Source organism: Anabas testudineus, chromosome 2, assembly GCF_900324465.2.
Source record: "Anabas testudineus chromosome 2, fAnaTes1.2, whole genome shotgun sequence".
Classification (NCBI taxonomy): domain Eukaryota; kingdom Metazoa; phylum Chordata; class Actinopteri; order Anabantiformes; family Anabantidae; genus Anabas; species Anabas testudineus.
Genome location: NC_046611.1, coordinates 19,983,318 through 20,043,118, shown reverse-complemented (window position 1 = coordinate 20,043,118; position 59,801 = coordinate 19,983,318). Strand labels below are relative to the sequence as shown.

At 41.3% G+C, this 59,801-nt stretch overlaps 4 protein-coding genes across 5 annotated transcripts; 2 read left to right on the top strand and 2 right to left on the bottom strand.

The window, feature by feature from the left end:
- Positions 1-570: 570 nt before the first annotated feature.
- On the bottom strand, positions 571-19,728 carry si:dkey-192l18.9 (F-box/LRR-repeat protein 7). Its single transcript, XM_026364003.1, has 4 exons — positions 19,284-19,728; positions 15,699-15,788; positions 2,938-3,555; positions 571-2,030 (listed from the first exon to the last, which is right to left on the bottom strand). The coding sequence occupies exons 1-4, from the start codon at positions 19,318-19,320 to the stop codon at positions 1,294-1,296; spliced, it is 1,482 nt and encodes a 493-aa protein (XP_026219788.1). The 5' UTR covers positions 19,321-19,728; the 3' UTR covers positions 571-1,293.
- A 1,347-nt stretch (positions 19,729-21,075) lies between these two features.
- Positions 21,076-26,035, bottom strand: zgc:111976 (Med1 domain-containing protein). The gene is given in 18 exon segments (XM_033326443.1): positions 21,076-21,497; positions 21,589-21,691; positions 22,009-22,104; positions 22,193-22,388; positions 22,514-22,635; positions 22,931-23,055; positions 23,173-23,293; positions 23,374-23,436; positions 23,539-23,615; positions 23,820-23,857; positions 23,859-23,895; positions 23,975-24,046; positions 24,146-24,174; positions 24,247-24,373; positions 24,539-24,593; positions 24,674-24,749; positions 25,725-25,810; positions 25,990-26,035. Coding segments are annotated over 17 exon segments (1,776 nt in total). The 5' UTR covers positions 25,809-25,810; positions 25,990-26,035; the 3' UTR covers positions 21,076-21,142.
- Positions 26,036-26,258: 223 nt separating this feature from the next.
- Positions 26,259-32,668, top strand: ralaa (v-ral simian leukemia viral oncogene homolog Aa (ras related)). 2 transcript variants are annotated; one of them, XM_026362844.1, is made up of 5 exons: positions 26,259-26,430; positions 28,529-28,646; positions 28,748-28,956; positions 29,181-29,355; positions 29,450-32,668. In XM_026362844.1, exons 2-5 carry the CDS (start codon positions 28,533-28,535, stop codon positions 29,570-29,572), a joined length of 621 nt encoding a protein of 206 aa, XP_026218629.1. In that variant the 5' UTR covers positions 26,259-26,430; positions 28,529-28,532; the 3' UTR covers positions 29,573-32,668. The 2 variants fall into 2 exon arrangements, with proteins under 2 accessions (XP_026218629.1, XP_026218628.1); XM_026362843.1 differs by having other exon boundaries at positions 28,416-28,646.
- An 810-nt stretch (positions 32,669-33,478) lies between these two features.
- cdk13 (cyclin-dependent kinase 13) lies at positions 33,479-42,847 on the top strand. The gene is made up of 14 exons (XM_026362551.1): positions 33,479-35,513; positions 35,989-36,540; positions 36,633-36,791; positions 36,898-37,037; positions 37,229-37,399; positions 37,514-37,703; positions 37,804-37,860; positions 37,977-38,078; positions 38,192-38,269; positions 39,396-39,512; positions 39,595-39,726; positions 39,832-40,028; positions 40,704-41,204; positions 41,361-42,847. Exons 1-14 carry the CDS (start codon positions 34,369-34,371, stop codon positions 42,053-42,055), a joined length of 4,236 nt encoding a protein of 1,411 aa, XP_026218336.1. The 5' UTR covers positions 33,479-34,368; the 3' UTR covers positions 42,056-42,847.
- The last annotated feature ends 16,954 nt before the right edge of the window (positions 42,848-59,801 follow it).

Genomic DNA, 59,801 nt, shown 5'->3' with positions numbered 1-59,801 from the left:
TTGAACAAAGCTAGTATTGTATCCAGAGCTATTACAGGTCTGGAGCTCTAACACAGAGAAGCACTGACTGTTTGCACAGCTGCATATTTCCTTTATATAGCAAATCTGCATCTATTTATTAGCAGTTGAGATCAGTTTGGAGATATTATTGTGTTGTCATTATGCCATGTACTTGCCTGCTGGGGCCAAGACAATTCTGCGGGAGCGCAGCAATCAAGAACAGGTTAAAGAGAATGTTTCCCATTGAGGACAGATGCCACAAACCTAAATCACATTTCACCAGTAGCAGAAACAGGGAATATAACAGCAGCACTAATGACTTACAGACAGGCTGACATCTCTGTCCCAAACCTCTGCTTGTCTCACAACCCAAGTGCAAAATTGATGATGTGGATGATGCCTGATCCAAATGCAATAAAGGCTGAAGTAATATTTCCCTCCATGTAGACCCACTCTCTTCAGTCATTTACGGTGACTTCTACATTTTATAAATCCTTATATGGTAATGGTACCTTACTTATAAACAACAGATTTTCATCTTATACCAGTAATGAGGCGTTGTGTAAGACACACACAATTGGTGGAGGCAGATTTTAAAGGAAATTTATTGGCACAGTCATAGCAGCAATGTGTTCTTGTTTATTTTCGACAATGATCCCATTACAGCTTCTATTTAGCACTGGCTAATAGCGACTTTTAATTGCCAGGAATATTATTGAAATATGACACTTTGAGCTCAGTTGAAGTGATTGTCAGTACAATTGCATAAAGTGCATATGCGCACAACATAAAGAAAGTGAAAATGAGTATACTTTAAATCGTCAGATCTGCCTTGTTGCTGCTTCGTAGCTACATTCTTAGTGGTTTAGTCTGAAGATACTTGCTGTTTATAAATAGATGGAGTAATGTATGCTAATATGTATGATTCAGGGCCTTAAGGTGATGATGACCTCTAAAATAAAATATGTTGCAATGGTCCCACAACTGTACCCAGTGCTCAGTGTTGTAGCATGTTGTTGCAATGCAAACTGTGATGTTGGAAAGACATTATATAGTCGAATACTGTACTTCTCTGGCTTTTTACAGATAAATATGTTAAATACATTCTACTGAAGTACTTCCAGAGGACAGCATTGACAGCCACCAAGCGGATTTAAGATGACAAAACTGGCCAGTATTTCACACCAGCCTCAAACCAGTTATGACATATCAGCCGCTGAACTATGCCAACACCATCACAGGAATATTACAAACGTCCGCTTGTTCAGTGGACCGCTTCCAGAACTCCTTGCTTCAGTAGAAAGCGGGGTTTGTGTGCTCGATGACACAGCGCCGGCAGTGGCGTCTCACAAACCGCAGAGCCTCGGGTGACACCTCGCAGTCCTGCACGTTGAGGAGCTGCAGCTCGCAGCAGTTGGCTGCCAGAGCTTTGAGTCCTCTGCCAGTAACGCTCTCACAGGCTCGGAGACTTACTCGCCTCAGGCCTTGGCAGTACATAGCCAGCTGCTCCAGCCCACTGTCCGACACCAGTGGGCATTTTCCCACATCCAAAGACTTGAGTTTGGGGCAGCTCCTAGCCAGGTGACTCAGGCCGTGGTCTGTGAGACCCTCACAACCTCTGGCATTCAGGTAGCGCAGTCTTGGGCAGTAGCGAGCCACATAACGCATGCCCACATCTGTAATGCGAGTACAGTGGGCTACACTCAGGTAGCGCAGGCAACCCTCCAGTCGGGCGACTTCACGCAGGCCGAAATCCCCAACCAGGCGACAGTCACTGAGGCTAAGCTCTCTTATTGAGGGGCAGTGGAGAGCCAAGTGGCGCAAGGCTTCGTCAGTCAGTCTGGTGCAGCGGCGCAAATACAGATGTGTCAGACGAGGGCAGTGGGAGGCGATAGTTCGCAGTCCCTCATCCTCGAGGGAAAAGCAGTCGGTCATGTCCAGATAGTGAATGGAGATCTGCTGGCCATGGAGCGGCGACAGCTGCATTGAGGCCTCTTGAGTAAGGCTGATACATGTCACTTTAGAGCAGCCTGGAAGCAGAGGGAGAAGTTGTCAGTTCAAAAACAAGCTACACATTCACACAGCAAACGTCTAAGCCAGTTTTTAAACAATAGCTAGGTGCCTTCATGAGCATTTAAATTGTTTCAGAATTCAGTAAATCTGTGCATCAAATTAACTTTTCTCTTGAAAGTCCAGCTTTTTTTTTTTTTTTTTCATTATTTGGTTGAAACTGAATCAAGGTGTCGTGGTGTGTCCTCAGAACAGCAATTAACCCACTATAAACCTGTTAAAGTAAGTACTGGAGGACAGACAGGTGAAGGTGAAGCTGAGCGAGACTTGAATATGTTCACTGGTGATGCTCAATTATTCGCCACTTGGGGGCGCCACAGTAAAACCTGCTACATGCAAGTGGAGGCCTTAACATGTCTGAAAAGCAGTCAGTTTTGGGGTAAAGAAATAATCCTGATGTCCTTACCACTTACAAAACCACATTGATTACATCATTTTGGGTCATCAAATAACAGCAAAAGCTTTTTTTAAAGCTATTTTTACAACAAAGGAAATGCTGATGTTGAAAAGCTCCCTGTTTCAAAGGCTTACTTCCTGGTGCTCATGGTGCAGATACTGCTCTGTCACTGGGTCCTGTCCAAGTCCTTGTTATTTGTGTCACTTCCTTTCTGTGAGCAGTAGCCTGGCCTTCTTACACATGGTGAGGTAAGTTCTGCTGTCAGCTAAAGAAAACCTTTCTTTTCCCACATGGCAGCTTAAGGTTGGCACATTTTCCCGTGCAGCTCTAATGGTTTTACCAGCTTGAATAACTGACAGTGACTGAGGAATTCCTTTAAGGTAAATCTACATGTGTGATGTGAGGAAACAGCCAGTCCCTATTAACTCTACGTATGGCTGGTAAGAGGACAATGTCGATTTTCTTTTTACCTGAGAGATTCAGGTGCTCCAGGCTGGGACAGCGGGACACCACCTCAAACACAGCCTCATTAGAGATGTTGTAACAGCCAGCAACCTCTAGGCGACGTAGCTCCGGGCAGCACTGAGCGACCACGTGCAGGCCTCGGTCAGTGAGCCTCTTGCAGCCATTCACCACCACCGTCTCTAGGGTCAGACACACATTCGGAGTATCCTGGCACAGCCTGTGGGTCAGGACCCTGATGGCACGGTCGGCGTGGAGCAGCTCTCCGGTCAGCCGGACGGTGCTCCACAGCCTCGGGTCCCACGCCAGGTTGTACCAACGGCGGCACACACGTGCACAGCGGCACAGCTGATTGGTGGGGAGGTGGGAGAAGATCTGCAGAAGGGTGTGGTCGGGCAGGAGGTCAATTGGGGGGTGGTGGTGGGTTTTGGACTGGCGGGAGCGAGTGTGAGTGCCAGGCTGAGGGTGGACCACGGCGACTGTCTCGGCGGCGGCAGAGGAGGAAGACGAGGAGTTGGTCTCGTGGCCATTGCTGGAGAGGGCAGGCGAGGAAAGAGAAGAGGACTTGGATGGCAGAATCAGACCAGGGCTCGGCGTGCTCAGAGTTCTTGTGCTAGAGTCTAAACCTGGTGAAAGAAGGACAAAATAAAGTGTGTTAATAGATGGTAACATGAACAGAGAACAAATCAAATAGACTACAGTATCATTTTAAGTACAGTAGTATAGTGGTTACACAGTGAAGACTAATAGCTCTTCCTCTGTCCTGTTTTAAGTTTGATCAGTGTTGTTTCTAACACCACAGCCTGACCTTTGCCTGCTGTTTCAGATCACTGAAGCTCTTTTACTAATCTTCAGTGTGTCACTCATTCCTGTGGATAAAACATATATACACAAAGCTGGGTTCATCATGATGGTGCCACAGCCACACCAGCTTTTCTCATCATTGAAGAGGCGTTTCCATGGATCTAGTTATCATGTTTTGGGATGTTTGGGGGAAAAAAAGGGCCCCTCTTCATCAGATGAACTCTGTCGCTTCAAAGAGAGCAGCTAAAGGAGTTCGGTGCGGAGGCTGACAATATTAGCCCTGTGTAAACACGGAGGCCCTCCTGACAGATGTGCAGTGATTACCGCCACGTCTGAAGATGCAGCTGTGAGAAGCGGTGGCTGGATCCTATCACGGTGGCGTGAGACGATAGAGCCGCAGCTTCGTCGACTGAGCCGCTGGATCTGACTCTCGGGGGCGACCCGTCAGACTGGGAAACTGAGTACTCTCTGCTGATGCTATCTGTGTCTTCTCATGAACCCCCAATTTGTCTTGTCCAAAGTTTGGTTGGACTGATAGTCATCACCAAATGCATTTCATGTAGTCAGGAGAGTGATGTCACTTGCAGCTGTCCAACTATTAGTTTGCAGGCTTTGTTTTCAGAGAGTGACAAAGTTTTCTAAAGTGTTGGAAGTTATAGTTAAGATTCTAACACATGCTAGAAAGCTTTATGTTCAACCATTTGTTTCACTTTATAGATGTATCATTCGTTTTTGTGTAAAGTTGTGATCTGATATTAAGATGATAGATAGCCTTAACTGCTGTACTCCTTCATAGAACAAACCAGGAACTTGTCCAGGAACCTTTTTAGGAGCTCAAGACCTGCACCTGCATCTCATCTGCAGGATCCTAATGCTCAAGTACTTTTTGATGATCCAGGAACTATTGTGGTGGAGTCAGCAGCGTCAAATGCTGGGGATTTACCTTTGTAAACACACAGTGATCCACAGAATGAATTCCGACTGCAACCAGATCCACATTGTGGTCCAAAAAGAATTTGGTCAAAAATATGTATGTATATGTTATTTAAAGGTTATAATATAACTATCAGAGAGGTATTAAGTCAAGGTCAGCAACCATGTTGGTTAGAGGACAAATTTAGACAAACATTCAGCCTGTTCTGCACAGGGTGTGCGTTGACATCTGCATGATAAATGGACAGCATCCAGGCCGTCATGTGGATTTGCGTGCAGAGAGGTCTAGGCACTGATACCGTCCTTATGACTACGACACAGATCTGTATTCCAGTCCTTCGGCTCAGTCTGCACCCCTTCGTTGATGACATCCACAGACTCGCCCTCTGGGGAACATGTCCTCTGATTCACAGCTACTTTAAAACAGCCTCGTGTGCCTTAAAATTCTCACTTGCATCCAAATCAATAAAGCTACTGTCTTAAAAGCTTTATATGTAAAAAAAAACCTGCAGCAAACAAATTTTTTTTATTCAGCTTTCGCAAAGATGCCGGGATTTAATCGTTCTTGTGGGAGTTGGTTGACCTCAGTTTGGGTTTATTGCATCACATTCTTGTGGGTGGCCTGTCTATGATTAGTCCAACTATAAATGTGCAAGATTAGTTGTTTGAGGTCATCTGGCTTATCTTGGCCTGTGTTATGAATTTGCCGATGATAATGCATTTTTAAAGTTAATACAAAGGATTTAATGGTCTAAAGTTATTATAAACACACATACATTTCAAATTTCACACACCTGTCCAAATAACATGAGAGTAGTGGTGCTGGGGTTTCTGTGGTTGTCCAGTGGCATAATAAATACAGCAGGATTCCTCAGTTAATACCCAGTGTTTGTGGATTTCTCCAACATGGCTGGAACCACACACAGAGCTCTATAAACAAATGGAAGTCAGTGTATTTTTGGCTTCTAAACGAAGAGCTTTGTGCAGTCCCGCTAAGTTAATTAAATAGAAGGGATATTAAAGCTACAATCGTATGTATTCATGGCGTAAAGGCCACTTTTTTTTTATCGAGCGTTTTTAGCTCAGTCTTGTTGTGCCAAAATCACAACACAGAGTAAAAGATCAGATTTTCCACATGCAGGCGTGGCAAGACACATTTCTTGAGTCATTAGTTTTGATGGATGAAAGAGGCTCGACTTTATTGTCCAAACTAACATGATGGATTCTGCATACAGGAGACAAACCCATCTGCCAATGGCTAAGGAGCCACTTCCAAATTGCATAATTACATGTATCATTGATGAGAAGAGTGCTCCAAACTGGAGAAAAACAGCGCCTAAAGACTCCATCAATCCTTTTTACAATGAGACACGCACACATAGCTGGTGGGAAAAGTTAAATGGAAGCATCTTTATAGTTACTTAGTTTGCACTGGATTTTGGATAATAGTGCCTGGATTACCTTAAGGAAGTCCAGGTGCTGTCCATCTACTGTATCTGTATTCATCTGTCCAGCCCTCACTTATTCTTAGTCCCATTTCTATTGTAAGACAAGCACAAACACTGCTTCCTAAACATCCAGCGTTCTCAAATATGAAAGTGAAAATGAAAGATGATGATTAAAGTTCACGCTTAACTTTGGAAACAGTTTGACAAAGTAGTCCCAGATTAATTTTACAGGTTAAATTATTGTACTCAGTTTTTAACATGTCAGTAGATCTCAAGTTGACAGTTTTTTTTTTTTTGTTTTTTTTTTGCAAAAATGCATAAGAAATCCTGAAACTGAAAAGTAAATAAATCATAACAGCTACTGGGCTTGCATCTCTCCATGGCAACTAAGCAAACTCTATCTGGTAATAGGGACCATCTGGTACAACTGCTTCACAAAAGACAAGTGAGCGCTTGTCAAAAAAAAATCCAACGCATTTACCAGCATCTCCAAACTCTAAGCATGAATAAACTTTCCTGTAAGTCTCGGTTACTGCTAAATACTGTGCGAGTTAACCAACAGTGCCGTGTTTTATATCTCTGCATCGCTGCAAACCTATCATTAACAGGACAAATACCATGCAGCTGTTAGACTTCTCCTAAAGGCACTGCGAGTGCAGATGGTGGAAGACTCAGCACGGTTTAGGAAATCAGAGGAGAAACAGTGGAACATCTGGTCTTTACCCTGGACAAAGAACAACGGAGCAGTGGTGAAATGAAAGAGAAACTCATGCATTTTGAATGCGCATATAGCCACAGCCAGGCATACTTGGCTGAGACCATGTGCCACTAATACCCAAATCTAAGCTGATGCACAGCAGTGCAGCAGCAGGATCCCATTAACATAAACGTGGGTTTACTTCTGAGACACATCTGGATCGTGCTTGGATACCAGTTACCAGATACAAGTTTAATGTAAATCAATCGGGGCGATCACTGAAAAGACAAGATGCCTGCGTGATGAATAGGCATAGCTGGATGTTCAGAGTGATGTCGCCCTAATGACAAAAACCTGATGACTTTGAAAAAAGGACTGCACAAAAACAGATTTAAGAGGAAGCAGGAGAAAAAGTAGGGGCAAGAGGAAAAGAAGGAGGGAAGATAAATTGGCAGAAGAGCCTGCAGACTTTACCAGAGACAGAGACAAGTGCACAGGCAGGGAGTCGATCCAGACTTTGATGCAGTCTGGTCATAAACTAAAGCTATAGGGATTCTGCTCAGGATCTTGCAGTGCTGCAAAGGTCCTCCGCTGTCGGGAGCTCGTACGATTATTACTGCTGCATCTGGCAGGACAGACCAATCCATTACCTCAATGCCATTAACCCTGTGACATGTTCCTGCTCTGCAAGCTTCACCGTGCTCCTCCCTGGCGCAGAATGTGTGAGGGAATGAGCGGCGCAAAATTTCTAGTCATAAGTCAGAGAATGAAAAATGAATCAATGCTATAACGTTAAAACGTTAAAGTATCTGCTGATAAAAAAAAAAAAAAAAAAAAAACAACCAGGGAGTTAATAGAGAGTTGACTGAAAGAGAATCAAAAGCACAGTTGACTTATCAGCACTACACGGTTACATGCTCCACTTTATTAAAGGGAAACGTCCGACTGAGAGAACCAACTCTTGGGATAAAGAACATCTGTGTCTGTCTCAGGTTTTATTGAATACATGGAAGTTGATATTACTGTACAGTGTGGCGGCTGGGCTATCAGCAGAGCCTTCACTACAGGAAGGCCTTACGTCACTGGACAACCCGAAAGACAATAGGGCCTATTGGTTCATTTACAATGTGCACACTCGGACAGGAAACAGACTCCTTAGCTGCTCACAACCCCCACAACTCCACTACTGCAGCTATTCTCACACTCACTCAGTCTTGAAATTCATTTTTGGAGATTCAGCTATGCAACACGCCAGGAACTAAAGCACATTTTCCCCACAACACAACTAATTTCCCTAAGGGAGTTTTCTTCCTTTCTTTTCAAAAGACTCGACCGTCTCCACGCTCTGCCCTCATCACTTTATAAATCCTCAGCTGAGGAGGACAGAAGACACTCGGATGCCCTGAAGCCAAATTTAAAGGAGAACTCATTGCTTAAAAAATTGGATTTTTGTGTTTGTCTGTTCATCATAGTTCACATTTTCCAGAAAGGAGCTGACAGTTCAGTCTCCAAAAACAATCTAACATCATGCAAAACTGATCTAACCTTTGGCAAATCAAATTTAAGATGATGTCATTTTTTACAGGTTGTCAAAACAGGATGGGGCAACAAACACACACACACACACATATATATATATATATATATATAGTATATATATATGTATATATATGTATATATATATTTTTTTTTTTTTTTTTTTTTGGTTTTTGACAGAATAATATGCATGAGATGTCTTTCTGTACAGTTTGTGCATTTTGGCAGTGGTGTTTGAGGAGAGTTAGAGTGTGGAGTGACAGTTAAGTTAAATGACTAAGGAGTGTAACTTTGGCTACACACACACGCGGCACCAAGACGAACTGCACATCAGGCAGGAATGGAAAAGCAAGAATGGACCCAAATGGTTGATTTGGTTGTGATGAGGAGCAAATGTAATGACCTCATGTGGTTACAGCAACAGAACAAGGGAAGTGCTGAAACGTTTGCGGTCCTACTCTCATGACAAGAAAGAGTTCACTTTAACTCCAGAAAGATGTTATTTTAAACTCGGAGCAATGAAGACTGAACCCTCTCTTGAACCTATACGTTACATATGAAGCTGCAATCGGCAGGTGATTAACTCGGGTAAGTGTATGACTGGAAGAAGAAGGGAAACTGCTAGTGCAGGTTCAAAAAGCACCCTTTCATGTGACACACGTGGTATTTGCCAGATGGCACCTCTAACCGGGCTTCACGTCTTCATGCTAAGCTAAACGATGCTGGATAGGTGTTTTCCTTGAAACGTTAGGAGACCTCTAACGGCTGTAATTATTTTAAGGTGCAAAAGTCGGGTTGGGACTTTTTGAGTTTTTTTTTTTTGTCACTACACAGAAGTTGTTTTTTGTTCATAAACCTGGTACAATCTGCTTTTATTGCTCTAGCCATGGCGATGACGGTCCGGTGTACCATAATGAACTACTGAGTCAACTAGGAAGTAGAGTAGGTTGAACCTCTCAACCACACTTCTTACATTTTGCTGGTATTTTGTCTAAAAAAACAACAATCCTTAAAAAATGTAATATAAAGTGAAGAGTCTGACCAAGTTACTACATTTCTTCCTGGGGGGGAGCATGATGAAATTGCGTACCGAAGAGTGTGGCAGTCTAACAGCTGTTGAGATACTTCAGTCTGTGGACTGACCAGCAGGCCTGCCTTGTAGTCCCTTGGGTCACATTAGTAGAAAGGCTAAACAAAGTAAACAATTCTTTATAATGTTAAATGGTTAATTAAATGGCACGGGTCTATAAAACACAATTTATGTAACCAAGACTCCCTGAGGAATACTGTCTAGAGAGAAGTTTCCGCTCATTTTTATACGATTACAGCAACTGACACTTCCACTTCTTATGTAATGAAACAAAACCACCGTATGAAAAGAGTGGAGGGGAAGTCCACTGTGTGTCGGTTGAGCTGGTCGACAACTGTGGTCACGTTGCCACATAAAAGCCCAAAGACCCAGGTGTGTCACAGTGAAAACATCGCTCGCAAGACAAAGTCCTACAGGAAGCAAGCGTGGGTATCGGCCAAGTGGCGTCTTTCCCAACTCCTGTCAAACACGCTCCTGTAGTAGAAATGAAAAATGTGACCCTGTTGCACAAAATGGCAAACGCATTCAAAACAACAGGACCAGCGCTTCCTGCCTGAGTCAGAGGAATGGGAAGATCGAGGAGTAATCAGAGGAGAGTTATGAGATGGAGTCGTCCCCTCCTCCTTCTTTGGTAAACTGCTTTCACTTGTTTTCTTTTTTCTTTTGCCGCCTTGCTCTGTGCTTTTTCGCTCAGATTTCCTGGCTCTAGGAGTGGCAGCGAGGAAAGTGGGGGGGGGGGGAGGAGCGAGCACGGCTGATGGAGAAAATCTGGGGAGAATAGCATTGGCATTCTTCGCCTCTCTGTGTTCTCTCTTAGACAATTTCCAACGAGGATTAGAGGTAAACCACTGATATTTCGCATTAAAATTGCTTGTTGAAAAAAAGCTCAAATAACTGCAGGCTGCTGCTTCGTGTCCTCAGTCAAAATGGCAAAAAAAGGAACTGATTCTTTTTCCACCAGCGCAGCCTGCAGTCTAAACTTTTTGAAGTTATGAATATGTGTGCATAAAATGAGAGCACGTTCCTCCAAGAACTCACTTCATCTAAACAAACTTCTCTGCCTCTTTGACAACTTCCAACACAGCTGTTTGTTTCACCAAAAAAAGAACCTGATTCTTTTTTATTTAGCTTAGAAGAGCCACGGCGCTAATGGTGAAAATTACATTTACAATGCAGATGGAGAGTGAGATCTCACCTCTTCAGTGCAAACAGCAGTGACACACACAAACACCTCACTGTAGGCTCTTTCCCATTTGGCACGGCAAAAATCAACAGTGAAACTCTATATATCTGGCTGAGTAAACACAAGCAAATGGGTCATCGGCGTGCGAGGCTGGTTTACAGATGAAGTGTGAGGGATTTGTTGCCCGTGGGAGGGCAAAAATATTAACATATTGGAGACAGGGGTTTTCTAGAGGGGCTGTTTAGACTGGACAGCTGACCTTCACACCGCCTTCAAGACAGCAAGGCACACGGACTGTGAAGGTCGATCAATAGAGCCTGTCAACATTAGTCTTTTCACTGTAGATACATTTCTGACCACTTGCTTTTCCTTAAACATCTGAGCTAAAGTTTCCAGCAAGCTTAAATGTCACTGCTTTACATTGGTCTGTTATGGCTATTTTAAAAAAGAGAAGACATGATCATGGTCAATTGACCAGTTCCATTCCCGTCATGCTGCCACTTACCGTAGTGTTAAGGGCCTCCTTCTCACCAGAAGCTTTAAAGGCCTTGTCTCATTTCAGCTACCTATCACTTTCCATTGAAAACTAATTTATGAGGAGATGCACTGAACTGAAATACGTGAGTAAAACTCAACCACGGGGGCCTCCACCAAAATGACACAGCGTTATGTGAGAAAAGAAAGTCGGATCTGGTTAAACTCTGTCCTGCAATGACATCATCAGGTAATTCAGGGAGGGTTCATTTGTGATGTGAATGTTTTATTTTTACTACCACTTTTTTCTGATTGTGTTTTTGAGTCTCCCAAATCATCTTTTGATGTATAATAAGCTCACAAAACATAAATCCACCTCTAAACCCGGACATCCCAGATCATATTTCATTGTATCACCAGTCTATGAAACAGCACAACTACAGTAACGCATCCACGCATCTATGTAGAATCTCAACCACTGATTGACACAAATGAGCAGACTCTCTCTCTACCACGGTTTGTGCACTATGTATTCTCTTATTTCAGCTTTGCAAATGTGAGATGTTCCCACACAAAACTGCATGAAAAGTCTGGATTGAAGTGGTGAATGGGAAAGATCAGTTGACAGTGGAAATAATTGTTAGCTGCAGCCTTGGTCTTTTTCTTCTTAGAGCATTACCTCCTATGTAAAGGCTATAATGTCTTGATGTAAGAAACTGAGATATGTAGAGAACTACAATCTAACCGGTTTGGTACGCATAGCGAGATCTGCACATGAATCACATGTTTACAATGTAATCTTTTACTAGTGATGTAAGAGGTGTGTAAGAACAGAGTAAGCTTTTCCTCGTCATTGTAATGCCTGTTTCCTCGGCAGACTCAGAGGAAGTCGGCGCGTTCATTGTTCCCACCGTTCCCAGTGTGTCCGCTACCTTCCTGGTGCCATTTTAAACGGGTGAAAGAGCTGACCCCGAAGGGCACGGCTTCTCCGACCCGATCAACGTCCCCGCGGGGGCTGCGTTGTTTTTGAACTTTGGCATCAAGCTTCAGCTGATACAGCAGGACCAAAACAGTGTTGTCTTACGACGCACGCTGGCTGAACATCTCAGGGTGTTGTCGGTTTGCTAGTGCCGTATCCGAGGCACATTCCTAATGAACCCTGGGTTTGGCTGTACCAAAGCAAAACCCTTGAGGCCCAGACAGGGACACAGTGTAACCCCTACTGGGAGATACTCAATTTCATCCCACAGGAAGGATTTACTGTCCAAGGCTGTGCCTTTCAGTCTGGAGCTAATAAGCAACTCGATTGGGTCAGGCCACCACAAGCCTGTCTAAGTAATAAATGAAAACAGAGAATCGTTACAAAAACCTGCCAGACGACTGCTTGATTCAGTTTGTTTTCAGGAGGAGAATGTGTGTAGAGAGTTTCTCGTGTGGGAAACGAAGGCAATAGTTTACTTTCTATCTGAATATTGATTAAAGCTGGAGACGCAGTCAATATTTTGGTTTGTTCATTACACATGGGGCTTTCAAGTAACATTTTGTATCTTTAAAAATAAATTACACAATCTTTGTCATACAAATGAAAAGTTGAGTATTGCTCAGTCAGGGCGATTCTATGACCACTAGATCACGATGCCAATACTATGATGCTGTTTAAAGTGCATTACAAGTCAGTCTGCTGGCTTGCAGACTCTTCTCCACTATATACTGAACAATGTGACCATTCACCAGGACATTGTTATGTTGTTAATGTCTCACTGGCCACTGTTCAACATACGTTATTTAGAGATTTTAAAGTCATAGTAAAATGGCTGTTGGAGCATCTTTAGCTCTTTGCCAAGTGAAAAAGAAGTTAAATGAGATCAAGTTGATTTGATTTGAGAAAAATCTGACTCTAATAATTTGATTGTCTCAAAGCTGCTGAGCTGACATGGAGCTGTCTCCTCACAGCCTGCAGGTTGACTTACATATCACGTACCCTATACAGGTGTACATGTTTATTTTGTAGGTTTATGTACAATATATGTGTATTGGGTTTGAAGCACTTCCAAAATATGACTTAAATTCACTTTGCATTGTACCCAACTGTCTCCAGTGTTGGCACCAAATCTGCTGCTGCAGCTCCATGAACATGCTGCTAACGCCCTGCACTGTTTGAGTCATAAAAGTCTGGCATTTATTAGGTTACAGTTTTGTTTTCTACTGCACTTTTTACACAGATACAGAATGATTCATTTATGACAAACTGGAAAGAGTCAAAATGTTGTGGTGCTACAGCAAAGTGAATACAAACTAATTAGAATTCAAAAAGCAAAGGACATCAGTGCGACGTGAGGACACTGCAGAAGCTAATATGAAGACTCCCAGTGCGTGTTGGGGAAGCAGCCCAGACCGTTTCCTCATTAGTTTAGCGGACCACATGACGAGGTGGGCAAGTAGTGGGATCTGCCACTGTGTGTGTGTGAGTATTTTGCGTATGCGCATGTGTGTCTATGCTTTTTTCTTCCTTTTTTTTTAAGGAGGGGGGATTTGACTGTGGCCGTGGTGGTTCCAGACCATGTAATTACTCCCACTTAGCATGGAGAAAAAAAATAACAATTTCAGTCATAACAGAGGAGGGAAATTATGGTTGGGAAACCACTATATTCTGACTGTATATTTCTATCGGCACAGGTTGTTCTCCGAGTCGACACATTCACGACGATTTTCAATTTCCCCAAAATATCCAAGCGGCTCGTCAGGGGACAGGTCCAAGTGAGTCAGCATTGGCAGTGACGTTGAACAAGTAAGCGTAATCTGCCTCTTGTGAAGTCGCATGCACAGGAGCACAGTGCATCTGACTCTATATTTAGTTAAACTAATCATTGAATTAACCTCACTAAAACAAGCTAATTGACACTGCACAAAACCAAAACAACATCAGCCGTCTTATGTGGGGTTTTCCTGATATATTTTCCTCTCTGTTCTTTCCTTTATTCTCTGTTAAACACCTTGAAATCTTTAGGTGAGTGACAGTTATAAACACAGGCTGTAGCTGGTATTTATTTTCTTGTGGGCAGCTCGAAACCAAAAGAATACTACATTCATCATGCCAGAGAAAATTTAAGATTGGCGATGACAATGCATGAAAGAGAGAGGGCGAGTATACAGTATGTGTCCAAAACAGTCAGTGAGTCACTGGTCAAATCAGAGAAACACAGAGAAACCACCGCCCAAAGGGAGAGAGACCTTCATATATCTGTGGTGGGGTTTCTGATCACACTCAATGACTCAGTGATTACTTCACTGGGTTCTGAGATTTCATTTTCACGGTCTGACTCATAGTCTTTCGACATTACTCAGGGGAAGGTAAAGACACTCCGGCAACCCGTGGAACACTGAGCTGGATATACTGTCAATTTCTGAGAAAGGTCTGAGCTTAGCTTTAAGTCCCGAAAGCTGCACCAATAAAAGAAAAAAAAAAAATCCCATTACCAATGGGGTGTGAATACTAAACATTCATCAGGTGGAAACAACCAAAACTCAAAATCAATGCTGATATCTTCTCTAATTGTGAACTGGTTGCTAAGACATTCCACATCACCTTTGAAGGTGATAATATGTCCATGTACGGGTCTCAGTTTTATGCTTTGACTCCAAGTGACAAAACACATCCAACTAAAAATCCAGTTTAATTTATTTTCAAACATACACTACAGTTCAAAATGTGGGAATTACTTAAAAAATTCTCATGAAAACATACATTTTCAGCTGCGCTGACACACCTGCAAAAGGTTTTATAATATTCAGATTAAAATGCAAAATTAGCAAACATAATGTGCCATCAGAACAAAGGACTAATGTTTATTTATTTATTTTATTATTATTTTTTATTCTTTTTGAGCTAACCCATGGTGAATGGAAAAATATAATTTGCCGTGCTTGGGGATAGGTGGGTAGCAAGTGAAAATTAATGAACTATAAAATTAATATGCAGATGTTTGCAATAAAAACTGATGATTTACATTTCCTTCTGAGGAGTAAGCTCAGATTTAAAGTTTTTACAAGACAGTGAGCAAATAGCCCCTGGGCTTGTGAAACCTCAGAGCTATGACACTGAGATATAGAAAATTAGATTGGAGAGAGGGCGAGAGGGAGCCAGAGAGGTGTTTGGGCAAGATTGAAAACCGTTTCTGAGCAGAAGGTGAAGCTCCCTTTGCCCATTTTCACTCCCCACACCTTCACCATCTCCAGCTAAATCCCTTTTGCCTTCTTCCTTCAAGCACATGTACCTCCCTCCCTGGCAACGCTTAGAGCCTGATACGACCACAGTTTAGATAAGCATTCCTTCACAATGAGAAGCCAGGAGTGTTTTTTCTTCAAAAAAAAAAAAAAAAAAAGCCCAAGAAATGCCTTTGGTTTCTGGGTTCTGATGGGAGCTGTGAGTTTGTTTTCAATTTAGGGTTATCCTAGGAACACACAGGTTTCTCTCCAAAAATAGGCAGTACAGAAAGTGGATAGGAGGAGGAGGAAGAGAAGAGTGGAAGGAGGAGGAGGAGAAGAAGAAGAGGAGGGAAAGAAGAAGGGAGGGGAGTTTGGTTAATGAGCACCAGATGCCTTACCTTCGGTGGTAGCCACATTCTTTGGAGCTTTAGTTGGTGTGTGATCTGTGCTCGAACTTATGTCAGAAGAGATGCTTGAGCTCCCTTTACCTGCAGGGGAAATGGGAAGAAAAACAAAACTGCTGGGACATGGGATAGCAACTTCAGATGTCAACGCGCATTTAGTTTCGTTCCTGAAGACCGTCTGCTGGAAATAAGGTGCAGCCAGCACTATGTACGCAGTGCAATAAACATGGTAAGGAGGTATGACATGTAAGCACATATAAAGCCCCTATATAAGCTATCTTTATGCTTCCGTGACTTTTATGCTCCTTAATGATAAATGGCACAAATAGGCACAAAGTCTCTGTTGGTTTGTTTGTGCAAGTTTCCATTTTTTAATAATTGAAGAGAAGAATAAAGTTTCATGAAATCTGTGTTTCCATGGAGGATGAGAGCGGAAACACTACTGCACGGGATACAAGCAATGACTGTCTTTAATGACCGTTATCATCAATGCATACTTTATAGGTCATGGAGTCCGTACAGTTGCACAATAGCTTTTAGATGAATTTACAGTGTGCACTTTATGGGCTATGATCACATTATTGGATTTAGGATTTGGATTTCTCTGTAGTCACAAAGGAGAGATAAATTTCAAAGACTTTTCTTTTTTTTATGTGTGCCTCTGCTGCCGGAGTGTGACAACTTTGACTGCCATGGTGACTGCAGGCTGCCTGTGGAGCAGTTGTTTATGGCGTTTCATTCTGCTGTCAGATCATAAATGCAGCTTTGTGGCTTTCCTGAGACTGTGTACGAGCCTTTCACCCTGCAAGACAGGCCGAAGAGGTATTCCCAAACAGTCACACCCACTTGCACATCAAGTACAGCCACCCAAACAGACAGTTCCCGAAATAAGAGGCAAATATAAAGGCTTGTGCAGGCAGGACAAAAAAAAAAGTCAACCTGTGTCTCAGTAATTAACCACAACAAAGACACATGACTACACAGATACATAGAAATGAATCCAAAACCAACGCTGCTCATGTGGTACGAACATGAATGACATTTTGTGGTGACATCAGTGAGCCAGCACATCTGCTAAGGCTTTCAGTCCCCAGAAATGACTCAGATATTCACGAGGAGCTTGCAGATGTCAATGTAAGACCATTTTCATAAGCAGAACAAAAAGCATAAGGCTCGGTTAACTCAAGCAAATCCACTTTCATATGTGTCTGGTTCCAGGACGTCTCTCTTTTCGACTCACAGAACTCACTAGGCCTGTTTGGTTGAAGCATGTGGACCTGTGCGAGGCCGATTGTTTTCTGACTTTTACAGAAAAACAACTTAGAGAAAAGCTCCTTTTCCGTTTCCTGTCTTATTCTTATATAATGTGTTGAGGGGGGAGGCTGCAGCATAGTTGTGACCAGTGGGTAATTAATTGTGGAGTCACACTTGAAAACACATGTGGACCAGGGGACACCAGAAGTCGGCACTTGGTTTAAATAAGACACTGGTCAACATCCAGATGTTGATACCTTATAATCACTGGCTCATGAATTCTATGAAACCCCTGAAAACTCCTTGTCTGATGATAAATGCTCATTTAACGTAACTTTCACACTGCATGTACTCTATTTCTGCATTTAAACCATAAACCTAAACTAAATGTTATCAATCTGAAATCATTAAATCATCTCCTGTGAGCACACAAAATACACTATGTTTTCATTGGAAAGGTCAGCTATCATCCTCCTCCCATTTGGTCCTGTCACATTCGCAAAGAGAATAAAAATCTTTGTTTGCACTAGTAGACTGAGTTTAATGAGTGTAATATCTGTCAAGCATTAACTGCAACTTAGCCCAAGGGATTCTGTAGTCTTGTTGTGTCATGACAGTGACTGTCAGCCATTTCCAGTGACTTATTGTGCAACAAGAACATTGTCTGCAAAGCCCTCAACAACAACATTAACCCACCTGATCTCCTAATAGTTAGGAAATGGGTTTTTTTGCTAATTCAGCTTAAGCATGTCTTGAACTCAGAATCTGTTCGACCGGCTGGATTCCTGGGTGGAGCCGGTCCGTGTGTTATTTTTAACATCATGAGCTCCAATATGTTTTCTATAGTTATTGACTTAGGAAGCGAGCTCATTGGAATGTTATTTATACAAACATTACTGCTCCGCAGACAGAATGTGTTCACTGTAGGGCCACAGCGTTTCTGTACAAATCATGATAAAGATGAGAATTTAGATGAAAAAAGTGGGTCAAGAGGGTGAGGGAGGACGTAAGGGGGTGCTATCCCTGATGCTATATGGCATCCAGTCCCTAAGATGCCCCTAGATTATTAATGTCATTATTAGAGGTCTTCACAGTGTTGTGGTTTGAGGGTCGACAGATTCACATTTACCTTCAGATAAAGGAAATCAGACTTGGTGTAAAAAACTTCAAAGAAACTCTGGGCCACTGCCTCTGCCCAGTGGCATCTAAGAATCGCCTACAGGAAACAACACAAATCCTTGCTGACATTAAAAATGCCCTTGCAGAAATCAGCAAGTGTAGCAACAACTACACGGGACCATCTAAGCAGAACCCATTTCCACTGCAACACTTGTTGGAACTTCACTGTGGATTATTGCAGGTACTATTGCAGCATTTGTGGCTTTTCAGTACATCTTCAGTATGTGGTACGATTGCACTGAAGTGTAAGTGCATGCACAAAATGGCCACCAAATCAAAATAACAATACTAGGATAAGGAATTGTGGACAAAAAAATCTCTGGAATTGCCTCTTATCAAGATAAGAATGACTGAGCGGCCACATACCCGAACACTCGTGTCCTTTGACCCACCTCCTCCAGACCTGCAGGAATCTGCTTTTTCTTCAAGAACACATCACTAATTAGGACACGAGCTCTTTCCGGCTTATTACACAGGTGATTGGTGATGATTTCATTAGTGACAAAAACACCTTTGTCACTTTGCTTGGTATTTGACATGTTGCCTCCTACAATTTTATAATGGCAAAATGCAAAAGTTATTCTGTGGAACAAAAAACAATGGGAATCTATGCAGAAATCTAAAATTTTCTACAGAAACTTTGAGCAAAACTCTCTCTATATTTGCATTTAAGTATTATATTTATATAAATATGGCCACCAGATGTCACTCTGCCTTTATATGCAGAATATAAATGTTGCACATATATCTTGAAAGGTATAAAAGTAAGCGGTTGAAGATCTACTGGATATTACTGGAATAACAGCACACATCATTAAGAGTCTGAAGATTAGTGAATGGATAATGATATTTAAACTTAGTACAAACTCTTACTTCAAGAGCTATAAATATATAAAGCTAGTTTCAGGCAAGCTAACCAATGTCAGAGATGAGATCAAGCAAGCTACACACACACAATAACTACACATTATTATTTTTATTATGAGTGGATTAAGTTTAGTTGGACACAAACGAGAACATGCCAGGAATAACGGTGACACACGGGTGTCTTTTCACTAAGCAAAGCGGCGCAGTTTGATGAAAAAGTCGCTCTCCAAAGTGGAATGGAAGCAAAACGTGTTTAAAAGTGGTGATTCCAGCACTTACCCTCACTCCCATACTGTTTTCCATTGTTCGCACCCATCTTAAAGAATACATAATCTATGCGCAAAACTCAGGGGGGGGATCAAAAGCAGTTAAAATCCAGAGAAAAAGGGCAGTGTTTCCATAAAGACAGGCGAGAGAGTCCGAGTTTTGTGCTGGGCCGCTAGCTCTGACTCCAAATAGTTAATCCAGATGTTGAACTGAGGACGCCTCAGCATTACGCAAACCTCGAATCCAGACTAGAGTTTCCAGCGGTGGAGACTTTCTATATCTGAACATCCACAGACACGGGATAGAGAGCTGTACACAACGATCCGGATCCGAGGAGTTTTTTTTTTTGGGGTGGGGGGGGGGGAACTTTGTAAAAGTGCCTCAAAATGGTAAGCAGCTGTTTATCAGACTGAGTGCGGGCAATCACAGCGGCCAGACAACTTGGTGAGGACGCGCAGCTCCCGTCCACTGCATTTGGATTTAAAGAGACCGCAGACCAAAGTGGGAGATGTGGCTATTACAAAAAAAAAAAAAAAAAAAAAGAAAAAAGATAAAGAAAGAGTGCTCACAAAGAGTAAAATTACAACATCATCCACTGGTGCACAGGAGTGAGTCACTGCTCTTTTATTGCAAAGGCTTGAACAACAAGAGGGTTTGTCTCAAAATGCACCTTTACTCTTGAACAAAACTGTCATAGTGTGGAGCTGGAGCTCTGAGGGGACACAAAAGAAGCAGGCTCAGTCCCAAGAAGTTTTTTTTTCCATGTCATATCTCATACTAATATTTCAATGTCATGTCATTATTGTCAAAAGCGCTTTTTATAAACCAATCACAATTGTCAAGACACAATCTCTGGTGTATTCTAAAGATAAAGGCCTAGTGAAAGAAGAGCCTAGGCTGGCGGCATGTGTGGCTCCTATAAATAGAAGTCATATAGGCCACTGGATCTAGAAGTAAAGACACTGGACAAAACCAGTTGTCTGCTGTTGACAGTGGACTTAATGTGCATGTTAAAGTGCTTATCCACAGGGGACATCATACCAGGATAAAATGCTATTTAGCCTCATTGATTTAATCCCAAATAAACTGCTCATTAAACAGGTCGAGGGTACACTGCTATTTTCATCTGCACACAGGAGCTCCATATAGGCACATTTTGTCTCAAGGCATCACATGAAAAAAAAAATAGTGGATATTATACAGGCTAGTCATATTAGTAGCTCTTCTGGCTAGGACCCAGGAACAGATGAATTGTGCACAGGGTCCTCAGTGGTAACTAAGACATTTCTTAATGTTTCCATTCCACAGAGGTATTCAACTCCCACACGTTCATACCAAATGTCATTTTCTTACTGAACAAACCTGTGTTAAAAAGAAGAAAAAAAAAATGTTCAAGAGCTGCAGCACTTTTGTAGAGCTGTTATGTGCATCAGATCCCCAACATCCATCTAACCGACCTGTTTGTTTAATGTGTTCCGTGTTGATCTTCATTCTTACGAGCCTCCAAGAATGTGTTACGTACTTTTACGACGTTTGATTGGCTCACATGGTGCCAATCAACCTGGCTCTTGGCTCTCTGAGACAGGTCAAATGCCAGACCGCTACATTTACAACCAGCACTCTCTGCCACTCTGTAAAGCATACTTAGAAACACTTCAGCATGCTGCAGAAGATGGTGATTATCCACTCGCTGAATAAACAAATTCAGACTCATGCAGTAGCTGTAGCTGCGAAGTGCCCAAAAAGCTACACAACGTTCCTTCGCTTTACAGACGTGTTGCAAAACCACTCTTTTACCCAAACTTTTATTCCACGTTAAAAATCAACACATTATAAAAGGCTTTAAGACATCGCTTGTAATACACATGGCTTCAAATCATTTCAGATATATGGCCATTACTGTTCATCCAGTGTGGAAGCACACCAACACCAGGGAATGGGTACGGGTTGACAGCAGGACTTGTATTTATTTCAGAGAGAATCTCAGATTTGGCTACAGGCACGATACAAGATGAAGCAGAGACTGCAAAATTGTCCTCTGGCACAGCTGCTCTCGGGGACAATGTGGTCAAGGCGCCGTTAGCGTCTGTCACAGCAGCGCTCGGAGGAGCTGAGAGGTCGGTCTCGGTCTCTGTGGCGGCAAGATGGTCGGAAGGAAGTGGGGCAGAGGTGATCTCTGCGAGTTTGGTGTATAATGTCATCAGGGTCACAGGAATGGACATGCTCCTGAATGAAAAGCAGAGACCGTATTAGATGCGTGCACTATATTAAACCTATAAAGGAAAGGAAGGTCGTTTATATATCATTTAAACCACACCTCTTCATCACAGTGGAGATGTATTCATCAACAGAGCGATCGTTTTGCCCTGCTCCAAACAAACTGCATTTAATCTGAAGAGAGTCACATATGGTCACCAGCACTGTGAATGCAAATGCACCAATAAAAATCATACAAGCCAGATTTAGACATTTTTACAACATTGCCCGACACTAAATTAGACACCACATCTTAAAACACAATTCACAACTGAAGCCACTGAATGTGAAAAGTTGATACTGAGAGTTATTTTTGTTATTGGTCAATCTGATGATTATTTTGATGATGATGATGTCAGAAACAAATAATTTCTCACTTCCCATTGTGATTTGTTGAAATAGTCAGTTCCATTAAACCACTAGTCTAAAAACCAAAGACATCCTGTTCACTGTAATAAATTCATGTAAGACACATGCTCACAAACAGCAAGTGCGTCGGTGTTGGGCTGCTGGAAGGTCACAGAGAAGCTGGTTTCCGTCTGTGGGAGGATTTCAAAGTGCAGGTCACCCACTGAACCTGATAACACACACAACAACATATTACACAACAATACCACGACTTGGCAGAGATGATCTTCTCTGTTGTAGAGTAAAATCCCTCCTACCTGAACTGACGTGCTGCGAAGTGATACAGCTGCTCAGCAGGGTGTTAGTGGCACACTGTCGGCGTAGCAGCTTCAGTATCTCAGGTACTTGGGCGGGGTGGGTGAAGGGAATTCGGTCCATCACTGCCCCTATCTGGTCAGGTGCCTCCCATGCATCTCCGGGGAGTATATAACTGTGCGTTACACCAGGACGAGACTGGACAGAAATGGCACTGACTTCTTTTATGTTGTTGTGTTATATCTATAGTTTGTCAAACGATTTAGCTTGAACTGACTATAAGTGACCTGAATACAAGTTAGTTTAAAGCAACACATGCATACCACTGTAAAAATAGTATCCTGCTCATCCAGTGTCTCCCCACTGCTGTTTGCACCCAGTGAACCTCTCATCAGAAGTTTGGGTAAAGGCGCCCACTGCAGGTCAACATCTGGTATGACCAGCTCTAGAAAACAGAGAATATGTTATTGATGAGTAAAGCAGGTATTTTTCGCCCCCCTTTACATTTTTACAGTCCATTTTCCTTCCATAGGAACTATACCTATGGACATATAGACTATAAGCAAACATCCCATATGGGGAATATTCAGAGATTACACATCAGCCGAGAAGGATTTCAGTAGTGTTCTGTGTGGGTCAACCAAAGTTTTTTTAAAGAGTGAAATCTTTATGGCGAGTGCGAAAAAAAATAAAAAATAAAAAAAAGTATGATTCATCAACTGTATTGCTGTGAACCACACCTGTAATTTGGCTGAGCCTGTTTACGCGAGGCACCGTCACCGGTATTGCTGGCTGCAGTAGGAGCAGGAAACAGGCCGGCAGCGTCTCATTTGGCACCTCATTCAACGGCAGGAACACAGGACAGCTGCCACAGCACACAATTACACTGTATTAAGACCACTCACACGGACAGCCACATTCGATGTGGGATGTAAAAATGAATCGTAAGCCCATGAGTGAGATTAAACAATAAACATGTTACCCCTGGGGATCCACCTGCGGAGGCTGTGGGATAAGAGGAGCCATCTGAAGCCTGTGCGTCGTGTTGCTGACGCCCACGGTTACCTGGGCTGTCTGGACAACTGCGTCCACTTCTACAATTTCTTTGAATGCAACAGATTTTCAGGAAAACATACTTCCTACACTCTTTTAATAACCGTGCTGCGTTTATTTAGCATCTTACGTGAATCAGGAGTTTTCCTCACATCACTTGGGGAGGTATAGAACTGGATAGTCAAAGGACAATCTAAAGAAAGAAAAAGTATTAATATTATTTCATTTTTAAGTTTAACATGCTAATTATGATTAAAGAAACCTTTATGTATAACTGATATTTTTGCAGTTGTACCTTCTTTTCCAGCTATAACACACCCAATCCTGCCATAGTTAATAACATCCATTTGGGCATCACAGTCGTTTGGGAGCCTGAAAGCAGAAATATTTTGCCGATTCCAATTTATTTTTACTATATCATTACTACTAGGTATCAGACAGACCTTAAAGAGAGAAGCAAATATTTGGCATTTTGCTTGTAAAATGACAGTTTACTATCAAAAAAGATCAATGAACTGACCAGTCCTCCATCCTCTTATACAATATGTTTAAGCATTTCTGTTTCACATTGCTCACCTTGGCAAAAGTAATATTTGCTGCAAGTCTTTCCCGAGGGCATTGTAGAGATGTAAACAATTTTAATTTGACTTCACTAGGGGGAGAAAAAAAAAGATAAATGACTACAAGAGGCCTCAAATGATAGGAAATTAAAATGTTTCAGGAGTGGGTACTTGTCTCCTGGGATGTTGTACTGGCTGAAGAGGCCTGCCAATTTCGCGGAGAAGTCAGCAAAATGCTTTAACCTGTGTAAATGGCCAAAATGCAGTAGAGTCAGCATGTTGATGTAAAATTTATTATTTTTAGGAATTGATTTAAAAAGCCATACCATGTACTATCTTTACCTCAGCAGCTGCAGAAGGCCCTCACTGGGCTGCAAGATAATTTCATTTTGTTAAAGCGCAGACTAAAGGGGGGTGAATGTAATGTTGGCAATAGCACTTACAACAGGAGATCCTCCATGTGGAGCCACCTTTACCTCCTCCACCCCACCGCCTGGCAGTAACACCACCTCCAGGTAGAACAAGTCTGCTGTCAGGTAGCATGTGGCGTCAGTGACGTGAAAGCCCATCCTTGGGAGAAAATGTGAACATGGAAGAAAATCACACAATGAAAATAATTCTAAGACAAATTGAAATTGGAAAAAATCTGGTAGAAGCATGACATCAATATCACAGCACTATTTTAACATTGCAAATGGCAGAAAGAAAAGCTCCAATGATAAGTCAGTTCTCTACCCTTGTTGCTTGGCTATCATTTCCAGGCGAGACTTCATCGTCTTTATAGAGGACACTGAAAGATACAGGGGCAGACTTACTTTAAAGTCAAGTAAAATCCATCAAAGACATGCATCAAAAAAGTTGTTTGTTTACCACTGAACACTTCCTGGAGCCTTTCCAGGGATCTAACCAGTGCCTCACAGGGTTTGGATTCATCTCTGGGTTTCTCCTGTTTGGGGACAAAGGCGAAAGGGGAAAAAAAGAAAAACCAACAATGGACCAGTTGTTTGGCAGTGTCATCCTTGTGTAAACAGCCTTTGGTCCTCCCAGCCCATCCTGCTATATGCACCGCACGAACACAAACTGCATCACTCTATGGCAAAGGGAAGTGTGGATGGTTTGGGAAAAGACCAGTGAGGTTGTGAGAAGTTTGGTTCCACAAGAGTACTTGTTTGGTATCAGTGCTTTCAGGAAACTGTATGACTAACCCCATCTGCCTTATCCCTTTGGACCACACATGAGCTAAGACCAAGTTTCTTGACTAGACTCCAGAGCAGAGACTGACCACTGCCAAGCTTCACTCTGTATTTATCTAAAAGTATTATCTACCCTGCTGCTCCACCCACGACCAATCTAAAGAAAACGAACCCACCCTCTCGTCACAGCTCCTGGGCACAAACAGAACGGAGCTGACACACTTTAGAGTACTCTGTAGTCTTTTTGTTGAATTTTAAACTGGGCATCTTGCAAAGAATGGATTATAATGTTTTATCTGTGCAAACATCCAAATAATGAAGCCAACAAAATGAGCTATAGCCGTTTTGCCAAAGCCAAATACAGCCAAAAGGCATAAAGAGACCTAACGGAAACCAGAAAAACTTGGTTTTGTTTCAAAAGCCTTACTATGCACGCTATTCTATGTGGCAGATAAGAGCTGCATCTGATGTTTTTGTGATGACGGCCTGAACAGACTGTTGTTCAGAGCCTTGTGTGCTCCAGGAGAACATGATCTCATTCTCAGTGTCTCACCACACCATCACATTAGAGAAGCCACTCAGTAATCAATCAACCAACCACCAATATTGCTTTTCTAAAGGGAATACTTCCAGTTAACATTGGTTTTGGGAATCCTGGGTGATCCTCCCCTAAGCCAAACAGTCGAGATAGTACAAACACATCATGTTTGGAGAAGAGGCCGTCTCACCATGCATCTTCGGACAAGGTGAAAAGTGTCGTTCCATGTCTTCTCTGCAAACTTCAAGTGCAGGTCGGAGATGATAGACTTCATGACTGAGGGAGGAACAATGTCAGTCAAACTACACATAAACCACATTTTAAAGGGTGATCTATCATCACATGAACAAGCAGACAAACAAATGGAGCTGAAAATCAACAGTTCCTTGTGCGTTTTGGGGTTTAGTGGTTTGCTTTTTTTTTTTTCCATTTGGGTGGTAAAACATTAATATTACCTGGCTCCTGCTGGTTTATTTGTCTGCTGCTGCCCCCTCCTTCACAAACGAGCCCTCATTTAAATAGGGATTAACCAATTAGTCAATTACATGAAATCTGCGCATTAACCACGAATTTTATGTGTCAGAAATTGTGCGGTAAAAAAAAATATATATATATTAACAACAGTTTGGGTGCTTATGAGTCAATCGCGTTAACACAGAAAGTCAAAGTGAGTGTTGTCCTGATCTCCCAGGCGGGCGGGCGTTGTCAGACGGAGCCAAGCCCACAGGACGCGCTGTCACTCCGCTGCTAACCGCTACCAGCAGCGCAGTCTCCGGAGTTAGCAAGGGAGCTAGCCATGAGCTAACGAGTAGCTAGCGGAGTCTTTTGATTGTTTTGCTACCATAATTCAGCCTTCGTCAAACGTTGTGTCAAGGCGAACACTCTCCCGTTTACCGGTAGGTGATGTCGTGCACACACATGTGCCGTCGCTGCGGTGATATCTGCTCGTCCCCATTAGCGCTGCAACATTTAGCTGTGATTAGCCGCTTGTTATCGGTTGCTAGCCGTGTTGCCCACCCTAGCTGGCTAGCAAAGAGGACGCTGCTGAGTTTGAAAGCGTCGATCAAACATCTGTTGCTGGGTGTCTGATTTCCTAAATCTGTCCTCTGTGTATTATTTAAACCGCAACTTTAATGGTGAACTTCCTCAGATATCAATTAAGGATAAGGTGACGGTCGGGTTAACTGCTTGGGAGGTTAGTTAACATTAGCCTGTTAGCCACATTGGCCACTGTGGTCCACTGCTAGCTAGTTTACCCACAGTTGTCACCAGCTAACTTACTAATAAGTTAGATTGAATATTAGTGTATTGTGCATAGTTGCATGTTATTTTTTGTGTCTGTCGTTGTAATAATTCAGTATAATTGCCACTTGGCCAAGCTAAAGGCACGTACACCATCTTATTGTATTCCTGCCCTGCCTGTGTCATTGTCGTTATTTAGCTAGTTGACTAATGATGACACGCTGAGACATCTCTAGCCTACACGATGACGTTCAGCTGTAATTGTCAGGTTGTCACTGAAACCATAACATTTTCTACTTTCATCACATTTCTGTTGCCCTTTTTTGTGGAAACCACTCTGGTATCTTACTCATGCAACTTTGTTTAGAAATGTTCTCAGTCACAACATGAGCGATGTCTTCAAGGAGCCAGAAGTCCTGAGCTAATAACACACGTCCATCCATGCAACTTATCTAACGTTGCTTTGTTCTGTGAGACGTTTATGGGTTAACATATCTCCTTACGATGGAGGTTGATTGTTAAACTAAAAGGGCATTGCCTTCAGTAGGCTACTAAATCTTATTATTGACTTCCAGAGCATAGACCCCTTTTGTTAATTTGTGTAATGACCTATTGGCTGCCTTCCCGTGCTTATCCCTGATCCCCAGAGGTCTGTGTGGGTCTGAGATAGGGAAGGACATTGGCGCACAGTTCTGGACATCAGGGTATTTCCATAGTCTTCCTGGAAAGTCCAGTAAGAGAAACTGCTGATTAAATTGCTTTGGCATGTGTCAGATTTTTCATCCACTCCTGTCAACATTTGGAAAAATATTGCCAGATGTTACCCAGAAGCTTTTTTTTTTTTTTTTTGTAAAGTTTGATTTCATTTTCTTGTGCAGGTTCCTGTTGAGTTAGTGGAATTTGCCTACTGTTTGTCATGTAAAGTAGTTATGTTTGCTTATCCGTCTGTCATGTTAGGGTTTCAGAAAGGATCAGTAGTATCCCACAGTTTTTTTGTTTTTTTTTTGTGGTGGTCTGACATCTGACTTGTGAAATCTGCCTGCAAAATAGATTTGCAAACAGAAAGTAGTTTCTGATTTGGCATTTTGCTCATCTGTAAGCCTGTTCACGAATGCTCCGTTTTGATGGATTTTTTTTTCCTTCGAATGTCATGGCAATGCAGATAATCTAAGTAAAGTTTTAGATAATCTTTTTGATGTGATCACCTGAACAGTTTCCACGTATTGTATGACTATAATGCAATGAGCGTTACCTTTTAAAATAATGAAATCTCTTTCTGAGACTGTCATTGCAAAAAAAAAAAAAAAAAACGCATACAAATATAAAGGAGCACTGTTCACTGTAGCTATGTTGGGGGATAAGTTATCTATTTACAGACACTACAGTCATAATGAAAAAGATTATAATTCATTACTCTAGTCTGAGTGGTCATTATCCCACTGTATTATTCACTGCAGTACATTTGTAGTGTAATGGCAGTTTCTCCTGGTTATTGTTTTCTGTTGTACTGGGATTTATAGCTCTGAGTTACAATGATGACTATGCAAGCTGACTGCACAAATTGAATCTAGAGCCCCAAAAGTGATGATGAATCATCTTAGGATTTGTTCTCTTCTGTTTTTTTTTTCTTTCTTCACAGGAGTTATCAGTCAACGCTTTGTCACAGCTGGAATCCTCCGCCTGATTCTTACAACTTCATTTCACAATCCTTCCCTCCACTTCCTTTTCACACTCGCATCTTTTGGTACACAGAGCCATGGCAGCTGCTAAACCAAAAGGGCAGAACTCTCTCGCCCTTCACAAAGTGATCATGGTGGGCAGCGGAGGAGTGGGGAAATCAGCCCTCACCCTCCAGTTCATGTATGATGAGGTCAGCAACTTATAGCGCATCGCTCAAGTTGGAATCCACACATTTTAAAGTTGAAAAAGCTCTTTTATTGGTATAATAAACCCTTTTTCTTTCCATCTTAGTTTGTTGAAGACTATGAGCCAACTAAAGCAGACAGCTACAGGAAGAAAGTGGTTCTGGATGGAGAGGAGGTACAGATTGACATCCTTGACACAGCTGGACAAGAAGACTATGCAGCCATTCGGGATAACTACTTCCGCAGTGGCGAGGGTTTCCTCTGTGTATTTTCTATCACAGAACTGGAATCGTTTGCAGCAACAGTAGACTTCAGGTGCAGTAGCACCGTTGCTTAATGAACTACTTTCCTATCAATTATCTATTAGTTTTTTTTTTGTTTGTTTGTTTTTTTTGTGCTAAAATATTTTTATTTTATTTTGTAACCTCATCAGAGATTTTGACCTGACTTCCATAAAGTAGTATGTGATGGAAATGCACTGTAAGTCAATCTGCGTATTTGCATAATTCATGGCTGATTGACATTTCCTCCCTTTGCAGAGAGCAGATTCTGCGAGTGAAGGAGGACGAAAACGTGCCCTTCCTCCTGGTCGGCAACAAGTCAGACCTGGACGACCGACGGCAGGTTAGCGCAGACGAGGCGAAGGCACGTGCCGAGCAGTGGGGCGTGTGCTATGTTGAGACGTCTGCCAAAACCCGTGCCAATGTTGACAAGGTGAGTCTGATCAGCTGAAGATGGCTAAATGAATTTTGATTAGAAAATGTGGAAACTGACCTTTTTTTTTTCTTTGTTTGTTTATCTTGAACAGGTTTTCTTTGACCTAATGAGAGAGATTCGGGCAAGGAAAATGGAGGACAGCAAAGAGAAGAATGGGAAGAAGAAAAGCAAAAGTCTGGCCAAGAGAATTAGAGAGAGATGCTGCATTTTATAGTGGTAACAGAGAGCAGGATAGCTGCTTATGTACATATACATTTCTCAGACTTTTTATTTTGTGCCCATACCTGACCATGACTTCCTGTTCCTGGCTAACAGGATATCTGACCATGTGTCAGGGAGTAGTAAGGTGGCACCCCATACACCATTTATAGCTCTAACCTTTTATGTGCTGACACTCCAAATAATTTATGTACTCTCTCTTTCTCTCTTACTCTGACCACATTACAGAGTGTAATAAATGGATGGTGTTTTAATTTAAGCCTAAGCTTGACAAGAGGCTAAGCCATGAAATGTTACAGAACCTTTCAATGTAAAGTTTGATGTGAATAATATATTCAGACAATTGTGCAGTGCAAGTTCAAAAGGAAAGATAGAATGAAAGTCTCCAAGTGAAAGTCTAAATGGAGGAAAATACTCAGTACTGGAAAGCCCGAATTACCACAATTAGTGCAGCGTCTTGGCTAGTTAATGTAAGATAACAGACTCGGCAGTGTTGTGTCAACCCAGAATTCATGAAGTGCCACAGAGAAAGCGTGCGTTGCACTGGTGAATCTATGAAGCATTTTGATTGAAGGATCATTGCATTAACCAAGCCAGGGCCGATATTTGATGGCATTGCTAGTTGTCCTATTCTACTATGTGGTAGTGTTATGAACACTTTCTTTTATCTGTTAAGTCAAACTTGTACTTTCCTTTTTCCTTCTCTTCTATCGTATCAACTAAAGGAGCACTACTGTTTTGTTTTTGTTTCCCCTTCAAGTCACTTTGTTTAATCTTCTCAAATGCACAAACAACATTGATCATTACCCAGAATTGTTGAGGGATTTCACAGCACTTGGACTTTATTCAGTTCTGACATTTCAGAAATGTTTACCTCACTTTGACTAATGACTTTCATTGCATTTTGTTTTTATTTAGCGATACCGGAATCCCTGGTGCTCAGATAAAAGGTGATTCCATAACACTACATCCTTTACATGTGTCTAACACATCTTGAGATAATGACTTGCTTCCAGACATGTAAAGATTTATTTTGACAGCTTTACTGTTCCAGGCCCAGACTTTTAATTTCCCCCTTTTATTAATATTAACATATACTGGGGACAAAATAATGAATACAGCGTAAAATGTCATGAGTCAGTTGAGGCTTGATAGAAGTAAGGCAGTACCTGTCCAAAAAAAGTTGCTGTCAGTTACCAAAGAAAAATGCTAGCTAGTACAAACAAGTGCCCACTTACTATTAGAAGTGAAAGACAACTCGCTTCAGTGAGCATCAACCATAAGCACTGCAGTGTTTGTGTAACAACTGTCTTTGTTAAACTGATGAGGTGGAAGGTTTGTCAGGAAGTGAACACAACTCATTCTGAATGACCTTGAAAAAGATACACGGCTATGGTTACGAGGGCTGTAGTAATTAATCTACAACGCATCACTGTTGCCTCTCTGTCCATTGTGAATGTGAATAATTCTCCATACTCATCCTGTTTGCCTGGCATCTTAGGCTGCCATCGATGTGCAGAGTTTAGAGGGCATGATATTGTAATTTGTTTACTTTTGTTGCATTGTGTGCGAGCCCGCCTATCCAGTGTAACAATGCCGTAGTGACATTTTAATAAAAGACCCGATATGTTCCTTCAAACTTGGTCATATAGTTGAACAATTGTAGGAGCAAGAGTAAAACAGTAACGTGAGAAAGTAACGAACAGCTTAATTGCATAGACCAAAGCACACTGTGAAGTCTGCCCCTTTGTTCTCTTAATTTCCTTTTATGACTGAGCCATTCTTTTTTCCGCACAACACCTCTAACTTATTTTAAATAACTTTTTTATTTTTTTCTTAATGGTTTTTAAAGTCAGCCATCTGGACGTCACATTTCGTTTTGATCCAGATTAAAGATATTAAAGTAAATGTGTGTGTATTGGCAACAGCTCACCATTTACAATATAGAATTTCCTCAACCTATAAGGTGCCCAACACTATGCAAAATAAAATAAAAAGATTGCAAATTGTTGCAAACAATGGCTCAATTTGAAAACTTAAAGTGTTTGTAACCTACTTCTGATAAGACTGAGTGAGGCAGAAGTGCTTGTGCTTGAATGCTGTTTAGAGATCTGACCACAGCTTGGAGAACAATACATCAATACAAAACATCATTCAAAATATGAAGCATTTTATGTTTGAAAAATACTTGCTCTTTGACTCTGACTTAATATCTGAACACTAAATAATTTCTGTCTTATGTTTGTCTTGTTTTTCAGTGTGTTAATTGTTGGGGGGGGGGGAAGGCAGTAGTGCAAAATAATATGTGGTTTTTGTTTTTCACTGAAAAGCACACAGGGGAGAGTGATTTTAGGGTTTAGAAATATGAGAGCAAGACTGGATATGTGATTGGTTGTGAGGCTAACTCTTACCTAATACCGTTAGTAATCTATAACATTGGAGTTTTTGGGACATTGTTTGGTTTTATTTTATTTTATTTAAGGGCTAACCTCCAGTACACCATACCATAAATGAAGCACCCTGAAAGTTAAAGTGACAGCCACAGAAACTGACTTACAGTTTAAGAAACACGGTCTATTATGAACTTCCAGTGGCATAACAGCCATTGCATTGATTTTAGGTGCTGTCTTCATTGTTGAGGATTGCAGAAGTTATACTTAAAGTGACCACCATAGTGCTTGCTTACTCTAACACTGGCTTAACAATTTAACTCTTGTTTTTGTAAATATCATTATTCTTTTTCTCTTTTATTTTCTTTCTGTTTATGTATAGATTCATAGACTCAATGGCCCAAATATTTTCAGCAAGATATTAAAACAGATGTTTGTGTGAAAGCTATGGGTATTAAAAAAAATGTTTTGCCTTTTGTATAAATACCCTTGGAATAAAACATAGATATCTATGTATTTGATTGGATGGTTGTATGTGTGCCATCAGTTAAATGTTCCCTTCATGTTTACTTATTTTAAACATAACCACTAATGTAGCCTATTTGTTTGTGAATGCAGGGAAAGAGGTGAAGCTTACATTTCAATTAATTTTTTGTGATTTATTTGGAAAGTGGCAAATAAAGTGGATATTACTAATAACATTTCCCAACTGCAATCAGATATTCTTTGTTTGGAGATTTGTCTTGATTTGAATTATTGCAGTGTGCAGGCTGATCTTCAGAAGGGAGTCTACAAACATGCTGAACATGCTGCACCACTGCTGTTGATAAATGAGGGTACATTTCATGAATTTTATATAATTTGTTTTGTTATCTAACTGCAGATTGTTTATTCAGTTTAATCTTTAATATACAGTAGTGAGAAAAAAATACCTTTGGGAATTTCATGGTTTTCTGCATTAATTTATCATAAAATATGATCTTGTCAAGCGTATTAACAAATATGATGTGCCTAAAATAATAACTGATCTTCCATCTTTACATAAAAACCTCATACTGCTAGTGGAAAAAGCATTTGAGATGCCTAGTGTTGTCTTAATGACTTTGTCAAATATATTCAATAACTATAGTGATGTCATGGATAAAGTGCGGTACAATAAATAAGTTTTTATTTCTTTTTTAATTGTTCATTTCAGGAGATGTAGTTAGTAGCCTTTAACTTGAGGAAATCATTTGTTAAAAGTGGTACTCCTACTCTTTTTGGGCAAGTACAGTACATCAGTTGGCCACGTCTGCCTTTTCATTTGGAGTTTGCAAAATATCTAAAATCGTGAGAGTAAATATTTTGGAATAATTATTTAGTTCATATTTCCAATTGTATTTTTAATTGGTGTGTTATGTTTTGGAGGTAGGGTTTCTTTGGTTGTGACGTAACCACTGACGTGATTACGCAGACGGGTGCCATTGGTTGACACCGACGCACCAGGCCTGTAGTTTAAAGGTGTGGGGGCCCAGCGAGCTGAGCCGTTAGCTGCATTTCGAACTAAGTTAAAATATTTTCTAATAAACTTAAGAAATTCTTCAGTCATTTTACCCAAAAATACGTGTGAAACCTTTGGACAGTGTGATTGTCAGCGGGAGCATCAACCCGGCAGGACAAGCAGACGTGCTTTTGAATGGCATTGTTTAACTGCATTTTGACTGAGTTGCCTTGAACTCCACGCAAGGAGAAAAGAAAGCTAGCTGGCTAAGTTGCTAGCGGCTAACTAGCTAGCGGCGGCTATCCGGGCAACTCGCGTGCTATTCACTTCCTTGTTGCACTTTGGAGTGTGATGGAGGGCGAGAAGAAGTTTGTGAGAAAGAGACGGAGTTTTTTACGTTCGCTTTAACACTACCTGGTGAATGGATGGCTGGCACGAACTGCAACACCTCACTGGAACTGGATTATACATTTGTAGGGGCTTTGGGCCTGCGCTTTGACCATGAAATGGAATGTGGCTGTTTAGCCGGACACAGTTAGCTAGTGGAAGCTAGCTGGCTAAACCGACTAGCATTAGCTAGCAAATCTGGGAGATGTTCGTCCTGGAGTACAATGGCTGAGTATCGACTAGCTCTATAACTACGCACTGTATTGTGGACTTAATGTGACGGAATCTGCTCGCACAAAGTGTCATGAGTTACGATTTGGGTTAACTCACTTTATCTGGAACCGCTACCGAGCTGGCTTTGTAATGCTACCGTTATGATTTAGCTAGCTAGCTGTCTAATTGTGAATTTGTTGTAACGTAAGCTAAGTAGCCTCTTACACAGCTAGCTCAATGTTTTGTTCCGGAACACCGCTTTGGCAGTACTCAGTTTAAAGATATTTTTCAACGTGGCAATAGCGTTTATTTTCTAGATAAATGCCTAATTCAGAGCTTGTTCGTGAGGGTCGGGGACGGAGCCCCTCAGCCCAGAAAAATGCTAACAGACAGGACAGGCGTAGTAAACCAGGGAGCGGTGCTGCTCAACGTGACAGACACCGTGAGAAGAGGCGGTCGTCGGCTTCTAGGAGAAAGAAACGCAGACAGGCCAAGGAAAGAGACTTGTGGCATAGTGGTACTACAGAAGACCATGGCAATGACCGAAAAAGCACTTTTGAAAAAGAAGTTGAACTTCGGACATTGGTAGAGTATGATGACGTGAGCTCCCAGTCAGAGCGATTTTCTGGGAGTCCCTCTCCTAAACTTGACCCCCACGCTGACCGGCTCTCAGTGGACCGACTCAGCGATATAGATTTAGATTATAATGGACCAGCATCACCAGGCAGAGGTCATCCAAGAGACCGAGATGCAGTATGCTTCAGTAAAGACGAACAAACAAGAGGACCCTCTGAGAGGAGCAAGCAAGAGAAGGAGCTTGGCAGGAAAAAAGACCGCCAGAGTCGTGAGAGAGACTCGGCAAAAGCAAGGAGTGGAGGTAGCCTGAGTGTCTCTAAAAATCACAGAGACACTGCGAGGAGCAATGACAGAAATGGTAAAAGGACATCTTCATCTCAGTCCTCACAATCTGCAGATAAAAGGGATTCAAAAAGGCACAGAAGTAAAACAAGATCTGATAAAGAGCCCCCTTCTGCATACAGAGATGCTCCACAATCTTACAGAGATGACCGTGAAGACCTCAGGGCATACAGGAGAAGTCCTGGTTTTAAAGCAGAAAGTCCCTATGGGACATCATACTCTTATAACTACCAGTCCCCTGGTGGTTACAACCAACTGATATCCAGAAGGAGTCCAACATATGGGAGCAAAAGACTATCTCCCAGTTCCACATATTACAGCCGTGATGTAGACGTATATGGGGCATATGGTGTGTCAAAGTCACCCAGTTCATATTCCAGCAATAAAAGAAAGCGATCCCCTGCGAGCCCAGTGAACTGGCGCAGGTCACCGAGTTATGGCCGACACAGTCCGTATGAACAAGGAGAGTTTGGTTCAAGTCCATATGGAAACCGCAGAAGATCACGGAGTCCATACAAGAAGTCCCACAGCCCCAGTCCAGATGTCAGGTGAGTTTGTAAAAAGCATGAGGTGTGTTTATTTGATTTGTTATATTGAACTACTGCTACATGGGATTTTATGTGTAATAGCTTAGTATTATGCAGGAATGTTGCCTCTTAATTAAACACTTGTTTACACAAATGCTAGTTCTGCCAGTTGTTTTTCTTTTCAAATATTTTCTCACTAACTCTGTAGTGATTGTTCATTAACATTTGTGAAAACAGTAAGGATAAAATCATTATTGATATTCTATTTATCTTTTCAGTATTTACTGCCATGCCTACAAATTCCCTTGCCATTTTTAAGTGAAAAATAAAAATTATTGTGCAATTAGTAAACGGGTAATAATAATTTCAACATATTTTGTTTGAATACGGCTCTCTTCAAACATGTATGTAAATTCAATTTTATTTTAGAAAGTAATGTAATGTTTTGTATATTATATATAAACAAAGCCTTAAAAGATGTCCTTGTCTTTTCTAGACGTTCTGCTAGGTCACGTAGCAGAAGTCCATACTCGTCCTCAAGGCATTCACGTTCTCGCAGCCGTCATCGCCACTCTCGTTCCCGCAGTCGTCCCTCTAGCCTCTCACCAAGCACGCTCACCTTCAAAACCAGTCTAGCTGCAGAGCTCAGTAAGCAGAAAAAGGCTAAAGCTGCAGAAGCTGCTGCTAAGGCCAAGAACTCCAGCAACACATCTACCCCAACTAAGGGTTCCTCATCCATACATCAACCCAGTCCTAAGTCCAATCACACATCCAGGAAGGGCCGCCCTCCCTCTCCACCACAACCAGAGAAAGGCCCCAGAACTCCCACATCGAGCCAGCCTCAGTCCCCCTCTGAGAGGTCATCCAAGAGGACAAACGAGCATTCGAATGACAGAGATGTAAAGGCGAAAGATGATCCTGTACATCGGGACAAGAGTAAAGTACCAGCAACTGGACAGGGCAAGGACAAGGAAAGATCCACTGGTCCACTCATTTCATCCCTGCCATTGCCCCAGACAGTTCTTGAGAGCATGGATAAAGGAGAAAGGTGTGCTGGCTTAAAGTTGTTATGCATTTGCTATTATTTGTACTTAATTGTAGGCACTTACATCCGTTCTCCCTTATGTATTTTCTTATCAGCTTGAAGGACAGCTCACTCACAGGAAAGAAAAAGTCAGAGAGAAAGGCTCGTCAACTTCTGTCTGACCTTCCTCTCCCCCCTGAACTTCCCGGTGGTACATCCTCCCCACACAGCCCACCTGAGGATAAAAAGTCCCAAACAATTCGCAGAAGACCTAAGTATGTTATGGTGTATTTCTTGCTCTTCTCTCTTATTTCCTTTTGCCCTTCTGCTTTTTTGTGTGTATTAATTTGACTGTTTTTGAAATATTGTCTTGTAATCTAGAATTTGCGGTCCAAGGTATGGTGAGATTAAGGAAACTGAGATAGACTGGGGCAAGCGCTGTGTGGACAAGTTTGAGATCATTGGAATCACAGGAGAAGGCACCTATGGTCAGGTGTACAAAGCGAAAGACAAAGATACCGGTGAGTGTTTTAATGACATGTTCGTTCACAATTGCTTAAGAGCATTGTAAACACAGATGTATTGTCAGTGTTCTTTCAAAGTGAAGTGAAGGCTGATGATATGTTTTTAAAGTTTTATGTAAATTATAAGCACACACCATGAGAAAAGTTCACAATCTGGCCATTACACACTGTTCTGTCCTGTGTTTTAGCTGAAATGGTGGCTTTAAAGAAGGTTCGACTGGACAATGAGAAGGAGGGCTTCCCAATCACGGCCATCAGAGAAATAAAGATTTTGCGACAACTCAACCACAAGAGCATCATAAATATGAAGGAGATTGTCACAGACAAGGAGGATGCGCTAGATTTCAAGAATGATAAAGGTACAGTATGTTTGTTTTTTTTTTGTTTGTTTTAGTTTCGTTGTTTGTTTTTTAATTTGTCTCATCATTGATTTGTCTTATGTGATAACTGATTATGTTTGCCTTCCATCTCAGGTGCTTTTTATCTTGTATTTGAATACATGGACCATGACCTTATGGGTTTGCTTGAGTCTGGCCTGGTTCATTTTAATGAGAGCCACATCAAGTCTTTCATGCGCCAGTTACTGGAGGGCCTTGATTACTGCCACAAGAAAAACTTTCTGCACAGAGACATCAAGTGCTCCAACATCTTGCTTAATAACAAGTGGGTCACTGGGAAAAACTTGAAACACTTTTATGTTGTATCGCATGTTAAACTTTGTGTTTCGACTAAAATGTAATCACTGTTCTTTTCACCTAATCAGAGGTCAAATAAAACTTGCAGACTTTGGTCTTGCTCGGCTGTACAACTCTGAAGAGAGGTGAGCGTTGAAACTGTTTACAAGTTTCCTTGTGGGCATGTGACCTTCACACTTAGTTCTGCACCTCACTTTGATACAGCTAAGAACCCTCTTGTCTTTTTTATTCATATTTCTAGTCGACCATACACCAATAAAGTGATCACACTTTGGTACCGTCCCCCAGAGTTACTTCTGGGAGAAGAGAGGTACACGCCGGCAATTGATGTGTGGAGCTGCGGGTAAGAACAGGACTCATCTAGGTTAAAGTTTACACATGTAACATTATTTACAAGGTCAGTGTCACTGCTCTGTTCTTATAATCACGAATGGTGTCCTGTTTTGTCTATTGTAGATGCATTCTTGGAGAACTATTCACAAAGAAACCCATCTTTCAAGCTAATCAGGAGCTTGCCCAGCTAGAACTAATTAGGTAAGCTGAGATTAGAGTAAAATGTCTTAACTTTAGATGGACTTTTGAACCCTTGACTGATTCTTACTTAGTGCTGCTTCCACCTCAGCCAGCGGCATTGAAAGAGAATGGGTTTCAGCTACGGTGCCTATTAAAAAGTATCAACCTCCCTTTTTTCTTTTTACAACATTGAATTATGGTCATTTATTTGAGCTTTTTTGGCTAAATATTTACAAAGAGATGTGTTTTGATTAATAGACCCCACATGTTTTGTCATGACCTTTCCTTGTTAGAGGACAGGTGAAGGTAGTAGGGGGTGCAGGAAAACCTGAAAGTTAGTGCAGTTTTTATTTTTTAAATGGAATGAACAAAATACTTTTTACTTGACTTCTGATTTACTTCCTCAAAATACCGGTGGTAGTGAGGAAGAAGAGAAAACAAATCTAGGCAAGTATGACACATTCTAAAGGCCAGTTCTTGTTTTTGGAATACACGATTTCACCACCTTCCAGTTCATGAGATTCATGTTTGACTCTATGGATGCTTGTGGGTGGCAACAAAAAAATGTCAGTGCGCTAACAGCACATGTGAGCACAAGTAAACTAGACACTTGTTTCAAGCCTCAAATGATTCTTCAAAATTTGTGGTTTAATATAGACTTCTATATTTGTTTTGGCTTTCCCTTTTTGGGTTTGGGGCTTTTCGAAACATGGATGACCTTCCTTTGTACTGCCCCCAAGCGCCTTGTGCCACAAGGCCATAGGCATGTGTGTCGCAATGTCAGTCGTGTTTTCAGAACCATTCTAAGCGTGGATAAATTAAAAGTAAATGGAACGAAAGAACTGGCCTTAACCCTGTTTGGCGTATATATTTTTGTTATTTAGACAGTGTTAAAGATAATGATTGGTTTTTAGAAGACAAGGGATAAAATGTGCGGGAATGTGGGAGCAGACAGATGCCGGTGCTTAATTTTTCAACAGTTTTCAACCAATCCCACAAATCCGAACACCATGCAAGCGTTAAAAGAACAAGTAAAGCAACAGGCTAACTCTACGGGTGTTTTCAGTCTAGGATATGTTCAAAGTCACTATAACTTATGTTCACTTTAGCACTATTCTGCATAAACAAACTAATTTCTGTATTTCAGCCGAATATGTGGCAGCCCCTGTCCTGCTGTCTGGCCAGATGTAATAAAACTTCCCTTCTTCAACACAATGAAACCAAAAAAACAATACAGGAGACGGTTACGAGAGGAGTTTGCATTGTAAGTCAGTGTCCATGATATCTGATGAAATATATTCATGTCTTTGGACAGTACATTTTACTGTGACCTTGTTGTTGTTTAGCATCCCGCCGTCTGCCCTGGATCTGTTTGATCACATGTTAAACCTGGACCCCAGCAAACGCTGCACGGCTGAACAAGCACTGGGCAGCGAGTTCCTCAAGGATGTGGACCCAGACAAGATGCCTCCACCAGAGTATGTTAATGTTCATGTTGTGTCAACATGTTGATTATACTGTGTTGAACCAGGGTCAACAAATATCCTTAACATTTTCTTATCATGCTATTTCTATCCATTCAGTCTTCCCCTGTGGCAGGACTGTCATGAACTGTGGAGTAAGAAACGTCGACGACAGAAGCAGATGCCAGAGGAACTGGCAGCTCCTAAGGCCCCCCGTAAAGAGCTGGGCCTTGATGACAGCCGCAGCAACACTCCTCAAGGCTTCTCTGCTCCTGGAGGTACCAAAGCGCAGAATGTGGCTGCTTCTACGCTCCTTGGTGAGTCTGACTATTGTTTGTGTCTGTATTGTCTTGTCTTTATTAGTCAGTGGTAAATAACTTTGAGTTGCACTAACCTGTCTTAACGTGGCATTGCTTGATGAACACCTGTTGATGGAATTCAACATAAACGGAAAACACCCTGTATCCTTCCTGTGGAAATATGGATGAGAAAGACTCACACTTTATCACATTGAATTGTAGAAGTTGTAAAAGATTGACTTGTCTCAGAGGCAGAGCACACCGTAGATCTAGAATGTAACACATTTACTTATGTAATCTGTATTCACAATTTCCTCACATGTCTGTAGAGGTCTTGTTTATAGACAACACAGTGAAACAAGCTCATTTAATCAGCTTATTTCTGCAGTACTTGCAGTAACTGTGAATTATGCTTCACACCTGTGACTGTATTCTTGTCCAAGCAGTGTATTTAATTCCTCAGTTAAACTTGTTGAGCTTGTTTTTATTTCCTGTACATGAGAGTGCTGTTGTTTATCATTTTAATTAGCGTAAAATTGTAAAATAAAAAGGATTCACTGTGATGTAGAACATTTTTCTAAACTGGGGCTTTCAATAAAATTAGTCATTTACAGTATTTGATTCAAGATGTGTTACACAGATTGAGAATGACATTTGTGCTCAGGCTCAGGTTCATTTGATGTCTTCTTACAGACCCAAAGGGTCCGACCTCCCAGTTAACCCAGGAGCAGCTTGCAGTCCTGCTGAATTTCCTCGGCCAGCCCAAGAGTGCAGTCAACACGGCCCAGTTTGTCCAGTCAATGAGTACAAAGGTTAACCAGGAGACCTTACAGCAGCTCTCTAAAGCATTGGCACCCACTGACCCAGGTGAACAACCTCCTCTACCAGCACCTGCCAAGATTCCCCAGCCAACTGCTCCAGCAGGAGTACCACGTACACCTCCAATGCCCAAGCCTCCTTCGCCCCCCATGTCTGCACCATCAGCTGTCCCAGAAGGCGAAGCTGCAGCTGCAACACAAACAGCTGTGACAATGCTGCTAGCGCAGCTCCTCCAGGCTCAACAGGCTCAGAGACAGGAACCAAGTGATGGTGGAGAAGGAGCAGAGAGCACAAATCCCACAAGAGCAGTTCCAGGGGAACCCCCTCTACCTCCAGAGATCAAGCACCCTCCAGAGCCCAGCCCATTCTCTCCAGGTAAACCTTTTCCTCTTAAACATTTTCATTGAGACTGCTGAACATGGGTTGCAATTCCTCTTTCAGGAAAAGTGGTCCAAAATAAATTAAATATATACATTTAGTGCATTACATTCATTTGGTCAAATATAATTCTTTATCATTTCTGCTTTCCAGTGTCTGAAGTAGGTGGAGTGTCCATCCTGCCTCCAGACCAGAGACCACCTGAGCCTCCAGAGCCACCTCCACATGCTGACCTTGATTACCGGCAGCCTCCGCCTGAGCCCAAGACCGGCCTTGCTCCACCTATTGCTTCTGCAGGTGGAGTTGATGGAGGGAGACCCCCAGAACCAGACTACCCACCTCTACCTACTGCAGAAGGGCCTGGGTATGGGGGCGAGTACAGCCATCCACCTCCTCCACCCTTCACTCCTGCAGGGTTTGGGGACAGCTACATGGGTCATATGTTAGGTGGAGGCCTCCCACCTCACACTCTGAGAGAAGTGTTTAGTGGGCCTGGCCAGGCTGCCGGTTCCTCGTCCGGCTCGAGGGTTCTAGCAGCCCATCAAGATCCCTTCCCCCAAGGCGCAGGGGCCTCTGGACCCAACAGCATGGTGTTCACCGGGGACAAGGACCACCGTTTTGAGTACAATCATAGCCCGTTACCTGTGGAGGGACAGCCAAACCCCAGTGCTATACACCTGTACAACCATGCCATGGCTAGAAAGGATGGAGTACCTCCACCCCCACCCGTCCCAGCACCAGGACAACCCTGGGGCTCCCCGTCTCAAGTTGGGGCTCCACCACTACCCCTCGGATTTGTCCCACACGTGAACTCAGCAGCAATCAGAGGACGAGGACTGCCCTTCTAAAGACTGGAAACCATTGTAACAATGGACAAAAGGCTCAGGGACTCAGTTTTGAGCGTGAAGCCTCTCAGATCAGACCACAGGGATGTGGAGATGCACACCTAGTTTGTTAAAACTTAATTCTGTGTAAGGCATTGTACTCCTCCCCAGTCTGGAATGCGGAGTACGTTGCAGAAGGACAGCTGAATAACACCGGAGGAGCTTTTCTTGCTCATACCATTTTCATAATTTTTTTGTAATCTATTCTGCTGTCTTTTAAATTAAACTTTTACCTTTTTTGAGTGTACATTGTCAGGCTGGGTACATTTTAAATCTCTACCTTAGCCTTTCTGTAATTGCTCCAGGGCAGACTAGTATTAATGTTTTGCACTACTGACTGAAGTAGGTGGAAACTATTTTAGCTATGAAAGGAAATGGAAGATGTGCTTTGTCCGCACAAGTAGGAATACGACCAGTAATGTAGTGTCCCTATTTTAATCTCCTTGATTTTGTTGACACAGTGGCTCTGCTGATTGAGTTGATGGCTTAGGGCATCAGCACAGGGAGCTCCTTAAGCAAAAGGACTTAGTTCCAGAGAGACTGGTAGCACTTGGACAGCTGCAGCAAATCTGATCTGAAAGGGTGTTTTCACTTTCAATGTTACATGCCTTTTTGCCAGTACGTGTTCAAAAAATCATGAGCAAAACAAACACGCGTGTGTAACCCCAGTTCAAAAAGGAAACGGTGTCTTTTTTTTTTTTTTTTTTGTACTGAAATGATTTCGTCCTCCTCCCTCCTCCTTTGGCAAATGTTTATTAAAGAAATGCCAACAATGTGTTATTGCGTGTTTAATTATTACAAGTGTCACAGACGATTGCTGGATGTCTTTGCTTCATGAAGTACACCACTAGAGGTCACTGTCAAGTCAAACATCGCCACACTTCCCCTGCAGCCTGTGCTCGTAGCCACAGATGAATGTGGTTTCTGTGATGCACATTGACATTCAATGCTGCATCTGTAGGCAAACGTACTCGCTTGTCAGTCTCAATCAAAACCCATAGACCTCAGCTGGCAACTAGCATTTCACTGGTGCTAAATCTTGACACTTAAAGCAGAGAAACCATTCATAAGATGACAGGCTCCTTGAGTAAGTCACTATAATGCACATAGACATATGTTGGCTGTATTTGTAGCATGAATACACTAACCTTTTCTCAAAAGACACTGCCAGGTTAGCACCGCTCACAGTCTTTATCAGCAGAGACGGAGCTTGGGAGATAGCAGAACACATCAGTTGGACAACATAATACACAACGTTGAATACAGAGCAGTGCGACTGTCAGGGAGAAATAAGTGTCCCGGTAAATGACAGCACCCCCATTTTTTTTCCACTGGAGAACAGTGTCTCAGAGATCACAAACCAGCCCTCCTGAGCGTGCCTGCTTAATGTCAGCTTTGATATGAATTCTAGATGTCAACACACCTTTTTTTTTTTTTTTGCCATTTCCACTTTGATCAAATAAGGAGTTGCTCTCAAATAAATCAAAGCCCTTTACAACCGTTCCCTTGTTCACCTTGTTCAAATAAAAGGCTTTTACCAGTGCTCTTCCACTATGTAGTAAGCAGCAGAGACAGCTAAATTTGATCAAATTAAGGATCATCAAAATAACAAAAGTGCATCTTCCGAGAGAGCAGTCAGACCCCACAACTCACAATGTTCCAATCCGCCCACCTAGATGAAAATCCACCCAGGTACTGGTTTATTATGAATACATTCTAATTCAGCCGTCCTCCGGTAAAACTCAGAGATGGAAATCCAATTATTCTCTTATCGTGTTGAATTAAATCACAGTTTAAAACTGTTTTGGACGACTTGAAAAGGTTCAAACAGGGGGGAGTGGTGGAAATGACTTCTAAATCAGCTGAACCGAGCCTCTTTCCACACTCAACTGTCCTTTGTTTTACCCATCACTTCCACATCTGAATCTGTCACATTGCTCGTGATGAAAACGTGATTATCTCAGAGGGGATCCGTTCTGCGAGGCTAATTCCGAACGTGGACGGCAGCTACTCTGTGATTAATACGCCGTGAATGATGGATTGTTGAACGTTTTACGTTCTTTTCAGTGGGACTGACTGAGACAACAGTGAGTGTGCTGTGAGGAGAGGATGAGGCAGGCAATGCATGGAAGAGCATAGACTTTGACCACAGTATTCCTCTTTACACTCTGGTGTATTGATTTATACGGGGCTATCGTCATTTTAATCTAGTAAGAGAAAAAACTCAAAAGGCCTCTTGACCAGATTTTACATTGATTTACTGCAATGTCTCACCTCATTCCTCTCTGTCTTATTTTAACTCCATGAACTTACCAAATCTTTGTTGTAGCTTTGGCTTAAAAACGTGCAGCAAATGTTAAATCAACTTAAAACGTGGTTTGAACATTTCAGCTCCTCTCCAGCTTTCATCTGCTGCACAACAGTCTGCGGACAGGTGAGCTCATTACCCAGTCACATGACTTCCTGTCCTGTCAGGTAACAAATAAAAGAAACCCCCCCCTGCAAGTTAACGTGAAGCTAACAGGTGCAGCCATATTTGATAACATTACTACTGTAAAAATGTGGAAACAATCAAAAAAGAACATATCATAGCAAAATAAAAGTTGTATCTCAGGGACAGAAATGTCAGAGATGGTTAAAATAACAAATGTACATGGTGTGTATATGATTTTTTGTTTAAGTGGGGTTGAAGAGAAGAACAATCAACAACCACAAAGACATGGAAATCAGCAAAAAGGGGGAAAACGCTGCACTGTCCGTTCCAAGCACAGCGTGGTGCTATAGGACTGGACTGAAAGTATTTAAAAAAAAAAAACAATCAGAAGCCTCTCAATCCATCAACTAGATTTCATAAACCTTGAAAAAGCTAAACTTATGACCAACGTACTCCTTTCATCTTTGAAGCAAAGCACCTAAACATGTATCCGAGCCCATTAATAGTGATGTGAGACACTCACTGTTGACAGGATGAATTTGTCCTTAGTTGAATGGCTCAACGGCGACACGAGGGATCCAGCAGAAGGCTGAAGACTTTCTCTAACTTCTTTAGCTGCTGGCTCTGGTTGAAAATGGAACGCGGCCAATTTCATTATGATCCACAGGGTTATTATATTTGGCTAATCAGAGACTTGCCTAGACTTGAGCTTGTTAACTTATTACAGTTCTGAGGTGGCCCGAGGACGGGAAGAGGTGCTACCTGTGCTCACTGTTGACAGGAAAACGGGGGAATGAAAATAATTAAGAGTTCAGGATGATTTACTGAAGAATTAATGTGCTGACTTTGAATTAACCTTTGAGATTCTGCAGCAGCTGAACCATAATGTGACCCACGGTGCATCACTTCGCCTCGGGCTATAGTGCTGTTGGAAGAGGTGAGTCAGCTGAACTAATGGCTGTTTAACTAGTCAAACCCTGTGTATGTGTGTGTGTGTGTTTCAATAGATAAAGAGAAAACCCAGCACACAGCTGACAATTTTACATAATGTTTTGCCTACAGTTTTTATTTATTTATTTTGCTGCTTCTTTCCGAGTGATTTCCTCCCGGGGCTGTGTTTGAAAGTAGTTTTTAATTAAAATGTGAAATCTAAAAGTAGTGACAGTGAAACAATGCTTGTGCAGTCTTCCACCTGCGTGCACAGAGAAACTATCACGGAGCCACTGATTACACTTGGTGCATATCATTTCAGCCTAGGTAGAGTACCAGCCATTAATGTGACTACATTACAGGGTTTTAATCTCTCCTAATGAGCGGTTGCTTTTTTTAAAAGACGCTGCATTAACTGTGGGATTTCAGTGATAGCGGTTTACTTAATATTCACTGAATAACAATTGATCGAGTGTTAACAGGCTGCTTTTACCTTATACTGTGTGTTGTGTGTGTGTGTGTTCATCAGCAAGGTGACACTGCCCAAAGGTCACGTTGCACTGACCTTTACTGCAGTGTTGTCACACATGCTGGCACACGATGGCCGCCGGTTTGTGAATACCGCCACGTCACCGAAAGGTCACGTATTTGATTTCCACATCTGTCAATGTGGCCGTCAACAGTCGCACGTGCTGATTTTCCCTTTGTCTGTGTGTTGAGGTCTTCCGTAGGAGGTGGACCAGCTGCATTTCACGCACATTACACTGAAATGTGTCCTTCTTACTATATGCACACGTTCACCTCTGGTTTTTCTCTCCTTCACCGCGAGACGCGGCCTCGCCTTCCCTCCTGACATCCCCATTAACTATAACCATGGAGACAAAGGGCGCTCCAATTATTTACAGCAGATATGATCCATAAATGTCATGCTCAGCTTCACTTCACAACTTACCTTTGACATGGAAGGTCAGGCCCCGAGTAAGTTATTATAAAAGGGAATAAGTGAAGCGGGCCCTGCCAATCTGCGCCGAGCATCTTGAACTCTGGAGGTGAAGTTGTTGGGGAGCACTGACTCGAAAGAAGTTTGTCTGCACGAGGCTTAAACAAACACTTCTGCCATTTGGAGCCGGTTGTTGCATGTTTCCCTAGAGAGCTGGACTTGTGGTTTGTAGGTGCATGTGACGAATACGAATGAGGAAGGATGGTTGAGCCATGACATGGTGTTGCTATCTAAAGACAGGCGCACACGTTTGAAGGAGGGGCCGTATGTTTAGAAGTCAGCTCAGAACGAGCGTCAGAGAAAAGGTAAATTCAAAATAATTTAAATGCAATACACATTGCTGGTTAACAGTTAACAACAGTCCTCGTGTTGACTCTTGTTTGTACATTTTCTCCATGGCTTAGCCATTAGTCACCTCAGGGAGGGCTTACAGAATGAGCCTACTGGGCATAGGTCCATCAGGGGCCAGACCTCAGAGGAAACGCAGAAACATAGCGACATAAACTATGTCAGAGAGATGACAAAAGATCGAAAACAGCCACAAAAAGATCGAAGAGACAGAAAAGTGACACAAAATAACCAAAAGATCCTTCAAGTGAGTGGGACGGTGGGGGGTCTTTGACCTGTCAGTGCCCAGGGGCTGAGGTTCTCATAATCCATCCACGATCTCCCTCACTACTCTTCTATCACCACTTTTGTCTCTTGTAAAAAAATTAATTCATATCTCTTGTTGTCCAGGAGCTCTCAGCAGCGATTGATTGTAATATTGAGAATCTGCTACCATGTTTACTGTAGGATGCTCTGAATCGATAAAAGTCTGCAAAGAATGGAGAAAAGCAACGACAGCTGCTGTAATGTAACGCCTGTGAATCCATTTATATATATATACATGTATATACAGTATATTGCTTTGTGTAATACAAAGCTCTCATGTTTCCAAGTTGAAGCAAAGCTAGATGATCTGTGACAAAGGGTACAAACGTTTTTATAAAGCGACTTCTCGCACATTGTGAGCGTCCAAGCCGTGGCAAAAACAATCTCTAAAGCCATTAATGTAAATTGTGTAAGCAAACACAACAGCTTTCCCATAAATGTGGAGAGAAACATGAAATCATGCGTGAAATGTGAGAGTTCCAATCCAGAGAACTACTGTGGCTCCAACTGAAATGGCGTGTGTGTGTGTGTGGGGGGGGGGGATACAAAACAGGCAAACACTTCTTTGATGTGCAAAAAGGTCGATAAGTCAATAAGACATCTTGTTTATGATTCATTGCTTGTTCTAAACATTAAGCCTGGCCCCCGTTCCGCGTGCTCGCTGCTCGGCAGTCCTGTTCGCCGTACTGTAAAAACCTTGATTCTGCACTAGAAGACGTGGCATATTCAGCGAGTGTACAGCACATCGTGTTCTGCAGCTTGTTTCTCCAGCAACTCCTGCAGAAACACACTGTTCCCATGTTGAGTTTTATAGTGTTATTTCAAAGTGAATATGACCCAGCGACATCTTCCTGAGCAAACAACCTGTCAGAGAAAGACATGCTACCTCACACCCAGGATCCATGTTTACCTGGAAGGAAAACTTCCCCCTTACAGACTCTTGAACCTGTCAGAATGAAGAAATCTAAACAGTTTGTATGTGTTTGATTAAGATAAAGAACAAAAATGAAACATTTATACAGTGGTGATGGTGACTGATGCTGGTTTGGCAAAGAAAAACATGTTAATTAATGAAAAGTAAACATTTTTTAATGTACATATACACTTTTCAAACCCAGACAAATAAAATTGGGGAAACTGAAAACTTTTATTTTAATTTTATTTGTGATCTCTCATCCACTAAATTTGCAATTTAGTATTGGACTTTCATGAACTTGGGAGACTCACAAGAGACAAAGTTACAAGGTAAAGCAGAGGTTATGTTGGATTTTTAGAGACTGTGAACGCAACATGACTCTGACATGTAAAACTGGTAAAGTGCCTCTTTAAGAGTCACAATGGCAAGGAGTCTTGCACTTACTGTATTATTAGTTCTTTATTTTTCTAAACCTAATTGGTGAAATTTCTTCAGATTTTTTCCAAACAGTAGATGTTTGATGCTAAAAATGCAAAAACATCCCACATTCACGCACTCGGCTGGTAAATTCTCTGACAGAAATCTAAAAAAAAACAAAAAAAAACGGGGTGTTTGTTTGGATTCCAGCCTGTGAATCATGCAGAGGTAATAGCTCATGAGTTTAGGTGCAGGTGCAGGAAAACGGCCGCCCCCAGGTTGGTCTTTGTATGTGCAGCCCCATCCAAAGAAGAATAATTAGAGGAAGAAGGATAGAAAAAAGGGGGCCCTATTACTGTGTCCTTGCTCTTTGTAATCATGACCTTACAGGAAATTAAGTGTGGTTGGTGAAGTAAGTTTCTTTTTCTGTGCAATTTCTTCTTTCAGGAGATCTGAGTGGTTAAATACGTCCGACATATTGCCAATGTATTTCAGTCTGTTGACTGATGACTGTTTTTTTCCTGCGTCACAAATCTCCTTCTTTGTCTTTGAAATTGTCACAAATTATTGGTTGCACTGTCTAAAGGGGAGCACATTGTCTAGACTCATTACGTCCACAAGTCCATTTGCATTCTTCGCAAGTTCAGGGTTCAAAAAGGGGGTCGTTTACTTTTTCGCTTACGTTTTAACCTTGGTTTGATAATGGCACATGCTTCACTCAGTTGTCCTGAAATGTAGAGTTCGTCCATTTCTTTTGGGAAGGAAATAAGTCAACAAACAGTAAAGTGTACATCCCAAGGTTGCTTAAGTGGACCCGCAGATTGAGAACAGACTCAGCAACAACTGAGATTTACTTCTCAAGGCAGTTTGAGATGAAAGTTCAAGCTCGAGGCAGAAAATTCAGCATTCTGGGAATCAGTGAGTAAGTAGTGATGTATTCATTTAGCACCTTTCAAAGCAAAGGGCTTGGCAGCCACACACAAACCCACAATAGGACCAAATATTAGAAGAAAAAGTAACAAAAACAACAAGTCCCGTAGCAGATATGAAGATTCATAGCAAATACTGGAGGTGGATTTCAGTTCTTTGTTTATTTCTGTCAGTCATACTTAGGAGCTGGTTTGGAGTTGGCTGCCCAGTCATTGTAGTTAAGTCCTGAAAACGTTTTAATGTGGCACCAATGTGCATAGATAGACTTCACTGGAGTCAGTGGCTATTTGCTATTGCGTAATTAGGAAGAGTACCAATTTACATAAATGGCGTTTTTCTAATCCTTATGCACACTGGCATGGAGCACCAACCAACCTGTATGGCGCTGCTTATGAGTCATTTATGAGCCTGTGTGGTTTTCTGCTGTAATAGCACTTTGTGTGGAATGCTGAGATGAGGACAAACTGTATATTTAGTGTTCGCCCCAGTCTCTTGCAGTGTGATTAATGAGCGAGCAGACAGACAACCAGGGTGCATTCTAATCACCCGCAAGGACAAAGAGCGACAGAGAGAGACAGAGAATGTGGGGGAAGAAAGGCCTCCTTACTAATGGCTCCAACAGCCTGTGATATACAGGACATGTTTCCAAAAATTGTGTAAAGAGAGCTCCACCATAATGATCATTATACTGACATGTTCCTACATTTACTCAATAATCTGCTCTTGCACAAGCTAAAAATAAGTTAGGCTATAGAGTTTTCCATTCCTTTTTTTAAATTTTCACTCAGATTCAACTATTCATACAGTTTATTCATGACGTTCTTGTCCTTGATGCAGAAACAAACAAAAAAAAAAAGGAACTTCACTCTTTTTTTAAAACTAGCTTAGAGTCGTAGTGCTGAAAGCCTAATCGATGCTTTCACGATACAACATACTATTTAATGTTGGTATGTCAGCTCATTTTACTATTCTATGTACCATTGAAAGGTTTGGACACACATTCACTTCAATGGGAAAGTTAAAAACTGCATACTCCATAATCTTAGCCCATAAGCTTGTCTTTTTGGTTCTGAGCAGGTAGCAAACAGTAGTCAGTTTTTCTTTTGTGTCAAAAAATGGTCTATAAGAGCAGTGGGAGTGAACAAAAACCATGTGGTTTTGAGCCATTAAACCAACACAGCAAACAACAAGACACGCCATCAATCACATTTTGCAAAGCTGGAGCAGAGACCCGATATCACAGTAGACATTTGAACATTTTGAACAACTCTGCTTCAAATTAATGTGAACATTTGGGAACACAGCACGAGCCAAAGGCATCTTACTTCCAGTTTCTGCCTCCCTGATTCCCCACGTTTTTTTTTTTTTTTTTTTTTTTTGTGGCTGCGAGATAAATACTCAACTGTCAGTCACAGCCCAGTGAAGCCAACCAACAAATCAAATACAAGATGCTTCCATTAGCTGCAATCTGAGAACTAAGTGTAAGTAAAGTAAGTAAAGAAAGAGTGTATGAAATTGGGGCCCTCTTACTCACAGTGGGAAGCTACTATTTTAAAATATTTGCTTTTGAAGTACAGACCAGTTGAGTGAAACAAGATAAAAGTAATGGAAACCAGGATGAAGGGGACATAAAATGAGAAAACAGACCTAAAAAAGTCTGGACATAGTGACATTACTATATTTACAACTAAGAAAATGGGTAAACGCCAAAAGGAAAATGCATTAGGCCCATTAAAAAGTTGTGTCTCTTAATGGTTCAAATTCACAGTCTGGAGCTGTGTTTCCATTATGAATGGGTCTCTGTTTTCAAATCAGCCAAAATCATCAAGTCAGATATAATGACGATGAACTGAGAATCATTTCTCTCTCTCTCTTCTGTTTATAATTAAAAACAAAACCATTTCAAGAAGAAAAGACAGTTTCCAAACGTCTTTCATTATTCCCGTTTTTTTTTTTTTTTCCAGTGAAAATTGAGTGTCCATGTGTGGGATGTATTGCCAAAAGTCACCATAGATTTAGGTGATGTATCTGCTGTCACTTTGTGCATTAACGCTTTGACCTTTTCTTCCTATTTCAGAAGCAATGTGGCCCAAGCTGGTAAGAAAGATGGATATGTAGAGGATGAAATCTGTCACTAGGAAAGAAATTGAGCAAACAGGCTCTCCACTCCCCACATATAAACCACAGCAAGCGACGCCGAAATGTGAAAGTATCAAACGTTATCGCACATGACTGCAATATACTGAAGTTGCACAAGTACATAGACTCTAAGTGATCTGATGGAAATAAAAACAAGAGAAAGAGAAAATAACACACAAGAGTTGAGCGAGGAAAGAAAGGGTGAAAAGAAGAGGAGATATTGACTTCGTTCTTCATTTTGTTCTCCTTTGTCGGGTCAAAATGTGGATTGATTACTCAGTCACAGTCAGTGTTTTCCTCCATTTGAATTGATTTAACATTTGATGCAGTTTGTTATTCATGATCCGGATTCTTTAAGATGCCATTTGGTTGCTGTCATTGTCAGTTCATCTTTGTACGGTCTCCACTGTCATTAACATAATGCAATGCAGAAGATTTGCTAAGAACAGCGCTGGTTATTCTATTACATGATTTCATATTTCCTTTATTCAAGTACTTTGCCAAATAAATAAACAAATACTCCCCAAAAAAGAACCACTGAAACCAATCAGTGAAGTTGACAGGATCCCAACCTGTGCAGTGTGTCTGTTCCACCAAAGTGTATATTTCATCAAAACCAAATAAAGAGAAAAGTAAAACATCTGGAAAAATCTGGTACATAGAAAATTGATTGATTGTTACCCAGCAGTGTAACTCGCGCCAAGGCAATGTCATGGATGACTTAATGTTAAAAAATGCAGTCACTGACTGGATTATGTTCCATTGTCTTTTCAATAAAAAATAATAGGTATCAAATAATCTTTGGCTCTTTCATGTCTTTAGCCAATAAACAGTAATGGGGGAAAAAGTAAGCGAAACAGTGTTTCAACAGTGTTGAACCACCTTTGGCAGCAATTAACTCAAGCAAGCTCTTCCTATAGCTGTGGATTAGACCTGCACAATGTCCTGGAGGAACTCTGGACCAGAAGCCAGACATATTCAGACATATTGTCCTGACGTCTGGTGTGAACAGCTGTCTTGAACTCATTCCACGGCATCTTGAGTTAAGGTCTGGTGGATTTTCTGGGAAAACTTCATCCCACACATGATGAAATTTCATGATCTGGGGTTCTTTTGTTTGCTCTGGACATGCACAGCTTGCTTGTTATTGGAGATTCCTCCCGAGAGGAAAATGAATTCCCAAGTGTACCAAAGTACATGATGATGATGTCAGGGTGGCTGCTGAAGCTCAGAAGAAGTTTGTTTACAAAATTCACATTTGGGGGTGCAATTTCTTTTTCTTGCAACTGTATATAACACTAGTAACAGTTTCTGCAGAAACATTCTCTTTTACGTTTAATACTTATTTAGTAATTTTTTGCATGAATCTGTGCACTTTCTTTAACTTTTGCAAAGCAATAAAAGTTATAATGTGAACAACTACCAGACACCTGTTTATTAGCTTCCATCCTGTGTCTTTAATTGCCAGAAGAGGTTCTGATTAAGACAGTTTAATGCACTCTAACTGCAGGAGGTTTGTGTTGCATCATAACATCATAACATACACTACAGTAGCTGCATCAAGCACCACGGACACAAAAATACATAAATATATAATATCATTCATGTAAGCGCAACGAAAGACCTTGTCAAGTTCAGCTCAGCAGTGAGATAAATAATTTACTTTCATGAAAAATATGTGTCTGAGGTGGCAATAAAATAAAAATGCATCCTGATCCAAATTAGTTCATTATGGATAAGTGTAGCTTTATATTTGAGATGCTGTGATCAATGTTATAACATATGTTATCACAGTGGAAGATGTTCAGTGCAAGCTGAGAAAATCCAAGCATGGATTCAAAAACTTTGCACACAAACACATGAATCTTAAAATTCTCAGTAAATCTTAAGAAGATCAGGAAAAGAAACCCAACTCTGAGACATCTTGGTGATGTGCACACATCAGAAATATGGAATCTTTACTTTGTGATGAATATTTTAAGTGTTTTGATCAGTCCATGCTGTGGGCTACTTGCCAAGGGGGCAACTTGTTCATTGCAGCAGCTTCTTATGTTTTTTTTTTTCCTTCTTCTATTTTTTGGGTAGATGGATTCTAAGGGACTTGGATATGTAAAACCCTTAGGACTTGGATGTGTACGGGATCCTAGCACATGCTGCACTAGTGTTTGGCACCTGAATTCCTCAGCGTGAGCATATGTTTGTTGGAATGGATGCCTGGCTCCAGTTTGCTGAGAGGTGAACTGCATGCTGGGAAGGCTGAGGGCTATGAGAGTTGCCAGCCGGTGTAGCCATGGCAGCAGCCGCGGTGAAGGTGAGGGTGCTGTCGCTTCCGATGACCTCCATTCGCTGCAGCGCAAAGCGCGGATGCCAGCCATCGTCATGGTATCCGGCGGGAAACTTCCCCAGTCAGTTAACAGCCGGAGGGGAGGAACCGTTCAACAGCATGAGCTGCAGTGAGATAAGAAGTAGCTGTGAACCATCCACCAAAACACACACTGCATCGGGCTGCTTAAACAAGATATGACACATGCCTCATTTCCTTATGCTAGTCCATGACAAGTGATCAGGCAATCTCATCATTTATGCAGCACTGAGGTCAATGATGCCCGGATTCAAATGCATCTCTATATACAGTAGCACCACGTCATCGCTGCAGCATTTAATCCTGTGATAGTGTTGTTTGTCATAGTCTTCCTCACCTTTCCTTGTTGCGAGGAAACATATTTGTCAACTAGTTACATCAGTCGATGTGTTAGACTCCTGAAATAGACCCCGACGATGTAACCAAAAGTATTTGGGAATGCATGAGCTGTGACCTGGAATGTCAAATGTGATCGTATAAACTGCAATTCATATTTGATGGGGTAATAGAACATGAATTTTTCACTTGGCAGAGAGAGGGGAGAGGAGACGATCTGTGCGGTTTGTATTCTCTGCAGTTCACATTTGGATTTCAAGGCTTTAGCACCCAGACGCACAGATATATGCACAGAATGGAACCATCCCACCGATGCTTTTCGTACATCATGACTTGGCTCCAAGTGGTTGTGCAAGCTGATTCTCTTTTACTTACTGCTAAAGGAGAAAAGTTTGACGCTTTGGGAATTCTGGGTTTTGAAAAAAGTTGATGTCTCATGTCTGTACGCTAAATATGGAGAGCGAGTCCATAAGGCCAGTGCTTTATACAGTACATTACCTTTTGTTTGTGTGGTGATGTATCTTTATGGAGCACGGGTTACTGGGGACAATGCATTTGTTTTCAGATACGGGTCTGTAAGGAGGAAATAGCCAGAGATTGTCTTCTATGAGGAAACTGTGTTGAAGTGGTTTCATAAAAAGAAATATTTATACCCGAGCTGCTTATCACCCAGCAAATGTCGAGAAGTATTAATATGTAACATCCTGCAGAGCTCTCCAGGACACTTGCCATAGGTCTAAAGAAGGAGAGATCCCTGTGTTATCGAGGCTTGGCAGTGTGACTTGGTGATGGTATCAGCCAGGCTGACTGGATTCCATTAGCCAATGCCCACATCTATGTCTCCTGAACATATTGGCTCACACTGCGAGAGCCATGCAGCCAGTGATAGGCCTGCAGTCATGACACATGAGCTATCATCCACTATCCAGGAAAGCATATCAGCACATACACATAAGTTTACTGCAGACCTGATGCTGCACTGCGAAGATTATAGGTAGACTCTCACACTCATATAAATCAGACTTTGGTGCAAAAAGCGGCATTTAGGATGATGGAAATATTCTTCAGCAGTTTTTCCCTTTTGAAACTCCGACTGGTTCCCCAATCGCTCCGATTTCTTAACACTAGAAGAATGGGTCATTTTTTTTCTCAAATTTATATGTGCAGACCTGCTGGTTTAAGCAACAGATTTGCATTGCAAAGAAAGTAATAGAATATCTATGTATATTTAAAAAATGAACAGCGCCATAACGAGACAGCATTTAAAGGAAAAGTAGTGAGAGACAGGTCCCTGTTAAATGTAATGTCCCTCGGAGGTCAGATATGTGAGTTGGACAGAGCTCAGCTGTGCTTCAACATGCATCATGCTGCTGTTTTTAATGAGCCCCAGACTCACAGTCATCCTCAATTAAATCAGAATCGATCAATGACTTTATGTTGATTCTAATTACCTACTAACGTATGGCTGGCTCAAAGCTGCTTCATAGCTAATGCATGTTAATACATTTCAGAGGTAAACTGCTTTATAAACTATAATATCACACTATTAGATTAATTTGTCCATTCGTTGTGTAACTTTGTAAATCTTAGATTTGGTTTAATTAAAAAAAAATGTTTTGAAAATAATTAACGTGTGTTCATTTTATTTCTTGCCAAAAGTTATGTGGCATTATGGATAACACATATCTTTACACATTAGCTTATGTAGAATAAAAATTAGCAAGTGTTGAAATTTCTATTCATCAGAACTAATAGTTTGTTTATTTTAATTTTTAATCAGGTTTTAAGGTAAAATCCATAATAAATGTATTTGTGCCAGCAACTGGTAACAAAAGATGTTTTACATACATATTATTAATATGGGTAATATTAATAATTGTAATACATTTGACACACTCTAGAGAATCCTTTTAAAACTACCACTGCTATGTAAGCACATGGCTGCTCTAACACACTAAACTTTTACCACAAACAATCTTCAAAGTTGTGTTTGGCTGTAGAGAAACAGAGCTGTACTATGTGTCATCACTTGAACAGCCACCTTTCTGCCTCTCTCTCTCTCTCTCTCACTGTCTCTCTCTCTCTTTCTTAAAGTCTGCTTTGTTGTAAATGTGGGTGTTCATTCATTTTCTTCTGTGGCAGCTTACAGGCTCAGGCTTGAGTTCACAGTTCTTCCATAGCTCAGACAAACACATTGTGTAGCCTGTTAGGATTATCTACAGAGGGAACAAGCTTTGGAGACACTGCCAAACTAAATCCTAATTACGCCGAATGCACTGTGCTCTTCTAGCATTATGTCTCCAAAATGTTCTTACATGAGCAACTGGGCTCTGTGAAGTGTTTTGACAACACATATTAATCTTAGTGGATCATTAACTGTTTTGAAAGATTAACCTCTTAAGCTTTTCATTAAACTACAGTTTGGAAACATGGCAGTGCATATAGGAGAAAGTTATGTATGATACCAAAAGTAATTGTTTTCCCATAGCCGATTGTTCAATTTGTGTTTCTGTTTGTTCTCTTCAATGGATGTTTAGCATGCTGATGTTTAAATCTGCAGCGTAAAACACACACACACACACACAGCTTCAGAAGTTTAAACATTCAATACAGCGAGTGTGAATATTATATATATGCTCTTTTAAAAATGTGCACATAGGCTACACGTGAAATCCAGCATATGAAAATCAACAGTCACATTTGATACACAGTATTCATTGGGTCCTGTGAATTCACTGAAACTCCAGGCTGCAGCGGGGGCTCAGTGGTTAGAGGAGGTGGCTTCGCTTCTAAGACCAGCAGGAAAAATTGGCAGATAACAGTGGACAGCACAGAGACTTGAAACAAGCCCTGTGGGACTGTAAAATATTGCTGCATTTTCTTGATTGAAGTAAAGATTAAAGGATAAAGCAGGTGATTTTATATCATTTTGTGTTGCCTGTGAATCCAGAACCTGATTTAACTTTTTCTAATTATGCTGTGCTATAGATCTGCTGTTGTCAGTAAACAAAACGAGACTACGTACTCCTAAAGATTGTGGCTTTGCATTTTACATTTTCACAACAATTAAGAAAGGTCATCAATATTCAGCTTCTGGGTTTTGAGTCACCGCTCTGTCTGTGTACACTTTCGCAAGGCTACTTGTGATGGATAGGAAACTGTTGGTGCAGCAATGCTCAGCAATGTTTTTCAATGTAGATGCTGCGCACACCTTTTCTATTTTTTTTATGATTAGTACTTTAGCTCCACGTCTTCAGCAATTACATGTTAATAATGTGATTCAGACGTCATGTAACTGCTGTAACTTTATTAAGAATATGTTGTTAACAATATCAAAGTCATAATACGTAAAGGGGTTTTGCAATTTAGATAAGGTTGCTAAATGGTAACTTTATTACTCAGTAATGTTCATGAATTTATCTCAAAATGTTAAATGTAAATAATCCTGACATTCAGACGTCATCCAGAAGAGGCAGTTCACGTAAACTACTTTGTAGTGGCTTTTTGTTTTCAGTTGTAACTTAATTTTTTTGTATTATTGAATTGAGAAAGTGCTTTAACCATCAATACATACACTAAATACAATTCTATACAAAGAAATGTATAGATATAAACATTTGTGGCAGTGAAGAGATCATACTATAATGATTTTTCCAGTGGTGCCCGTGCTTTAGAGAGTTCAGTCACTTTGTCCAAATCCACACCCCAACACTCTGAGCAGTAGGTGCTGGAGCTGTTCCACTCCTCAATACATCTCCTACAATCAATCAGGCTTCTGCAGCAGGATGCGAAGATTGGTTTATTTATAAGGCCTGTGAGTAAAATAAAAAAATAAATTGTAGCTTCTAGTTTCTTATAATGTAACGTTAACAGCTGCTGTTTTCCAATCACATTATTTGTGTGGAAGGAAAACGACTGTAGAATATGAAACACATTCAAAACACAGTTTTCTGATCCAATTCTTTAACTGTTTAAGCAGCTGCACAAAGAAAACCTCTTGCATCAGCACTTGGTCGAAGCATACATACATACAAGTGGCTACATGTATTAAATTTAAGGTATAAGCTTACTAATGCAATCTTTCCAAAATATGTTCACAGTAAAGTTAATATGGTGAACAGTCCCCACAGACACAAGGTTTACCACAAGTCAGAGACAAGAATAACAGATGGACAAACAAATTCACCACCAAGCACTTGTAACACTGACACAAACAGCAGAAGTACCACACATTTTCTGTGATGCTGCTAAAGCAATATGATTAACAAGCCAGGAAAAAATAAAAGCTGTACAGTGATAAAAGAGGAGTTCAGCGCAGAGTGTTCTAATATAGCTTATCTGACACCTCATGATGTAACTCAATGTAATAATTTTAATAATTTTATTAAGATATTAGCCACCTTTGCAGACAAGGCAGCCAAAGACTGCTCTTAAAGATGCCACTTGAGCCTCTGAAAGTGACACGGTTGTGGTCAGTGTGGAATGTGCACATCCACTCAGCTCCTTTATTATCGTTGTCACTTCCTTTAGTCCCTGCGCTGCCTCGACAACCTCTTCAGTGTCGACCACAGCCCTTTTGAAAGCCAACATCTTCTTTTCTGCTGGAGAACAATTAAGTTATCTATGACACATTGAATACATTTTAATAATACGTTCATTCATTTATTCTGAAAACATGACTCGTTGACATTATGTAATCCAGAAGAAATGTCAACATAATTCTGCTTTGTGAAAGAATTTTTGGAAATGCCATAGAAATGCCATCTAGAGCTTTATGTTCTGTTATCTAATGGTTCTTCTGTTTTATGAATACTACATAAACAGACCTTCTTATGCCAATATAACTTGATCAAACCTATCTCTAGTTCCTTTAGAGTCAACTATTTCATTGCCCTGGCTGTCTGTCAAAATGATTGACTCCTGCTGCCTGATTCACTTTGTTGATGATCGTTGCAACACAAGCTTCAAAAAGACTGTAACCGTTTTGCTGGTGTCCAACTTTCCACTGAGGACACTCCTGAAAATGAACATACATACAAAGCCAATACACTGTATATGAGAACTTCTAAGAACAGTTCAACTTACATAAGTGACATCAAACATGGTGTTGTTTTATAAAATGAAAACCTGATTTCATTGTTTATATTAACATCAGGACTCATAATGTGCTCCTGGAGTTCTCTCCCTGCCCTTTCAAGTATACTCACCTTAAATCAGACTGTTTAGTTATAAAGTCATATAAATAATTATAGTGACATAGTATGTTTATATAGGTATGGTGAGGAGTAAAAACTATTTTGATCACCTCTATAAAGTTTTTTGTCATGTTAGCTTGTGTAATTGGACACAAGGAGCTGACAGCTGTGCTTGGTGGAAAGAGAAGCTGGACTGGATGGTCTGAGGGAGCCACCATGAACCTCATAATGGCCTCTGACGACGAGGTCGAAGCAGTTGAAGTCACCATCAAGTCGGGGAAGTACGGTCACGTTGTTGTCATCGGTCAAATATACACTTTGCTTTTGTGACACACACACACACAGACTTTTGGTATCCCATTATTTTGGGCGTTGCATAGGCTGAGTTTCTCTGGTG

Bases quoted from the DNA above. Each gene is read 5' to 3' on its own strand.
- si:dkey-192l18.9 (XM_026364003.1), bottom strand. From the start codon at position 19,320: ATGGGTGCGAACAATGGAAAACAGTATGGGAGTGAGG. The intron at 3,556-15,698 runs GTAAGGCATCTG...TTCTTTCACCAG, and splicing joins GAATGTGGCTACCACCGAAG to GTTTAGACTCTAGCACAAGA. The intron at 2,031-2,937 runs GTAAAAAGAAAA...CTCTGCTTCCAG, and splicing joins GGAGCACCTGAATCTCTCAG to GCTGCTCTAAAGTGACATGT.
- ralaa (XM_026362844.1), top strand. From the start codon at position 28,533: ATGGCAGCTGCTAAACCAAAAGGGCAGAACTCTCTCGCCCTTCACAAA. The intron at 28,647-28,747 runs GTCAGCAACTTA...TTTCCATCTTAG, and splicing joins TCCAGTTCATGTATGATGAG to TTTGTTGAAGACTATGAGCC. The intron at 29,356-29,449 runs GTGAGTCTGATC...TATCTTGAACAG, and splicing joins CCCGTGCCAATGTTGACAAG to GTTTTCTTTGACCTAATGAG.
- cdk13 (XM_026362551.1), top strand. From the start codon at position 34,369: ATGCCTAATTCAGAGCTTGTTCGTGAGGGTCGGGGACGGAGCCCCTCA. The intron at 37,038-37,228 runs GTGAGTGTTTTA...CCTGTGTTTTAG, and splicing joins AGCGAAAGACAAAGATACCG to CTGAAATGGTGGCTTTAAAG. The intron at 41,205-41,360 runs GTAAACCTTTTC...TCTGCTTTCCAG, and splicing joins GCCCAGCCCATTCTCTCCAG to TGTCTGAAGTAGGTGGAGTG.